The 67096-nt window shown below is 44.9% G+C and overlaps 9 protein-coding genes and 3 non-coding genes across 22 annotated transcripts; 5 read left to right on the top strand and 7 right to left on the bottom strand.

Moving 5' to 3' along the window:
• The first annotated feature begins 2399 nt into the window (after positions 1–2399).
• Mccd1 (mitochondrial coiled-coil domain 1) lies at positions 2400–3661 on the top strand. The gene is given in 3 exon segments (XM_015487416.2): positions 2400–2460; positions 2463–2554; positions 3205–3661. Coding segments are annotated over 3 exon segments (474 nt in total). The 3' UTR covers positions 3526–3661.
• A 2-nt stretch (positions 3662–3663) lies between these two features.
• Positions 3664–15606, bottom strand: Ddx39b (DExD-box helicase 39B). 5 transcript variants are annotated; one of them, XR_001503712.2, is made up of 11 exons: positions 15450–15606; positions 13860–14197; positions 12760–12887; positions 12383–12475; positions 9420–9603; positions 8190–8308; positions 6003–6134; positions 4943–5052; positions 4699–4824; positions 4235–4382; positions 3664–3895 (listed from the first exon to the last, which is right to left on the bottom strand). XR_001503712.2 is itself a non-coding variant. In XM_015487409.2 (11 exons), the coding sequence occupies exons 2-11, from the start codon at positions 14068–14070 to the stop codon at positions 3879–3881; spliced, it is 1287 nt and encodes a 428-aa protein (XP_015342895.1). In that variant the 5' UTR covers positions 14071–14197; positions 15450–15605; the 3' UTR covers positions 3664–3878. The 5 variants fall into 5 exon arrangements, 3 of the variants coding, with proteins under 3 accessions (XP_015342895.1, XP_015342896.1, XP_048660952.1); XR_007348374.1 differs by having other exon boundaries at positions 4699–4827; XM_015487409.2 differs by having other exon boundaries at positions 4699–4843; positions 15450–15605.
• Positions 9290–9366, bottom strand: LOC125617556. Its single transcript, XR_007348594.1, has one exon. It is a non-coding gene; the product is annotated as a small nucleolar RNA SNORD83 (small nucleolar RNA).
• On the bottom strand, positions 14551–14628 carry LOC125617554. The gene has a single exon (XR_007348592.1). It is a non-coding gene; the product is annotated as a small nucleolar RNA SNORD83 (small nucleolar RNA).
• Positions 15607–17982: 2376 nt separating the features above from the next.
• On the bottom strand, positions 17983–20372 carry Atp6v1g2 (ATPase H+ transporting V1 subunit G2). 2 transcript variants are annotated; one of them, XM_015487415.2, is made up of 3 exons: positions 20230–20372; positions 19886–19986; positions 17983–19373 (listed from the first exon to the last, which is right to left on the bottom strand). In XM_015487415.2, the coding sequence occupies exons 1-3, from the start codon at positions 20309–20311 to the stop codon at positions 19200–19202; spliced, it is 357 nt and encodes a 118-aa protein (XP_015342901.1). In that variant the 5' UTR covers positions 20312–20372; the 3' UTR covers positions 17983–19199. The 2 variants fall into 2 exon arrangements, with proteins under 2 accessions (XP_015342901.1, XP_048660960.1); XM_048805003.1 differs by lacking the exon at positions 20230–20372 and adding an exon at positions 20115–20160.
• Nfkbil1 (NFKB inhibitor like 1) lies at positions 20213–34170 on the top strand. 4 transcript variants are annotated; one of them, XM_015487411.2, is made up of 5 exons: positions 20225–20351; positions 20533–20602; positions 21870–22146; positions 29848–30069; positions 30272–34170. In XM_015487411.2, the coding sequence occupies exons 1-5, from the start codon at positions 20329–20331 to the stop codon at positions 30859–30861; spliced, it is 1182 nt and encodes a 393-aa protein (XP_015342897.1). In that variant the 5' UTR covers positions 20225–20328; the 3' UTR covers positions 30862–34170. The 4 variants fall into 4 exon arrangements, with proteins under 4 accessions (XP_015342899.1, XP_015342897.1, XP_015342900.1 ...); XM_015487413.2 differs by lacking the exon at positions 20533–20602 and having other exon boundaries at positions 20213–20351; XM_015487414.2 differs by lacking the exons at positions 20225–20351; positions 20533–20602 and adding an exon at positions 20617–20748.
• Positions 34171–42696: 8526 nt separating this feature from the next.
• On the top strand, positions 42697–44834 carry Lta (lymphotoxin alpha). Of its 2 annotated transcripts, none has more exons than XM_015487911.2 (4): positions 42697–42835; positions 43243–43350; positions 43436–43541; positions 43785–44834. In XM_015487911.2, exons 2-4 carry the CDS (start codon positions 43252–43254, stop codon positions 44195–44197), a joined length of 618 nt encoding a protein of 205 aa, XP_015343397.1. In that variant the 5' UTR covers positions 42697–42835; positions 43243–43251; the 3' UTR covers positions 44198–44834. The 2 variants fall into 2 exon arrangements, with proteins under 2 accessions (XP_015343397.1, XP_048660962.1); XM_048805005.1 differs by lacking the exon at positions 42697–42835 and adding an exon at positions 42844–42952.
• A 1480-nt stretch (positions 44835–46314) lies between these two features.
• Tnf (tumor necrosis factor) lies at positions 46315–48964 on the top strand. The gene is made up of 4 exons (XM_015487417.2): positions 46315–46682; positions 47227–47275; positions 47458–47505; positions 47779–48964. Exons 1-4 carry the CDS (start codon positions 46497–46499, stop codon positions 48195–48197), a joined length of 702 nt encoding a protein of 233 aa, XP_015342903.1. The 5' UTR covers positions 46315–46496; the 3' UTR covers positions 48198–48964.
• Positions 48965–52008: 3044 nt separating this feature from the next.
• On the bottom strand, positions 52009–53876 carry Ltb (lymphotoxin beta). Of its 2 annotated transcripts, none has more exons than XM_015487913.2 (3): positions 53715–53876; positions 53044–53227; positions 52009–52639 (listed from the first exon to the last, which is right to left on the bottom strand). In XM_015487913.2, exons 1-3 carry the CDS (start codon positions 53874–53876, stop codon positions 52137–52139), a joined length of 849 nt encoding a protein of 282 aa, XP_015343399.1. In that variant the 3' UTR covers positions 52009–52136. The 2 variants fall into 2 exon arrangements, with proteins under 2 accessions (XP_015343399.1, XP_015343398.1); XM_015487912.2 differs by having other exon boundaries at positions 53044–53311.
• A 4127-nt stretch (positions 53877–58003) lies between these two features.
• Positions 58004–59965, top strand: Lst1 (leukocyte specific transcript 1). The gene is made up of 4 exons (XM_015487914.2): positions 58004–58193; positions 58591–58689; positions 59049–59071; positions 59737–59965. Exons 1-4 carry the CDS (start codon positions 58178–58180, stop codon positions 59881–59883), a joined length of 285 nt encoding a protein of 94 aa, XP_015343400.1. The 5' UTR covers positions 58004–58177; the 3' UTR covers positions 59884–59965.
• A 328-nt stretch (positions 59966–60293) lies between these two features.
• On the bottom strand, positions 60294–63274 carry Ncr3 (natural cytotoxicity triggering receptor 3). The gene is given in 3 exon segments (XM_048805712.1): positions 60294–60970; positions 60973–61188; positions 63235–63274. Coding segments are annotated over 3 exon segments (381 nt in total). The 3' UTR covers positions 60294–60845.
• Positions 63275–65965: 2691 nt separating this feature from the next.
• Positions 65966–66069, bottom strand: LOC125617564. The gene has a single exon (XR_007348602.1). It is a non-coding gene; the product is annotated as a small nucleolar RNA U13 (small nucleolar RNA).
• Between the last annotated feature and the right edge of the window lie 1027 nt (positions 66070–67096).

Genomic DNA, 67096 nt, shown 5'->3' on the forward strand with positions numbered 1-67096 from the left:
TATTTACAATAGCCAACATATAGACTAAATCAACTTGTGTTTATCAGCAGATGAAGAAAGAAAATGGGGTTTATATACACAATGAAATACTATTAAGCCTTGGGAAAAAAAAAAAAGGAAATCCTATCGTTTGTGATAAGGATGAACCTGGAAGACATTAAGTGAAATAAGCTCAGCATAGATGATTTGACTTATAGAGAACTAAAAAAAAAAAAAAAAAAAAAAAAATCAAATTTATGTAGAGAGCAAACTGGTGGTTACTATAGGTTAAGCGGTGGGACAATTGTGGTGATGCTAGTCAAAGACCAAAATTACAGTTACATAGGAAGAAATGAGTTCAAGAGATATTTTTTATCTCATGGTGACTAAACAATATACTGATATAGTTGAAAACTGCTGACAGTGTTCTTGTTACAAAATAAAATGGTATATATGTGTGATATATGCTAAGTAACTTGAGTTAGCCATTTTCAATGGATACACTTACCAAAATATCATGTACATCATAAATACAAAACTTTTGCCAACTGAAACGATTTTTAAAATACACTGCGGTAACACCAAAAGAATAAATGAATGTGTGGAACAGAATGGAGAGACCATAAACAGACCCACCTAGATACAAAGGAGCAAAGACAGTTCAGTGGAGAAAACAGTCTTTTCAACAAAGGGTGCTGGACCGGACATCACATGCAAGAAAAGTGAAATGAGAAAGGCTCTCTTGAAAGGTTGCTATGAACATCAACTGTTGACAGGAATAAAAATGTGCCCAGCTAGTTGTTTGACACTTATTTTCACATAAATACAATGAGTGCACCTCTATATCTCTAAGTCCCCATCTGCATATGTTTCACAAGACATAAATTCATGTCAGTCACTCCATCACTCTGGTCCTGTCAATCCTCAGTAGGGTGCGATATTGAAGGGGTCTTCAGAGACCAGAATTTTCATGATTATGACTCCAAAACATTCAGGAATGACAAAAGGTAAATATATACACTAACATAAAAGTAGGCAATCTGGTTTATACATATTTATCTTCACTCCATTTCTATGATTCACAGTTCATTCAACAGATTTCAACCAACCCAAATCCCAGAACTTTCTTTAGTTCACATAGATGAACAAAGCCAAAATTCAGACTATTTTGTCCGTGGCTTAGGAATATCTACTATAAATTATTGTAGGTTAGTCCACTTTTGAGTGCATAACCTAAAGCAGATGGTTGAAATGTCTGCTTTTCAGGAAGGGTTATTTAATGTATCATTTAGATTACCCTGCAGAAATGTCATGGTTTGTTTTTTGTTTTCCTAAATAGCTGCTGAGCTTGCTTTTAACTGACAAACATGGTTAGGTTAACTTCAATGTTGGCGAGTTTCACATGTACTAGTTTCACATATCTGTAATGACAGTACTTTGAACCTATTTTCCAGTAATTAAGACTTTAAGCCATTGCGAATTCAAATATGAGAACCTTGTCACTAAGAAACAGAGAAAACCATTCTCCCTTTTACAGTTTTGCCTCTTTTTACACTAGGAAACAAGTCAGCTGACAAACTGAGGTGTTCCGCCTCATCTAAATGCATTTCAGCCCAAGCTTGAGCAGCAAGGACCTCCAGAAAACTCTCCCTGTCTGGCTTTTGGACCCCTCAGCCATCTTCCCTGTTTCCAAATAGTGAGTTGGTTAGCAACTGTCTACTCTCTAGCAATCCTGCCTTCTGAGGACCTTCCATTTCCCACATGATCAAAATATAGATCCCCCTGAGCCACCACTGCCCACAGGAATGTGTCTGGGGTCTCCAGCCACAAGAGACACTTTAGAACACACTGCAGGACACCTACCATCTGTACACAGGTTCACACTGTGTGGACAGGTTTATGTATAGGTGCCAAGGGAGACTTCACTAGCTCAACAAAGCTTGACACCTGTACTAGTGTCACACTGTCATAAGCAACAGGGGATACAAAGGAGCCTGATCTAACTAAAGGCAACCCCTACAACACATACTGCAAAACAGGACAGGAAAAAAGGTCATTCTGGGCCAACAAAATTAGAGAAAAGTAAACAATCCTGGTTAGTTTTCTCATCTAAAAACCAGTGATGTAATTCCTATTACAGCACTGAGGGAGAAATTAGAAGACAGTGCTAGCAGAAACAAACTCAAAACATCGTAGGCTAGGCATTCTAAACCAAATTCTGTCTAAACTGACAGGAACATGTTCATACCAGGACTCTTGTTCCTAGACTGTTCAGCCAGGATAGGAAGGTGGAGGCAAACGGGGTCAGGCAGGGGCGGGTCCCTGGGCAGGACAGGCACTCAAGTGAGGCCAAGGCCTGGAAGACAGCCAGTTCCTGGTGGCTGTTGGGCAGCTCAAGACAGCTCCCTGCCTCACTAGCCATGGTCCTCCCTCTGGCCTGGATCACTCAGTACTGTCGCCTTCGCCTCCTATTGCCCTCCTGGGCCCCCAAGGATGTTATTTCCAGAATCCCAAAAAAAGCATGGAAGAACAGACCAGCTCCTCAGGTGGTGGGAAGATGAGGTCACCTGCCAGGGTAAGTGGCAAAGGTGGGAGGAGTGTGTCAAGATTTGTATGGGGGGCTGGGGGTTGTGGCTAAGCGGTAGAGCACTTGCCTGGCATGTGCAAGGTGCTGGGCTCAATCCTTAGCACCACATAAAAATAAACAAAATGAAGGTCTTATGTCAAACTAAAAAAATAAAATGATTTGTATTAAAATAAAATGATTTGTATTGGGGTAAGGAATAGAAAAAAAAATGTCCAGTTTATGCTGTACCCATCAAACCCTGCAGCTCCTTGCCTAATTTTAACTCTCAACTCCTTCCCACCCCCACACTAACCTAGATCTCAGGGTTCCCTCTCTCCTTGAACAGGAATTTCCCCTTCATCTAACAGTTAATTATTTCCTAGGGAGGAGGGACAGTTAGTCCTCTGTCCATAAACCTTTTTAAGGCAGCCCCTGAGCCAGTGATATCTACCTAATCCCCTTACCCCCCAGCATGTCTTTGATAGAGGAAGCTACCTGAGCTTCAGAGATGACCTTAAACTAATAGGGTATTTAAAAAAAAAAAAAAAAAAAAGACAGAATTCTTGAATTCCAGCCACACTCTGCAACACAGCTTCCCAGTGCCTCAGCCCCCAATCCTGGCTGATGCTGCTACCTCCCCCAATTCCTGCTTCATCCAGGAACCTTGGCCCCACCACAAAGCTGAGCTGACTCAAGCTGAAGAGTTGCTGGAGCAGCAGCTGGAGCTGTACCAGGCCCTGCTGGAAGGGACGGGGGGAGCCTGGGAAGCCCAGGCCCTAGTGCTCAAGATCCAGAAGCTGAAAGAACAGATGAAGAGACAGACACCAAGAGAGGAAATGCCTAAGCTTCCCACAAGTGCCCGCATAACCCTCCAAAACCAGAAATACTGCCCAGCACCCTGCAATGGGCCCTTTCAGAAACATGCCAGCCCACCAAAAAATGAAGACAACTCTATAAGGGTCCAAAAAATTGGAAAGTAGTTGAGGAGCCATGGCCTATGCAGGCTTATTCTCACTTTGACCCCACTCTACAGCAGGGTACTCAGAACTGAGAAATTTACCCTGGATTAAGCCCTAAATAACTTTACCATAAGCAATAAAGGATGGAGCACTTACAGATACCACAGACACATTTGTGTTTCATTTTTAGTTTTGTTAAAAAAAATTCTGATAAATCAGGAATGGGGTTTAGGAGTGGTGGTGATGCAAAAGAAGGAAGCCTTGGGGAGGGGTGGGGGCTGTCGGGGCAGGTGGCAGTAGTGTCTCCTTCACCCCCACACCTGGTGTCCTCTCCTGAAGAGATAGACCGTCACATTCCAGAATGGGTGAATCCTCTACCGCGTCTGTTCAACTGAAGACAAAACAAGGCAGTTAAAATAAGGCACACAAAGGGGAAACCAACACAGAAACACACAGGTACATACATGAAGATGTTTGTGTACCATGTAGATTGAGAGGACAGACTCAGGAGTACGGAAAGAAATCCTTTGAAGAAAGAAAAAAAGACCCCACAAAAATAGTAAATAAAACACCCCAATCAGTATCAAAGATCAAGGGACAAGAGGTCATCAAAGGGCCACCAATAAGGCATCAGGTGACCACTACCTACATAAGGGATTCAAGACATACACAATAAGAACAAGGAAAATCTAAGAGCTGGGGGAGCCAGTTTCCTGAGCTCCATACTCACTGTAGGAGGAGATGTCTATCTCATCAGGCAGCTCACTGATGTTGACCTCAAAGCGGTCCTGCACATCATTAAGAATCTTGGCGTCATTCTCATCTGACACAAATGTGATAGCCAAGCCCTTGGTGCCAAAGCGACCTGCTCTGGCCACCTGGAAGAAGAAAAAAAGTAAAACTGGAAGACCCTAAAGATGGAAGATGTACAAAAAAGGCTGGGCACAGTTGTACACGCCTGTACAGGCCGAGGCAGAACGATAGCCAAGTTAGGGGCCAACCTCAGCAACTTAGTGAGACCCTGTCTCAAAGTGAAAAAAAGGGCTAGGATGTGGCTCAGTGGTTAAGTGCCCCTGTGGTCAATCCTTGGTACGGTTCCATCCCCTCAAAAAAAAAAAAAAAAAAAAATCTTAAAGAAAAAGATACATAAAATAAGCGTATGGAAGAGTGGGGTATCCTGGATGTGGTACTTACCCGATGTAGATAGGTGTCAGAATCCTCAGGCATGTCATAGTTAAAGGCAATGTTCACCCGCTCAATGTCCATGCCTCGGCCAAATAGGTTGGTGGCCACAAGAATCCGTCGTTGAAAATCTTTAAACTGCTGATACCGAGAAAGCCTTTGTGAGAAAGGAAATTAGGAAAATGTTGAGGTCCCCTTCTCTCAATGGTTCACTTTTCCCCCAAGGTCACAAAGTTGTTCTCCAGCTCCAACTCACCTCTCCTCCTGAGGCATCCCACGGTGGATGGCAATGGCTGGAAAGTTCTGCTCCACTAGGAGCTGGGCCAGGGCGATGCACCGCTGCACAGACTTCACAAAGATCACCACCTGTATGGGAGGGGTGGTGCATGAGAGTGAGGGGGTACATAGTATTTAAAAGAAATTACACATGTGGCAGAGTTTTTAATAATCTTACTCATCTAAAGGAATTCCTCTCAGTCCCTATTATACCCTATCACATATTTCCTTTTCTGTTCTAAATACAATTTAGCCTTTCTCTCCAAGTTCTGATGATTTCTAGGTAGGCTGACCTCTGAGGTGGTGTAGAGAATAATCATCCAAACTGGCAGACATGTTATGAGACAAAGATAAGGCCATCTCATAGATAAATGCTAAAAGTTACAACAAAGTTCTAGGAAGACCACAACTAATATTCCTACTTACCAAAAGACTAAGGGGCTTACCCTAATTCTAGCAGTCTCTAGAGCAAAGACATCACACACCAGGTAAACTGATGGGTTGCTTTTCCTCAACAAGGAGTACAAGAAATAAACCAACCCTAAATGCCTAGAATAGCTCAAGATTTTTACAAACTTCCTAAAACCCTTCAAAAATTTTACTTTGGGAGCTGAGCACGATGGTGCAGGCCTGTAATCCCAGCAGCTCATAGGCTAAGACAAGAGGATCATGAGTTCAAAGCCAGCCTCAGCAACAGCAAGGCGCTAAGCAACTCAGTGAGACCCTATTTCTAAAAAGAATACAAAAAAAATAGGGCTGGGCATTTGGCTCACTGGTGGATTGCCCAAGCTCAATCCCCGCTACCAAAAAAAAAAATCTACTTTTGGGGGTTTATTTTACTTGACATCTTCATTATCCCACAGTCACAGAACGCCTTGCTCATGCTCAGTCCCCAAAAAACATTTATATTCCCATTTATGAGAATGTCTCCACCATTCTCTCCTCATATGTGGCTCCCTCAACACACCTTGGTCACAAGTTTCTGCTATAACTTGTTATGTATCCAATGCTCATCACTCTACTGGACCTTGAACACTGACCTGGTTGAACTCAAGGACATCCAGAAGGTCAAAGAGTTTCCGGTTCTTCTCGTTGTCCTTCAGTTTCACGTAGTACTGCTGCAACCCGTGCAGCGTCAACTTCGTCTCATCATCCACGAAGATCTCCATTGGCTGAGGGGGAGGAAGGGGGTGGGGAACGGGAGGAGGGCAGAGTGGGGGGGTTAAACCTGGGGGGGTGGAGGAAGTTGATCTCCAAAACACCCCATGGGGGGATGGGGAGAAGAGAAAAGATTGAAAACCCCACCCCACCACTAAAAATACCCAATTTTACTGTGGTCTTTTTCACACTAGATCTAATTTCCTTCCTTCCTATCAGTTGATTTTTAAGATAGCCCAATTGAAAACTATCAGGGGAAAAAGGAACTTTGCAAAGTAATGGAGCAGTGAAACCATCCAATGGCAAGACACCATTACCTCAAATGGAGGTGGTGAAAGAAAGAAAATAGGTGACATTCAAAGAGATGATATGATTCAAATACCTTAGAAATGATGGGGAACAGTGACTCAAGGTCAGAGTAATTCCATCAGAGCTGGTTATTAAGAACATGGGGGAGATAACAAGGAATGCTCCATTTTCATTGTCTCTCAACTAAGAGAATCTTATACACATTAGAAAGTGGATGTCTTTAAGATCAGAATGGCTATAATGGATCTAGTCAAAAAGTCCATTTAAGAACCAAAAATTACTCAAGATGAGTATATTATATGGAATAGTTTTAGATGAGACTGGTCTCTAATAGTCAAACCATCTACAGTTTGGTTTACATGGACAGCACTAGTAAAGGGTGCTAAAAAATAAAAAACAGCAGCAGATAGCATTCATCTTTAAAATTGAAAAAAAAAAAATGTTTGTTTTTTTTTTTTTAACACACACACACACACAACCCTTGAAGGGGGGGAAAGCAGCATAAAAAAAGACATAAGAAGCTGACACAAGACAACTCTATAGCCAGACTTTCCTAACACTCTCCCTACCATCTTGGGGGACCTAATTAATGTATACATCCAGAGATCAAGATGGGCAAGGATGTGTGTGTGTTTGGGGGGAAAAAACTAATCCAGAAGCCGAATCCCAGAAGGCAGGCTAGCAAATCATGCTTTTCAAAGAGAAATTCCAAGGCCGCCTTCAAATCTAATTCTAACCCCAAGTGCAACTAAAGAGAAAGTTATTTCAAGGGAAGGAGCACTGCAGGGAGGAGAAGAACATACTCCACTGCTCAAACAATGGGCTCCCCCAAGCCCCAACCCTAACACCCATCTGATTACATCAAGTGGAAATCTCCACTTTACCTTTCCCATATCCCTCTCCTCTGAATATTGAAAAATAATTCTTTAAAGGAAAAAAAATCCACCACCCATTCAGGAGACCCCACCCCCAACACATATGGGGGAGAATGGGGCACAGCACGTGTTAGGTTCAGGAAAAAAACCGGGAACGGAAAAAGAGGCTGGTTTGGTCCTCAGCTTCCTGGTCAGGTTTCCCCGCGGCCTCCGCTGCCGCCATCCACAGCTCGGTGCCGTCCGCATTCCCTCGTCGTGCCATGGTGCTTCTCTGCTGCCGGCTCACATCGACCGAGGTTCCGATGGGTGCAAGGAGGTATGGGTGGGAAGGAGTAGGGGACTGGGGACTGAGGTGCCAGAGGCCCCCACCCCTGGAGGTGGGGAGGGGGCAGATTCATTTGTGTTGTTTGCTCTTCTTCTGGACATGCCCTACAATCTGTCTGTCCCTCTCTTACTCTCCTACCACCGGGAGTTATGAGTTTTGATGAGCACAGAAACTCCAGCTGTATGCTTGATGTCACCTTGGGGTGCGTGGCTGTAAGGGGTATGTAGGAGATGATGGATGAATGGGTGGTAGGGCAGAAAATCCTGCCCTCCCCCAAAAGGGAGAAGAGGTTCAAAAATGCTGGGATTAAAAAAAATGTCGAACTCTACCCGCTCTCACGTTAACCCGACCAAGTCTTCCGGAGTTTCCCTGGCACCCGCGCAGACCCTAACACTAGCTGTCTCTGCCTCTGTGTGTCTCTTCAAGGAGTTGTTGCTCCCAGACGGGCAAAAGCCCCCTTCTTGGCACTTGAAGGACAAGGGAGTCTGGAGGAAGAGGGCGAGGAAGGGGAGGAGGCAGTGGGCGGGGAGTGGAGGGAGAGAAGGTAGAAGGGTATTTACATCTTGCATGAACTTGCGGCAGACTGGACGGATCTCTTTGCCCAAGGTAGCACTGAACATCATGACCTGCTTCTCATGGGGGGTCATGCGAAAAATTTCCTGGACATCCCGACGCATGTCTACAAGAATGAGAGATTAAAGATAATAGACATCTGTGATAATGATCAGAAACAGACTTCCCAGTGAGGTGACTACTGGAAATGGATAAGGAATCATTTCAGGGAAAGATGACTTCAGGTCTCTCTACTTTCTCCAACAACTCTAAAATCAAATAGTAATAACAATGGAAAACACAATGACTACAGAATAAAGACTTGGGATCAGGTTCCAGCTGCTCTAACCAAGCAAGAAATATGATGAAGCCCTAAAGTTCAAGACAATACAACAGACACAAAGCCCGCTACAAAGGCTCACAAGGACATATAAATATGCTTTATAGGCCCTTGTCCCAATTCCTCTTTACCCAAGTTCCAAGTTCTAGCAGTCTACAAGTACTGAGCACTTATTACATTCTAAATGTCAGTCCATTCCATGCCTCCTCTGAATCACACTTTCCTACACTGTCAAGCAAATATAACATCTCTACATCTATCTTATAGCTCACCACCTTGAATAGTCAAAGATCATTTAGAATGACTTGTCTGGGTCTACATCCATTCCCATTCTCCCATTCTTCAAAATTTGGTCTTACAGAAATTTTTTCTTTTATTAACCCCACTTAGCACACTAGAATACCACACCACACAAACTCCCACAAACACTCACCACATTAATCCTAGAACTTAAGTCTAGAAACCTATTCAGCTATAAATTCTGATCACATATGCTGTGCTGGGGATGCCAGAGGGTGGACTGTCTCCTCCTTCAGTTTAACATCTCTCCCATGACACTCAGTATAGGAATCTATAAAGAAAAGGGTGGTGGTGGTGACTTTTATCTAAAATTATCATAGTCCCCTACTCTCAAAGAACATCTATTATAGAGAATACCAAAGGGCTAAGGCTATAGCTCAGAGGTACAGCATGTGCTTAGCATGCATGAGACCCTAGGTTTAATCCCAGCACAAAAAAATAAAATAACAAAAATAGTCCAGGGAACTCAGCCATCAGTCATGGGTGATAGATTAAGAGTCGTCCTTGCACCAAAGTGCTCCAGTATCAAATAAACATCATTTGGCTCCAAAGAGCAACTCCCCAGACCACGTGACCCCATCCCAGCACTACCACTCACCGAGCTGGTCAAGCATCTTATCACATTCATCCAAGATAAAGTGTTTAATATGTTTGAGGTTGAGGCTCTTATTTCGAGCCAGGGCTAGGATGCGGCCAGGAGTCCCCACGACGATATGCGGGCAGTTCTTCTTCAGCACCTCTTCATCCTTCTTGATAGACAGACCACCAAAAAAAACTGCAACCTGCAAGTCAGAATAAAATAGTCTCACAAAGAAGGAAAGAGTCCATCCTCCCCAGAGTTTCCATGCTTTCAGCTAAATCTAAACTGGCAGGACATTTCAGTACTAAAACCAACTTTAGTGATCAAACATTGAGGCTAAGAAACAAAAGTGACTTGCCCTAAGTTACATGGTTAATGGAGGCAGTCAGGGCTAGCAGTTTTTCTGCCTTAGCCCATTATGTCCCATCATCCTATACAAAGAGCATCAATAAAAACTTAAATTACGCATTTTTATAGGTGTCCTAAATATAGGAAAAACAGGGCATAAGGGCTTAACCATATACCCTCATATGACTCTAAGACCAGACTTCATGTTAAGAATAAGGACAGCAAGAAATCACCAGTATCAAGTTCCACAAAAAGCACATGGAACACCAAGCTTTCCCAACTGGACCAGCACACAAACCCTACACAATTACCAATTTGAGCTAAATCTATTACTCCATGTTTAAACTTTAAACCATCAGGCAAGTAACACAGAAACTGCTTTCTAGTTTCGAGGGGGAAAAGAACAAGAAATCAAAATGAAAAAGCCATGGACCAGGGATATAGCTGAGATAGTGTGCTTGCCTAGAATGTGAGAGGCCCTTAGTTCAATCCTCAGCACTGAAGGAGGGGAGGGGACTCAAATTGTCATAACCCTAACTCTATGATAAATCTGTTTCTTCCCTGGTGTAAATCTAAAATCACTAATGCAAGATCAACCAGGTTTGTGGAAAAATCAGAGGTACAGCATTGCCCATAAAGGACTCTTGCCAAAAATGTTTGGCAATGTTCTTGCTCAAATCAATCAGTTGAACTTTCAACTATAAATTTTTATTTTTATAAGAAATACTGGGAGGAGGGCTGGGGCTGTGGTTCAGTGGTAGTGCACTTGCCTGGCATGTATGAGGTACTGGGTTCAATTCTCAGCACTGCGTATAAATAAATGTCTATGAATAACTTAAAAAAAAAAAAAAAAGGAAATACTGGGAGCAAACAAATGGCTAAACATGATATGAGAGTAACCAGGCAAATCCAGAATGGGACATTCTGTAGAACTGTCCAAGCTTCTTCAACAAGTCATTTTAATCATCAGGAAAGGAGATATTGCTAAGGATCAAGCCCTCAAGCATGCTAGGCAAGCACTCTGCCACTGAGCTGTAACAATTTAACACTCTATCACTGAGCTATAAGACCTCAGCCCTCACTGTAACAATTCTGAACAGAAATAAGTAAAGTAAGAGTTAAATAATGACAATTCTTTTTTTTTTCACCCTTTTAACACAGGGTTGTGCCTAATTGTCCAAGCTGACCTCAAACTCTGAGGCTCATGTGATTTTTTCCTGTTTCACCCTCCAAGTAGCTGGGACTACAAGAATGCATCATATCTGATTCTGACACCAAGTGTTTTAAGGGTGACACCAAGTGTTTTAAGGGTGATGATGAGCTAGGCCTACAGAGGTGACTCTCACTCACTACGGAACTCAATAGTAAATAGTTCTATCAACCTAAACAGTTTTCTGGTGTGTAACTTTCAGACTCCACCTACAGATTAGACTGCTTAGTAAAAGGACAGAATATAAACCTATTCATTCTGGCAACATAATAGGAGAGATATTCCTAACATAAATATATACTATACTACATATACAGGGCCTTCAGACTGTATTTAAAGAATTAACATAGCTTTCAAAATACCCAGAGGAAAAGTAGTATAAACAAGACAAATAATGTTTCATGAAAAGAAGTCTGAAAGCCTAGAATTGACTAATTAATAGTGCCTAATACTTGATTACACAGAACCATGAGGATTTTTTTTTTTTAATGGTTGTGATTACCTTCCGTGAAACAGGATTACAGATGGGAGAGCACAAATTTTCTCATTATAAAACCTAAACTACTTAAACATTTTTATCATGCACTGGTGATACTATTTCAGTTTTTAAGAAATTATTTGCAGTTTTAGGCTATGATTCAACATTCCTAGTTTCTTTAAAATGTGAAATAATAAATGGGTAACGATTTGAACAAAAGTAGTTTTTCACTCTAACCTAGAAGAACAGTGTTATCTACATCAGTGTCTCTCAACCTCCCATCACATAAGGATCATGTTAGAACATTATTTCCATACACAGTAGGTCTGGCACAGAACCCATATACCCTGTATTTCCACCAAGTTCCCAAAGGATGCTGAAGCTATTGATATTGGAACCACAACATAAATATTAATGACATATAATGGAAAACAAATCAACTCTGTTGCAGCCCCCTCATCTTTCAATTTTCTGCCATTTTAAAGAATTCTCAAAATTCACACAATATATTGCAGCTTTCTTTTGCTTTTAGAGCTTCCTCTTGCCACACACCCCAAAATTCTCAAAACTTACCAAACACACTAAAATGATTCAAATTCAGTGTAAAGAAGTATGAAGTAGTCCATGGTAAGCATTATCCGTCAACCCAATCATGAGTTCTCATGCTACAGTGTATTTACCCTGTATTACACCAAAGCAAACTAAAGCCTCTTCAAAATTAATAACAAGCATCTCTGAAAATGTAATGTAAATCCAAGAGTTCCATATTTTAGTAATATATCTAATACACCCTAAGTCTGCAGAAATTTACTATCAGTTATGTGTTTGCTGAAGTTCTTGTATAGGTGTTTAACATCTGTGGAACAGAAACTGTTGATCTACAAGTTTCAGGTGCCTATAACTCCCCATACCCTCATTTTCTCATGTTTCTTTACTCTGGCTTACCTTGACATTGGGCATGTATTTAGAAAAGCGCTCATATTCCTTGCTGATCTGAAAAGCCAACTCCCTAGTGTGACACATCACCAGCACGGACACCTTGAGAGAGAAATAAATAGAGATAGATAAAATTAAGTACATACATACCTCTGTTATCCCCTCAGACAAAGAGATTGTCACAAAAGCACATGTGACATTTATAAATGACTTCAATTTCTAAGATTTAAATCGTTAAGCTCATGCTTACTGCAGAACACTCCACCTAGTTGTCAAGGATGATAAGAGGTCATCTAAACAAGAGATGTAAATCTGAAACTGGGCCAGAAACATTTCCCACATATCCCTAACCAAAATGCTTTCCCCAACACTCTCCCTAAGTATACCTGTCCAGTAACTGGCTCCAGCTGTTGCAGTGTGGCCAACACAAACACTGCTGTCTTTCCCATGCCTGATTTGGCCTGGCACAGGACATCCATTCCCAGAATGGCCTGAGGGATACATTCATGCTGGACTAGAAGAAAAAAAGAAAGAAAAATTTAGAATGCAATCCCAAGTAACTCCACAACCATTCCAAATTCATTTCTTCCCACTCAATTCCCAAAGTATTTACCTGATTCTTGCCAACTTTCAAACCCTTTCAACCTCTCTCTGCTCCCTCAATCACATTATATCCCAAAATGAAATCCTCCTAGTTCCTTCCAGATCTCACCTCCTCCAGGTTCAGGCCACCCCAGTGATGCTAACAACTCTCTTAAATCTACCAACAGCTCACCTTCAGTGTTTCTGGCTCTGTCTGTATTTTTCTTAAACTGTAACAATCCACGATATTTAAATACCTGCCACAGACCATTTCTCCTACTTAAGTTACCATACTTTGGGTCTCATAACCCTACAATCTTAAACAAAATGGACTTATTACCTGACCAATCATAAAATTTCTAAAGACCAGAGTTGGCCTGACCCAAAAGTGGAAGGTCTAAACAGACCCTTTCTGGAAGTCTAAAAAAAAAAACTTTTTTGAGAATTTTTTAAAAATATTTTTTAGTTGTTGATGGACCTTTATTTTATTTATTTGTATGTGGTGCTGAGAGTTGAACCCAGTGCCTCACGAATGCTAGGCGAGCAGGCTACTATTGAGTCACAACCCCAGCCCCTGGAAATTTAAAATTAATGGTCAAAATAACAAAGTTAAAAAACAAGCAAACAAGAAAAACCAGACACAAAAATAAAAAGTAAGCTTCTAAATTGTTTTTGGATCACTAACACTTTCATGCTATCATGAAAGAAAAGCCTACACAGCCTCTTCTAATGTTAAGATCTTTTTTGGTACTTATTTCCTGGTCTAGTCCAAACATAAATCATTACCACCTGAGGAATCATAAGCACATCCTTTCCTTGTATCCCCAAAAAGCCTAATGAATAATCCTTTTCTTTGTATCCCTAAAGAGCCTAATGTATACTCTATGACCAACAGAAAATTTACCTTCTGATGGATGCTCAAAGCCACAGTCAACAATAGCCCGGAGTAACTCTGGCTTGAGCAGGAAGTCCCGAAAGCCAGAGCTATGGATGGAGACATAGGAGCCCTTGACATCCTTCTTGGCAGGAGCCTCAGCTCCATCTCCCCCAGCTGCAGTTTCCACCTCATCATCTTCATAGTCCAAGAGCTCATTGTCCACATCATTCTCTGCCATAATTGAGCCGGCAGGGGGAGAAGGGGAGGGGTCTCTCGATGAGTTCTCCCAGAACAGGTGAAAACAAGGGGAAAGAGAGGGGCTTGATAAAGGGCAAAAGAAAAGGTACTAGTTTCTGATAGAAGAGCTGAGTGGGGAAAACAGACAGAAAACTTATCAGTCACTAGCAGACTTTCACCACCTCTTTCCCACTGCCACACTTTCTACTTTCCCTGAACTGTGAACCCTTTATCTGTTAAGGAACAAATATAAAACATAAAAATAAAAGACAAATATAATGAAAAAAGTGGTCTCAGGGAATATTGTTCCCAAAAAGATTGAGCTCACAGTAGCAGAACTAGTTAGTTTGACAGGGGAAGACCAATGCATACATTTGTAATTGTAAATAACAATGAAAAAAAAAAAAAAAAACAGATCATGAAAAGGTGACTATGACTAAATAAGTTTCCTTATAATCTCATGGTGTCCATTCCTAACAGCAGCCATCAGTCAAGGGTGATAGATTAAGGTCAGCACTGCGCAAAGCGCTCACTTCTCGAAATGAAAACATCATGTGGCTGCCAATCACCTCCTACACCTCTCCAGTATCTCGCGCCTAAGTACCCTCCTTCAGTTGCTTAACAAACCTATGTCATTAACACCGAGGAGCAGGCCTAAGTGAAACGGCTCAGAAACAAAAAATAAAAATGGGCTTGGGTGTAGCTCAAGGGTAGAGCAAGACCAGTACCGCAATATATATATATATATATATATATATATAATATATATACACACACACCAAAAGACATAACCAAAAATATATTAATGATAGAAATATAACAAGCTTTAACAGAATGTTCACCAAGTGGTCTCACATCACTCTTGAGATGCTACCTCCACAAGACACATTTCTAAGAAACACAATGACACTACCAATAAACATTTGGAAAGCCTCCAAATTAAAGTGGGTAAATCGAGGTGAGAAAAATCCAACTGGGTCCATAAACCTGCTCCTACTCCTCATCCCACAGGGGGCCCAAAGACCCAGAAGAGGGGTGAGAAGAGCCCCGCCCTCCGCCAATGCCCGGGACCAGAATAAGCCTAGCGCCGCCTCTCGACGTCGCTGGGGCCTCGGGAAGCGAGGGACCCACTGGAAGAGCTGGGAGCAAAAGGGGCACAATGGCGCCTGGGCCACCATCTTGGATTGTGCCCCCCTTGTTTCCCTGCCTCCCCCTAGGAGCTCGGCGCTCTCGAAAAGAATAGAAACAAAGAAAATAACTACCCAACCAGGCCCCAGTGACCAGATCATCGCTTGTGGAAGGGGTATCTGGAATCCATGTGATAGGATGACCAGGGAGAAGCGCAGATGGAGGCGGATGGTAGCAAAGGCCAAAGCTTACCAGAGCAGGGCGAGCGCGTATGGCGGCAGCAACAGCGACGAGGAAGGGAATCTCTCTTCACTTCCGGTTCCAGGCTTCCCTCAACCCTAGCCTCCCGCCGTCTCGGCTGCCAGAGCGCAGTCGCATGGTGCCGGAAGAAGGACCTTTCGCTGTTCTTTATCTCCGCGCGCTCTGGGGTTGCCTTTGGAAAATGCCTGTCAGAAAAAATGTTAAAGGCCTTTCTAACTCCTCCGTTATTGCCAAAATCAAGACGTAAGGAAACTAACTTCTCTTCCTGCTGTTATTTGTCCACTCCTATTCACGCCCCTCATCTCTTCGTTTACGTTTCTGCCAAGCAAGTCTTCTCTCTGGGCATACCTCCGTGGGCGCGAGAGGAACGAGGGCGGCAGGGGATGTGAGTTCCCACGGGGTCCTTGGCCTGGTAGTCAAGGTGACCTGGAGACGGTGGGTTTGCGCTAAGAAATGTCTGACTGCAGGTGAAGGGTGGGCAAGTGTCAGGAGACTGGAGTGAGCTGTGCTTGAGGGTTATACTCCGTGCCTTTCCCAGCTATGAGGACGTAAGATAGTATTTTCCCAAAATGATGTTTGATGAAGTAGGCTAGTACATAAGGAATGTGTCAGCCCAGTGGTACACAGCCTTAGGGGACAAACAAATGAGGATGGTGGGAACACGAGTTTAAGAGAGTACTATAAAATGAGCCCACTCTGCTGACCCCGACATGCTTTCTTTGCCAAAAAGCAATTTATCTGCAGCCGTGCCTGGCCTAAGTGACTGGCCTAAGTGAACTGGTTATGTCGCATTCCTCAGCAAACTACCTGTTATCTGTAAGGAAATGCATTTACAAGAGGAACCCAAGTTACTGTGAAGGGAGAGACATTTGTGACCCTTTTCACAGACCAGATTATAGAAGATAAGGATAATTCCTCCAAATTATGAAGAATCTAATTAGAACCAATTAGAATTGATGAAGAATCTAATTAGAACCAATTAGAATTCTGCCTGGGCCAAGGTGAGAATTGTTATGCAATGAAGATTTGAAAGTTTGATGTCACTCTGCTGTCAGTCAAAAGTCAAGACCTGGACAGAACTCTTAGGAAACTTCCCTGCCCACCCCAACCCCCAATAAATTGTAGTGCAGGAGGGGCATATTGTCTCTCTTCACTCTGAGAGGACCCACTCTCTCCCTTGAGAGTGTCCCCTTTCCCTTTTCCTGTCATTTCAATAAACTCATTCTTGTTACTCTGAGCTACATATCTGAAATCTTTCTGACTTGATCACAAGAATTGGGTTTGACAAGAGGGTCTTCATGCTGCCTCAGTTTCTCAGAAGGCCCCAGCTCTTTAACAATAGGACCTATGGTCTGGGGCTGTAGCTCAGTGGTTGAGTGCTTGCCTCACATGCGTGAGGCACTGGTTCAGTCCTCAGCACCACATAAGTAAAAATAAATAAAATACTGTATCCATCTACAACTAAAAAAAAAAAAATTCTTTAAAAAAAAAAAACAAGATCTAGATTCTGCCAGTTACAAAAAATAAATAGTAGGGCTTGAGGGTTGGTTGTAAAGCTTTCTAATATTGTTCATTAGAGCAGAATGCTTTTTAGCCCCACCCCAACAGACCTATTGTTCAGCCTGGATTTTTTTTCCTAAAACATTTGACATCCCCCTCTTTATTTAACCCTAAGAAGTAGCTACTATTATCCCCATTTTATAGCTAAGCAAATAGAGAAGTAAATCAAATATTCAAAGCAAACCATCTAGTAGGGGCTTAGGTTGTGGCTCAGCGATGGAGTGCTCGCCTCACGCATGTGAGACCCTGGGTTCAATATTCAGCACCACATAAAAACAAATAAGTGAAATAAAGATATTGTGTCCAACTACAACTAAAAAATGATAAAAAAAAAATACATCTATTAAGGTAACAGCCAAAATGTAAACATCTCTAATTCTCTATCATATCCTGCCTCTCTGCTTAAAGAATCTTGTTAATAAACACAGTATAGATTATTACCTCATTAGTTCAAGGCCTTGACAAGCAAGCTTATCCTCTGTGGTGAAGAGAAATAATCATAGGATGGTATCACAGAAGAGCAGTTTTCTGAGTCCTAAGTATTATTTAATTTATTTCACAGTATTTATCAACTGCCTGCCCTGTGCCAACTACTATCCTAGGACTTGGGGACACAGCAGTGAACAGCCCTGTGCTCAGAGTTTACATAACAGAGGAAACAACACATAAACATATAATGTCAACTCTTGAGTGCAAAACAAGGTAAAAGGGGAAAGAGTGCTTGTTCCTACACTCCAGTTTTTCTCTTCCAGTTGTTGTCTCTAATCCTCAGACTCCAAAGCAAAGAAACACATGTGTTTCTCTGCACTTTAGAGAAATAATGAAGTGCCATTTGCTTTTTTTTCTCCAGAAAGTTTCGAAGGACAGCTCTTTTGGTGTTTCGAGAATATGTGCACATGGAATAAGAGAGTGACTGAAAAGGAACAAGAGAGTGAGGCAAAAGGAGGCTGCTCAACTCACCAACTGATTTGCTCTTAGTTATTTTATTGACCCTTTCTTATTGTTACAAAGGGAGAGCAAGGTGTTAAGGATACACAAAGGAAAGTCATGCATATGGGGGATACATATCACTTTAGATCTCAGGAAGCAGTGAGCATCTGGTAGTCTTTGGGGAAACAGAAAGAGAGGGGAATCCAATAAAGAGAAAGGCCATCTTAAGTGATACAAAAAGAGAAGCTGAGAGATGCCATAGCTACCTGGAACATAATAGAGGGGCTAAATTAAGTATTTTTTTCGGGGGGGAAGGGCCATACTGGGGATTGAACTTAGTGTCTCTATGTTGCCAGGCTACATCCCCAGCCTTTTATTTTTTTATTTTATTTTATTTTTTTTTTGAGACAGGTCTCACTAAGTTGCCAAGGTTGGCCCAGAACTCACAATCCTTTTGCTTCAACTTCCCAAGTAGCTAGGATTACAAGCATATGCCGCTGGGCCCAGTTCATTTACTCTTTTCAGAGACCATAAGGTCTCTGGGGAAAGCAAGGTAAGAAGAACAATTCTTCAGAGAATTATTAGGGATACAGAATGAAATGAGTAAAATTAAAGAGTCACTGGCAGAAGTCAGGAAACAGCAGTATTTAGGTTTTGGTAGGTGAACAGAGGTGGGAATAATGTCACAGGAGTGCCATTTATTGAATAATAACTACTACCTGTCAGGAACTATGTTAAGCTCTTTACAGAATGATTCCTAATTGTTGAAGCAATCTCACAAGGTAGGCATTATTATTTCAGTTTTTACAGAGGAGAACATTGAGGATTCCAGATTAAGTAGCCTGTCCCAATTGCATGGTCAACAAGTGGCAGGGTTGAGAAAGGAACTCAAATCTGCCATTTTCTGAAGTCACGGGGCTTTCCATGTCCCTACTTGTCCATGTTCCACCCTTCACATGAAGGAAGGGAATGACTTCGGTACTTACAAGGATCCAGTGAGGATTAAAAAACATAAATTGAAAAAAATAAATAAATTCAGGTTTGAGCAGAATATTTACAAGTTTCACAGGAGAATATTGGATTCTGGTTCCCAGATTTTCCAAAGAATGGAGAGTTGATTTTTTTTTTCTTTTGGTGGCACTAGGAATTGAACCCAAGGCTTATGCATGCTAGGCAAGGGAAGGTGATTTGACTTGGGAGATTTCTTTGAGGAGGAGAACTGGCTGGAGGAGTCAGACCCCATGGTCGATCCTAGGCAGTGATCCGGTAGTTGGGGTGGACCTGGGGCCTGACATCGCAGACCATGCCAAGAAGCTGGGCCAGGACACGCTCCCGGTTTCTCTGCTGGGAACTCTGCATGCCCTGTACCTGGCGCCTTGTGGCCTGCTCCACTTCAGCTGACAGGTTCCCCTGGGAGCCCATGGCCTGGGGGATGGGAAAAGGGGTGGAGGAGAGAAAGACAAAAGCAGAACAGAGAAAGGTCCAGGCATGTGGAGAGGAAGATCCTGAGCAAGCCAAAAAGAAAGGCTTTTTCAGAAACTGTCCCCATCCCACAGAAATAACCAGATATCAAAGAGATCAACACAATCCCCTGTTCTCTAAGAACAGACATGCAACCTCATCCTAAAACAGGGATTGTAAAGTCTCCACCACCTCACCACCCCTGACCATAAAACTCTGCCCTCACCCTAAATGTTATCATACCCCACACAGATTGTGGAGATTCCCCTGGCCCCCAAGCTGTTCATGTCCTTCAAACTGCCACTCTCTTACATATCATCTCAAAGCTTTACCAACACTATGAGCCTTGCCAGAGTCCCCTAAGCCCTCTACCATAGTATTTTCTTGCCTAGTCACTTGTACACACCTCACAACATGCTCCTACCAACTTGCAACTGGGTGGGTGCTGTCCAAACTCCCCCCACCCCACAACTCACCGCCTGCTGCTTGCTCTGGAATTCCTGCTCTCGCTCTCTGCGGTACTGCTCCACTTCCACCTGTGCCTCTTCCTTTGCCTGCTTCAGCCTCCGAGCCTTTCCTGGAGGTAGAAGAAAAGACAGTGGATAGGATGGATCCCCCACCAACTGTGATATTAGGGGTCAATCCCTTCCAGAAAGTTGTTTGGCCTTCTCTCAGCCAAACCAAGTGTTAGATTCTAATACCCACCGATTTCTTCCCTCCTAACCAACATTCAGCACCCAGCTCTCGACCTGAAAGCCTTGAGTTTGCTAATCTCCATCCCTTATTTTCCTTCCAGATTTCTAAGGGAGAGGCGACTCACTCTTTCTGGCATCTGCTACCTTCTCAGCAGCCCGCTTCTCAGCTTGCAGGAGCTGCTGGATACCCTGGGACTGACTGGCCATTTCCGTCCTTAGAGCTGATGCTGTTTCGTAGGGGACCAAGGTATCAGATGGCTTCCCCCACCCCCAATGCCTACTGCTACTCCTCCTCCAGCTCGTTGCTGCAGTCCTCCACTACCCCTGGGTCTTAGTGCTCCCCTTTTCACTCAGTCTCCTGCATTGGTTGTCTCCCCCAATCTGATCCTCCCACTGATGATGGTCCTCCTCTCCTACCTCTCTCTCAGGCAGTACCCAAAAGGACCGCCTGGGAGCAGCAGAGACCAGGTCCAAACCTGCCGGTTAACTTCTCTACAGGTGTAGGATCTTTCCAGTCACCAAAGTCTAGGGATGGGAATAGAGACTGAGAAGGGAGGAATATTTGGGAGTATTTGGGTGGGAGGAGGAGAACTTGATCAGTGGTCTCAGAGGAGGCTCAGAGGGAATGAAAATGGGGTGAGAAGGTAAGGATGTTATCATGCGACGCGTGCTGGAAAAGAGATGTACTGGACTTCTCTTTTCTCTCCCCTCTATCTCCATCTTTTCCTACATGTTTCCAAAGTCCAAATTTCTGTAATGATCTCTCTTATCTCATTTGCCCTGTGCTACAGTTACAGTTGTCTTTTTATGTCTTATCGTGTCCGTTTTTCTCTACTGATCTATCCCTGTTCTCGGTTTAATTGTGGTTTTGGTTTTGCATTTTCACTATGATTTTTATCTTATCTTTACCTCCCCTCTTTTCTTTATCTTTTTATCTTTCCATCCATCACCTAACCATGCCCTTTCTCCTCCCAGTTGAGTGAGGACAGGGGTAAACCTCCAAATAGCCCTCCTTTTTTACCCCGCCTTCGGCTTCTCATCCTGTCTTCCGGTTTATGGAGGAACCTTTGTCTTAAGTTCCCAGTTCCCTCCGGAGGCATAACCGAGTAACTACCGGTTCGGGGCAGAACGACTTCCGACAATGCGCCTTACAGTTCATTTCCGCCCTAAACCTTCGTCTGTGCTTGCGCCATTTCCGCCAGCCTGGAGTGTCTCCGCCCTTCCCGCCTCCCTTCTCGGAGCGTCTTAAACACAGGCCTTGGGCCTACAGCTCTGGGGGTACTTGGGGGGCGGGGGGGGGCTGGTCTGATGAATAACCCCTCCCCCCAGGTCCCAGAGGAAGAAGCCTCTACATCTGTCTGCCGGGTACATTATATTCAATTTCTAGATCATTATTGGAAATTGTGACTTTTAAATTCAAGTTTCTCCTGATAAAATTTCCACCATCAGGCCCTATTCGTTTTTTTCAAAATCAATTATAAACAAATTTTAAATTTACCTGGGCTTTTGAACCTTAAAGCAATTATGCATCTTTTTCTCAAATTTTACGTTAAAAAATTAAATCTGTGACCCTAACCCCACTCAAAAATTTTTTTCGAACCTATAATCTGGTAAAGGATAAGAGTACAATAGGCCTCATTTTTTACTGGAGTTGTGAAAAGAAACAGGGAACTAAAAGGAGAAACGAGGGAATGTCTGAGATGGAGGGGGAGGGACCAGCCAAGGCTGGAGTCCTGACTGCTGCCTTTCTTCCCTTCTTTCTCAGCCCAAGAGTTCCATGGCCTCCACTTCCCGCCGTCAACGCAGAGAGCGTCGCTTCCGTCGTTACTTGTCTGCAGGACGGCTGGTCCGGGCCCAGGCCCTTCTCCAGCGACACCCAGGCCTTGATGTGGATGCTGGGCAGCCCCCACCACTGCATCGGGCCTGTGCCCGCCATGATGCTCCTGCCTTGTGCCTGCTGCTTCGCCTTGGGGCTGACCCTGCCCACCAGGACCGCCATGGGGACACAGCGCTGCACGCTGCTGCCCGCCAGGGCCCCGATGGTGAGTCAGCCTCGTGGGGAACAAGGTCATGAGTGATGGTCATCAGAAGTGAAGGCCAACTAGTAGCTGGGAAACAAGCTAGTTATTTGGTCAGTTGAACCTAGGGAGGCAACTGACAAGGTTGGCGTGTGGCGATGGTTTGTGCCTTTACATTACTGAAATACCATTGTCTAAAGAGCCTGGCATTCCCAAAACAGGAACTACTCTTCCAATTTCACATCTTTGCCGTTTAGTAGCTACTTTGTTTCTTGACTGGTTGTGTTTAGCACAAAAATAGAATAGAAGGTAGGCTTTGAAGTTGGATTGCCTGAGTTCAAATCCCCAGCTGCACACTTAATAGCTGTGTATTCAGTTATTAAATTGTCCTGAGGCTTAGTTTGCCAATGAGCAGTATTAAAATAACAACCTTTACTGTGTACCCTATATTTCTCATAAAGTAACTGATTTAATCCTCACAATAACTCTACAAGGTAATAAGTATGGATATTTTACCCCACTTTCCTGATGAAGAAACTAGGCACAGAGAAGTTAAATCATTTTCCAGACTTATACAGCTATTCACTTGTAGAACAGGGATTGTAATCCAAGCAGCCTAATTATGTAGTGTCTTGTGTTGTACATTATGGAATTATATAGTGATTGCGCCCACATTCATATTCAGGCTGTGACGTATATTTTGAGAATCAATCAACATAATGCATAATTAGAATGCCTGGTACATGATAAGCACTTGATAGATCCTGGTAGTGGTTGTTCCTATTGTTATCAACAAGTACGTACTCCCTTACACACAATTCTGAACCTCAGAAACACTCTGGGAACAAGTTTTTATCAGTTTGCCACCAAAACTCATTTGGTGACAAAAACCTAATCCGAACTAAAGTGAGGCTATCTCTGATTTTTTTTATCCCACTGATGTCAATATTCAGAGATTTCATACCAGAAACATTGATGTGTTTGGTTACTAGGGCTGCCCAGACTCCCCTGGGATACCTAATCTACAGTATATGTATTTTGAGATCAGTTCTATCAAATCTCAAAACATCTGAGTTTTGAAAAACCTTTGATCCTGAGATACAGACGTGGAACCTGTTTATATTGCAGTTGCAGTGGTAACAGCTCTGTAGCAATATAGCTTACCAAAATCAAAGGTGAAACCCCTTTCTACATCTAGAGATTTCCTTCTAGAGTAAGAGGAAAGCCTCTATGTTCAGATGAACAATGCTAATTTAATTTGATTTGCTATTTTTCCATCCTCGGGTTTCCAGGTATATACAGGAACCCCTTCTTCTCCCATACGGTCTTAAATCCCCTTTAATTCTGCTTAACATAAGTTGCTTTCACTCCCATAACTTGGTATCCTCTCAGTATATCAAGTGAGATAGCTGGTATATTTTAATTTTTTATTTTATTTTATTTTTGGTACTGGGGATTGAACAGGGGCACTTTGCCACTGATCTATATCCCCAGCTTTTATTTTGAAACAATCTTACTGTAATTGTCCAGGCTGGCCTTGAACTCATGATCCTCCTGCCTCAGCCTCCCAAGTAGCTAGGATTATAGGCATGTGCTTCCGAACCGACTTGGTTGTTATGTTTTGTTTTGTTTTTGTTTTGTTTGTTTGTTTTTAACTTAAAAACAAAGAGGGGAGGCTTACCAAGTACAGGTATCTAACTGGCTGGCTGATATTGTAACAGGCAGGGCTTTGGAAGGCAACAAAGCAGACTACCACAAGGCAGAGCTGCTTCCAGATAGATCTCAGCTCTACGGAGGACAGAGACGTGCAACATAACCTCTGAGCCTAATTTGCCTCTCTAAAATGGGAATTGTGATGAGTAAGTGAGCCAAACATTTGGTGCAGTTTTGACACCCCCTAAATGATATGTATGTTGTTTTTATATAATTCATTAAGGCTTTTTGAGTAATAAAAATGTCCGTAATGGTGTGGTAGACATTTCCTTCATTATACTGAATTCTAAGAAGCATGTAAGATTGATATTATACAATTTACAGATGAGGAAAGGGGGGCCCAGAGGTTAGGAACTAGCCTGAAATCTCATAGCTGTGAGGTGATTGGATTCACTCCCGTAACTTGGTATCCTCTCAGGATTTATTTCCCCCAGTCCCTTGCCAGCTCTGCCACGAGGTGGCCTTCTAATACCTGTGTTAGAAGGCCCTTCTCATTCAGCCAACTACTTTAGAAACCACCTGCCTTAGTAAAATGAAAGGATCTTCTTTGAACAGATTAAATGGCCCATAATCCCCTGCCAGGATTTTTTTTCCCTAATTCCCATGTTAAGTCTGAGGGATGCTCCAGTTCATGCTGGAACAGCTGGCTGAGTTATACCCAGTAAGATGCAAGTGAAGGGCTCCTACCTTTTAGGCTTTGGATGACTTCTTTTAGAACCCGTCACTTAATGGGAAAGTGGTCTTAGCTGCCAGATTACCCCCTAAGTAAACACACCTTAATGAAACAATAACCATCCTTTACATAGAACAAGAATTAGTGAACACTGAGAAGCAGGGGGTCATTTTCTCAGTCTTTTACAAAATGAATAAAACTCAAAGCCAGTCTGTTTCTTCTTTTTTAAATATAACATTCACTGCACTTCTGCTCTGTACTAACATAGTACCAGACATTCAACATCAATTACTCACTTTGATCTGTGCAGTAGAAACAAGCTTTGACCCCATTTTACAATGACTGAGCATCCGGTTTATGTTCCACTTGCCTTTCCAGCCTTACCTCTTGCTGCCTAGCCACAGACCCATGACTCCAGCTATGTGGCTCTGTGTTCAATGACCCTAAACACATCTTTCACAAATCTGTTTGTCTCTTAAATGTTGCTTTCCTAATTTCCACTTTGCTAAGCGTTATCCTCCCTTACCAGCTCAAGCCCCACCTCCTTCTTGAAGCCCTCTCTGACTACCTCACCGACTTTTACCTTTTCCTCCTCTGGGCCTCAGTTAATCTTCACTCAGTATAAAATTTTGATACTGCTTTTTTGTCTTTTTAAATAGGCTGGTCTTGAGCTTCTGGGCTTAAATGATCCTCCCACCTTCGTCTCCCAAAAAGTTGGGATAATAAGCATACACTACTCTGCCCATCTGTGATACTTGCATTTTTAGAAATTGTGTTCAGGGCTGGGGTGTGGCTCATTGATAGTATGTGCAAGAACCTTGGTTTGATCCCCAGCACCACAAAAAAGAAAAACATTGCATTCTTTTTACCATTTAGTATGTCTGTACCTGTAAGGTAGAAATCATGCCTTTTTATGGATAAGGAAGGAGCAAGTGCCTCCATCACTAAGACAAAGTAAATTTTTTATTCCACAAAAGTTTTTCATGTTTATTTTTCCTAGTATGGATGTACAACATATTAATTAATGAACACTGGGAAACATTGATCTATACTGATAAATTGATGATAAAGGTGGCATTTCAAATGCTAGAAGAATATAAAATGTTTAATAAATGATGTTGAAACATTTGGCTTATCTAGAGAAAAAAAGAGTCCTACCTCACACCTAACTTGAAATTCCAGAGCTAAGTATGTGGTGATCCTCTACAGTACTAGCTACTTGGAGGATCATTTGAGCCCAAGAATTTGGGGCCAGCCTAGACAGTATAGTGAGACTTTGTTTTTTATAAAAGTAAATTCTAGGGCTGCAGTTGTAGCTCAGTGGTAGAGTGCTTGCCTAGCATGTGTGAGGCACTTGGTTCAATTCTCAGCACTACATATAAATAAATAAAATAAAGGTCTATCGGGCTGGGGCTATAGCTCAGAGGCAGAGTGCTTGCCTAGCATGCGTGAGACACTAGGTTCGATCCTCAGCACCACATAAAAATAAATAAGTGAAATAAAGGTATTGTGTCCAACTACAACTAAAAAATAAATATAAAAATATAAATAAAGAAAGGCATTCTGCCCATCTACAACTACAAAAAAAATTTTTTTAAAAACTTGGGGTTGGGTCTGGGGTTGTGGCTCAGTGGCAAAGCTCTTGCCTAGCACATGTGAGGCCCTGGGTTCGATCCTCAGCACCACACAAATAAATAAAATAAAGGTATTGTGTCCAACTACAACTAAAAGATAAAAATATTTAAAAAAAAAAAAAAAAACTTGAGGCTGGGGTTGTGGCTCAGCAGTAGAGCACTCTCCTCGCATTTGCAAAACCCTGGGTTCTATCCTCAGCACCACATATAAATAAATAAGTGAAATAAAGCTATCGTGTCCAACTACTACTAAAAAATAATAAATAAAAATTTTAAAAACTTTTAAAAAACTTAAAAACTGTCAACAACTAAAGTGTGTGTGTGTGTGTGTGTGTGTAAATTTAAAAATAAATAATTAAATAGATTCTGTAACCCCTTCCCATAAATAAAACTTAGAAGGCAGTATCAAAGAAAGTCAGCTTTATCTGTGATAGTTTTATTTCTTTAAAAATAAAATGATGATGTAGCAGGCATAGTAGTGCAGGCCTGTAATCCCAGTGACTTGGGAGGCTAAGGCAGGAGGATTGCAAGTTTGAGGCCAGCCTCAGCAATAAGGCAAGACCCTGTCTGAAAATAAAAAATTAAAATTGGGGGGCTGGGATTGTGGCTCAGTGGTAGAGTACTTGCCTACCTAGCATGTGTGAGGCAATGAATTCCACTTTTATGTATAACTGTAATGCACCAATTAAAAATAAATTTTAAGGAAAGATGATAACATTTTTGGCAAAGGAAAACAGGCTTATTTATGTATTCTTGGCACAAACAAATATTGAAAACAATTTAGCAGAATTGCATATATGCTTTTTTTCCTTTTCTTTTTTGTTTTGCACATTTTTTTTTTGACTGACTCAGAAATTCCACTTCTGAAAATCTATCCCACGCAAATATTGTAACAAGTCCCCAGAGATATATGTATAAAAACAATAGTTTTGAAAACAAAGTCTGTCAGGGGTGAGGAGATTTGTTTGTTTTATACACACAGTGGAACACTAACTACACAGTCATCAAAAAGAATGAAGTGGATTTTGTATTTCTGTGGAAAAATATGAATGAGATGTTAAATAAAAAAAAAGTTGTCAAATAATATGTATAGTGTGGCTCACATATCTTTGAGTAAATTTATCATATGTATGCATTAATGTACACCAAGACAGGACTGGAAACTGTTAATAGCTATAATTTAGCAATAAACTTGTTAGTAGCTCTTATTTATTCCTTCTTTAAAAAGTAAAGAAATTTTCTATTTAGTCTTAGCCCTTTCACATTAAAATATCAATTAAATAAAATTGGAAGGAAACCCAGTAGTCTTACTATCCAGAGATGAGAATTTTTACTTATTTTTTCCAGTCTGTTTTCTTCAATTATATGATTTTTGTCTCTCTTTTTTTTTCCTTTCTTTTTTTAAATTGTTTGTTTAGAGATGGGTTCTCACTATGTCACCCAAGCTGGTCTTTCTGGGCTTAAATGATCCTTCTTAGTTCCAGCCTCCTGAGTAGCTGGGACTATAGGCATACACCCAACTTGATGGGTCTCCCCCCCCTCTTTCTCTCTTTCTCTCGTGTGTGTGTGTGTGTGTGTGTGTGTGTGTGTCTTTCTCTCTATTTTTAACAGTTATCAGATCCCATAAGCAGTTTTGTAGCCAGCTCTTTTCACAAACAAACATCATTTATAGTGATTGTAGGATATTCTGTAGCATATTTTACTGATCATGTTTCTCTAATTGGAAGCCTTACTCCTTAAAAATCTATGAATTAGCCAGGTATAGTGGCACATTCCTGTAATTCCAGCTGCTAAAGAGGCTGAGGCAGGAGGATTGTGAGTTCAAAGCCAGCCTCAGCAACAGCATGGCACTAAGCAACTCAGTAGACCCTGTTTCTAAATAAAATACAAAATAGGGCCAGGGATGTGTCTCAGTGGTTGAATGCCCCTGAGTTCAATCCCTGGTACCATTAAAAAAAAAGAAGAAGAAGAAAAAAGAAAAATCTATGAATTAAAAAAAAAAAAAAGTGCAAGTCTAAGGAACACACACACACATCCCTGCAGTGAGCCCTGGTGGGAATAAGCAGTTGAGAGACAGGACCAAGTACTTGCTGGGTGGGAAGTCAAGAGGGCTTGTGACAGGTCACAGCAGCAATACTAAGGAGAAGTGCCCATTCCCCTCGCCCTGATATAGTTTGAGTAGTTTGGGGGCCTTAGCTAACCAAAGATGGACCCATTTGTTTCCTTGCCTTTCTGGTAGTGACAGGTCAGTCCTTTCCCTGTGCCATCCTTCTGCCAGGAAAGCAGTGCTTTCTAGCACCACCAAATAAAGATGTAAGGCCTGCCGACCCATTTCTCCTACCCTAGGAAAAAGTAGGTTCACAGGAAGGGAGGCTGCCTCACTTACCTCCCTTTGTCCTCTGAGCGAAAGAGGTGGTTGGTGGCCACAGAAGGTGAGCTTGTCCCAGAATAGGGTGCCTGGGTTGGAGTGAAACAAGCAGCACTGCACTCTACTTGCCCTGGAACTTAGGTAGTGAGGTCAAGGTTCAGGGAAAGGGTTGCTTGGGAATGTCAGTCCCTGTTCTACTTCCTACCAGCTCCTGAGAGAGGCTCTGTGTCTTAGGCCCCTTACACTGCCTTAGGTGAGTAGTCATTTGGAAAGAGCTTGTTTTTTCCAGTTGAACCCAGGGCTTTACACATGTTAGGCAAGCACTCTACTACCACTGAGTTACATCTCCAGCTTTTTTATTTTTATTTTGAGATAAGATCTTGCTAAGTTGCCCAGACTGGCCTCAAACTTGTGCTTCTCCTACCTTAGCCTCTTGAGTGGCTAGGATTACAGGTATGTGCCATCTGCCTGGCTCCTGAACATATTTATGTGGATCAGCTCATTGCTGGCCTTTGCTTCATTTCTGTTGTCTCTTGGGGAAGGCTAGCTGAGAGAAATTACCCTGAAAACATGTATTTTATTCAATATATTAAAAAGTGATATGAGGGACTGGGGATGTAGCTCAGTAGTAGGGTGCTTACCTAGCATGTGAGAGGCCCTGGGTTCAATCCCCACAACTGCAAAATAAATAAATAAATAAACTTGCTTTAATAACAAAAAAGTGATGTGAAATATAGTTGTGTATTTATAGTGGTACAGAATAGGGCTTTCAGATATTTTGCCAGTCTGATCTATAATTTGGGGTGAGAAACACAACAGGGGATATGTAGTGACAGCATTTTCAAGCCAAAAGTAAAAGTACAGTGAAAGGACTTTGATGTAACCCTAGCTAGAGACAGATCCCAAAAATGTCATTTGATGGGCTAGGGCTGTAGCTCAGTGTAGAGCACTTGCCTAGCATGCCTGAGGCACTGGGTTCGATCCTCAGTACCACATAAAAATAAACAAAATAAAGGCATTCTGTCCATCTACAACTACAAAAAAAAAATTTTTTTTTTAAATGTCATTTGACACAGTAGAACTCTGAGCCCACCAAAATAGTTTGTGGGAACCCAGGTCAGAGCATTTTAAACTATCAGTCTTATAGTGCATGTACACTAACAGTGAATATTTGTCAGGGATGTTTTCTTCCTAATACTCAAGAGGCATCCAGATGGACCATCCTTTCTGTTGTGCTAAACCAAGGGAGTATGAGTGACTAGCATAATTCCAAGATGGAGGTCCTGCTGAGGTTTGGAGTCCCTGCTAATTTCTGCTGTTTTTTCCCCCACCCATAGCTTACACAGATTTCTTCCTACCACTGCTGAGTCGCTGTCCCTCTGCCATGGGAATAAAGAATAAGGATGGGGAGACTCCTGGGCAAATTCTGGGTTGGGGCCCCCCATGGGATTCTGCTGAAGAGGAGGAAGAAGATGAGGCTTCCAAAGAGCGGGAATGGAGGCAGAAGCTGCAAGGCGAGCTGGAGGATGAGTGGCAGGAGGTCATTGGGAGGTTTGAAGGTGAGGAATTTATCGCCTTCCACAGTTACTCTTCCCCCATCGGTCATTTTTCCAGTCCCCCTGCATGAACGCTTCACCCTGGTTTCCTCTGCCTGCCCCCCGCCCCCCCCCGCCCCCCGTCCCCACCATACTTCCTTGCCTCTCCTGCCCCATCATCTTCTCACAGCCTTTCTTCAACTATCCCATCTCCCTTCCCAACCAGATGATGCTTCCCGTGAGACCCAGGAACCCGAGTCCTTCTCAGCCTGGTCAGATCGCCTGGCCCGGGAACATGCCCAGAAGCGCCAACAGCAGCATCGGGAAGCAGAGGGATCCTGCCGACCCCCAAGAGCTGAGACTTCCAGTCACAGCTGGCGACAACAGGAGGAAGAACAGCGTCTCTTCAGAGAGCGAGCCCGAGCCAAGGAAGAAGAACTGCGTGAGAGCCGAGCCAGGAGGGCCCAGGAGGCTCAAGGGGACCAAGGGCCTGAGCCAGCCAGGGCTGGGCCCAGGGCAGAGCAGCCCAGAGGGGTGGGAAGGGGCAGCCTCTGGCGCTTTGGCGATGTGCCCTGGCCCTGCCCTGGGGGAGGGGACCCGGAGGCCATGGCTGCAGCCCTGGTGGCCAGGGGCCCCCCATTGGAGGAACAGGGAGCTCTAAGAAGGTACTTGAGGGTTCAGCAGGTTCGCTGGCACCCTGACCGATTCCTGCAGCGATTCCGGAGCCAGATTGAGACCTGGGAGCTGGGTCGTGTAATGGGAGCTGTGACAGCCCTTTCTCAGGCCCTCAATCGCCATGCAGAAGCCCTCAAGTAACTCTAGTGAAAGAACAAGAAACTGTGGGGATGCAGGCTCAGGGGTGGGCAGGAGGAAGGGTAAGGTCAGGAATGGGGACGCAAAAGGAAGAGGCACATGCCACGTGGAGAGGATATGGGTGGGAGTGAAACTTGTAACTAGCGGGGGTGGTGGCAAATGGGCCTCTACCGCTGCTCTTGACTCTGCCATTTCCTAATAAGACCTGGTTCCACGTCTCACTCCCAGAGTCTCCTCTGCCTTTTTCCATCAGTATGGTTTTCATCACCCATGACATCTCCTTTCCCACCCGCCAGCCGAAACCCACAGCTCCTACACAACTGCAACAAGCACGCACGCACTGATATGTGCCATCAGCTGGAGACCAGAAGCCCTCTGCTTGCCTACTCTCGAGGTCAGCCCTCAGAAAGCCTAGTTTACCCCAGCCTCATCACTCTGCTCCCTACACTGGGGTTCTGTCCACTCTGCATTCTGTGGCTGGAGAAACAGATGTGAACATAGGCCAAAAAAGGGAACAAAACCAGTTTCCCTCCACCACCACCACCCCCAGCTAACCAAGCAGAACCACATCCTTCTCCCCACTTGACACCCCCTCCCCCTAACACAGGGCTTTCCCTTTGCTGAGTCACTGAAAGAGCGAGTAGGGGGCAGCTAGGGCTGGGGACCATGAGGAGACCGAAGGTGGAAGAGAGAAGCAGGATGGATGGAGGAAAAGCCCTGTGGGGGAGGGAATTTCGGTTGCTAAAATTAGATGCGGCCGAAGGAGACGGAAAGAGCCAAATTATGTAACCTGGGTTGTCTGTTCTTGGGCAACCAGAGATCCACCCCTATGGCTGGATGGGCTATTGAGCTCCCAGCTAACTTTGCCCTCAAGCCTCTTAGTCCCGTCCCTCCTGTGGAGCCCTCTTCCATCCAACTTCTGCCCCATCCCAAACCCAGTCTTATCTCTGGGCAACCCAGGCTTGGTCTGTCACATAAGCATCTCTTTTTGCAAAAATTCATAGTTGAGGTTCTGAGGAATGGAGGAAGAGAACTCAGGATTCCCACAAAGAGAGGGGGCTCCATCTCTCCCACTGTTCGAACTTGGCTCCTACTCCAACTTCCTGGAAATAAGGAAGTGTAGGCCTAACCCAACTGCCGTCGCCCAGAACACAACTGGGAACTTGAAGAAAGAAAGGGCAGGACTGAAAGGAAAAAGTACAGATGTGCACTGGTATGTGCATGTCCACATGAAAATCTTTCCAGTCAAAAACTTAATCATCAGGACTCAAGCCCAAGCCCAGGTCTACACAAGAGATCCTAGGAATGCAAGTGGAGAGTGGTAAAGGATAGGGAGAGGAAGACACTGGGGACATGGGATGGGCCTGAGACCCTGGAGAAGATAGAAAACCTGAAGTTAGGAAGAGGCCCAAGGCTTTAGAGAACCAGGCCAGTGTCCTGGGACAGGAGGGGAAGAGGCTGGTGAGAAAGATCCTGTGAGAGGAAGCTGCTGTGATTCAGAGAAGAGACTTCGAACTGTGAGCAACCCAGGCGTCCGGTTCCTCTCACAGACCGGAGATTTCGGAAGTGGCATGCAAAGAGCCCAGGTTTGTAGTTGGGGGGAGTTGAGGTTAGGGTCCCTGAGCTGGCAATTGAGAGAGAACTTTGGTGTCCACATTTGTTTTTCTATTCAGATATCTCTAATTTTTAAGAACATCATCATCTTCTCTGAAAGAGTTATATAAAACCAAAGCAAGATAACCCCTGACACATGGATCCCCAGACCTCCCTCTTTTCAGCATCCCTCCCTGGTGTCTGGCCCCCAGCCCTGATGGGGGTTCCCCTGAGATGAGGGCTGTTCACTTTCTCTGACCACATGATTTCCGTTTCTATGTCTCTTGTTTCCTAGGCTGATAAAAATACTGAGCCCTAGAGGCCCTGGCTTCCTCTGACCCCCTGGTGCCAGGTAGCAGGCATCCTGTCCACCGCTGGGAGGGGCCACAGGGATTCCCCCAGGGGTGACTCAGTGCCTACTGAGAAACACTGGGGAGATGCAAGATTGTGTATCCCTGCTCTCAAGCTGGAACTAGGAGTTGGTATCAGTGGAAGATGCATTAGGTTTCAGTTTGAGAAATGGGGTTGAGAATGAGGCTAGTGAGATTCAAGAGGGTCGGTCTGTGGATTGGGGTGAGGATATGTTTGGGTTATGTTAGGAAAAGGATATGGAAAGTATTCTGTTCAGTGCAGATCAGCTGAGCATGATGTATCCCAAAGAAATACAAACTCTACTTCAAGTTTGAAGTCCCATAGGGGGAAAGACCCATATTAATTGACTGGTTGAAGGCAGGCCAAGTAAACTTTACAATAGGGCACATTGGATATAGAAAAGGGAAACACAAGATGGAGAGCACATCTGAGTAGGCCCCAGAGAATAGATGGGGTTTCAGTGGGTGAAGAGCTATGGAAAGGCTTCAGAGGCAAACAAAGTAGCTTGACCAGAGACTGGGAAGTCAGAAAGCCTGGTATGTGCAGGACAAGATGAGTGTCCTGAGGTAGAAGCAGCATATGAGGAAGCACGTGGTAAAGAAAGGGCCACAGAAGGCCAAGGTTAGGAATTTGGGCTTTATGAGAACTGCTGTGAAGAGGGGGATCAGGACAGCGCTGTGGAAGTGCACACAGTAGTAAAAAGGAAATCACTGTCTTTTTGAATACTGGCAAGGTGTTAACCAGCCCTTTTCCTACCATCAGTAATCTTGTTGGGGGCTCGGATCACAATACTCCAAAGAATGATGCTTTGGCATGCTGAATAAGTGCTTTGAACTGAAGGAAACAGGCTTCAGAAGCCAGGCTCTCTGCCTTTCTCTTGTCCTGTCGTACTGCTAAAGTGAGTCATAAAAACCAGACTCCTCTCCTTTAAGATGGGTCATAGAAACTAGAATCCTTCCACAAAGCCAGCTGTAAAAACTTAGAAATATTATTCAAGCCTACACACACACACACACCCTTTCTGTGTAAGAGCCGGCCATAAAGAAATCCTGTGGCAGTGAATCATGAGACCCTCATTCCAGAGGGCTCCTGCCCCAAACCCAAGAACAGGAATACCACACGGGCCAACAAGAACCTGAACAGGCCTGCTGAGTTTTCCTGCTCTGTGTCCATCAGGTCATACCCTTTTTTACCCAGTCACATTTCTACATCGCTCTTCATTTTTCTTCATCAACTCCAAGCATAAAAATGGACAGTTTTTCCTGATATTTACATCTTCATTTCTGAAGTCACTGGTGTCATGTAAAATTTTGATTAAATAAATTTGTTATGCTTTTCCCTTGTTAACCTGTCCTTTTTTTTTTTTTCCTGTCTTATATAAGAGTGTGGGTGATGCCCCTTAAGAAGGGTAAGAAAAGGGATCAAACATACCTTCCTGCCCCTGCACCACCACCATCTGTCCAAAGGCAGATGATGGAATCCATTATGCAGATGAAAAAAACTAAGGCCAATAAGTAATTTCGAAACCTGTCCAAAGCTACACAACTAAAAAGTGGTGGAATTAGCATTAAGCTCATCTGATTCCAAAACTTGTGTTCTTTCTCTTTTAAGTCCAAATGACATTAAAAGATGGAACAGGTTTTATAAATGTTGAGGGGATATTAAGACATGACAACTGGCTAGGCACATAGTAGCACATGCATATGATCCCAGCAACTCTGGAGGCTGAGGCAGGAAGTTCACAAGTTCCAGTCCAGCCTGAACAACTTAGTGATACCCAGTCTCAAAAAATAGAAAGGACTTGGAATGTAGCTCAATGGTAGAATGCTCCTGGGTTTTAGAATAAATAAATAAATAAATAAATAAATAAATAAAGGACATGAAAGCTGATTGGTGGTGAGAATGGGGAAAGAAGTCCTAGATATCTTACTCTAAATTTTTGAGCCAGAGGGATTGAAAAGATAATGATGGCCTAAACCAAAAAGCAAGAGCATGGCTGAGTGTAATTTCAGACAATCAATACATTTTTATTAAGCACCTATTAGGAGTAAACTGCTAGACAATGTGTATAAATGAAAAAATCACTGTCAAAGAACTTGCAGTCTAGCCAGGCCCAATGGTACACTACTGTAATACCAGCTATTTGAGAGGCTGAGGGAGGAGGATGGTAAATTCAAGGCCAGCCTGGGCAACTTGGCAAGACCCTGTCCAAACAAAAAAGAAAGAAAAGAAAAGAACTTGTGCTCAAGGGAGACAAACAATACACAAGTAACAACTTGGAGTGCCAGCTGGGCATAGTGGCACATGCCTGTAACCCAGCAACTCAAGGCTGAGGGAGGAGGATCAAAAGTTCAAGGCCAGCCTTTGCAACTTCTTTACCCCATCTAAAGATTTAAGAAAGGAAGGATGGGGGGTGTTTGCTGGGGATATGGCTCCATGGTTAAGCGCCCTGGTTTCAATTTCTCATTACCAAAAATAATAATAATAATAATAATAAAATAATGGAGATGCATCTGCTTAGAGTAGTAAAGTAAGTGCCCAAAGAAATCCTACTGAGTTTGAGATGGTCAGCATGACACTCAGGTGGAAGTTTCCAGCAAGCAGGTCTAGCGCTCAAAAGTTTGGGCTAGAGGGATAGGTTTGGGCATCATTCTCTTCCAGTAGAGGTTGAACCTTTAAGGACGGGATCCTCAGGAGAGAGGGTGCAGTGGCCAAAGAGCCAAGAGGGTGATCAAAGAAGAGGAACCAAAAGAGGAGAGGAGTAGGAGAGCAACCCCAAAAGTAGGGCAAGGGAGATGCACAAGCAGAGACTGGGCAGCTATATCTGGGGCCTCAAGGTCTGGTAGGTAAGAGTTGAAAAGGTCTTTTGAGTTCAGGAACTAGATGATTACCAATTTTGAGAAAACAATTTCCATTTAGTAGAGTGGCAGAAATCATTATACGGTAAGGAATGAGTGGGAGGCGAGACCAAGGAGGCAGGGGGCACAAGGAGCAGATACAGAAGACAGCTAAGAATCATCTCTTAGTTTTACCCACAAATTTAACAGATGAGGAAAATTTTACCAGTTCCTGAAAAAAGCAGTTAGTCAAGGGGTCTTGAGACATCATACAGAAAGGGAAGGTGAGAGATGGAGTGGACATTTGAAGGAAAAAGAGTCCAGGGAGGGGTTTTTATGTCTGTTTTCAAGAAATAAAATTGAATATGTTTATAAAAGAAAAAGAAAGCACATGAAGAGAGAAAGGTACAGAAAATATAAGAAATGTGAGAAGAGGAAGTAGGATAAGGAGTATAGATAAACTGGGTGCAGTGGCACACTCCTGTAATCCCAGAGATTTTGGGGGTTGAGGCAGGAGGATCCAAAGTTCAAGACCAGCTTCATCAATTTAGCAAGGCCCTAGGCAACCTAGCAAGATCCTGTCTCAAAATGAAAAATAAAAAGCATTGGGAATGCAGCCCCTTATGGTAACACAATTCTCCTGGAATTCTTGGCAGCCAAGAAGAAAGACCCATAAATGAGAACTTTGGGTTTTCTCAAGTTTTTCAAGGCCTTTTTGGTAGAATAGCAGGTAGGTAAGAAATTCTAAACCACCAATGAGAGTGCAGTTAGAACTACTGACCCTGAAATATGTGTTGAACAAAATCAACAAGGAAGAAGAGAAGCTGGAGGTCTGGATGAGAATGAAGAATGAATTTAATGGAGTGGGTGGAGGGATGGGAAAAGTGAGCAGTTGTGATGAGAAGAATTTGGAGTTCAAGGTTCTGAAAGGTAGATCATCTGAGTGATGATGAGGTTGGAAGTGCAACCCTTTTCAGGGATGGTTAAAGTGAAGCAGAAAAACAAATGGTAAAGCTGTCATAGTTGAGGAAGTTGAACAACTGGGTGGCTAGAGCATACAATTCACTGGATTTGTGTGTTGGGAAGGTTGTTTGGTTTTATATTATTTTTTGATTTGTGTGTGGTTTCACATATTTTTAGTTGTAGATGGACACAATTTTTTTTAATATTTATTTTTTAGTTGGACACAATACTTTATTTTATTTACTTTTATGTGGTATTGAGGATAGAACCCAGGGCCTCGCACATGCTAGGCAAGCGCTCTACCACTGAGCCACAACCCCAGCCCCAATATTTTTATTTATTTTTATGTGGTACTGAGGATGAAACCTAGGGCCTCATGTGTGCAAGGCAAGTGCTCTACCACTGAGCTACAACCTCAGCCTGATTTGTGTGGTTTTGAAGTCACTGAAGACTGTGGTAGAAGATGAGAGAAAAACTGAGCTAGATGGACAAGTTAAGAGAACAGTAAAGATGTTGATGGAGAAGATGGTACTGTGACAACAGGAAGAACGTGGCAAATGTAAAGGCATGGGCTTCAAGAGGAGAACAAGGTAGCAAAAGCATAAGCAGAGGAGAGATCAGAGGACACAGACCTGTCTCCTCTGCCCCACTTCTCCTAGTTCTGGGGTCAGAGAAAGAGCAGTTTTTGCCAAAGAGCAGTCACATCATTAGGGGAAAACCAGGTTTCACAGCGCTCAAAGGGAGATACTTTCAAAATTGCAATAAAGGAGTTAGGGTTATGTAGCTCAGTAGTAGAAAGCTTGCTAGTATGGGCAAAGTCCTGGGTTCAAGCCTCAGTAGCACACATACACACAACAAGAAAGAAAGAAAGGGCTGGGATTGTGGCTCAGTGGTAGAGCGCTCCCCCAGCATGGGCGGGACCCGAGTTCGATCCTCAGCACCATATAAAAAATAAAGGCATTGTGTTGTGTCCATCTATACAAAAAAAAAAAAAGAAAGAGGATTTGAATCGGAATAATGGTACATACCTATAATCCCAGCAATTTGGGAGGCTGAGGCAGGAGGATTACAAATTTGAGGCCAGCCTGGACAACATAATAATGAGACTCTCAGTAATTTAGTGAGACCTGTATAAAAATGAGGGAAAAAGACTGGGGATGTAGCTCAATGGAAGAGTGCCAACCAACTCAGTGGTAGTTCAATCCCCAGTTGAAAAAAAAAGAGTATTTTAATAAATAAGGTATTCCATAGAATATTGTGAAATAGATCAGTAGGGAACTGAATCCACAGAGGTTCAGAAGATAATCTGGAGGTTTTGCACATGGAAGCAGGAGATTGCTTCTTCTGGAATTCATTATGGAAGATACATTGCATTTATTGAATAGGACATGTATATCTTAACAGGGTCTTAGGGAGACGCATAATATGGTATCTCTTCCGGTTGCCCACATATTCTGATCTATGTGACAACATTCTATGAAATCTATTCAAATATGTAAGTTAAGGTTTCTCTTCCAGTTTTGTGGCTTTAAATGTTGTCTTCATGCATTTAAAAACTCCCAGTTTTCTCTCTCTAGTTCTGACCTTGCCTCTGAAATCTGGACTCATGTATCCAGCTGCCACTTACAATTCTAAAAGGCTTTCACTTAGTAGATTCAAAATAGAGCTTTTGGTTCTCCCACCCCCTTAGAATTCTGCTGCCACCATCTTTTCTTCAACATGGCTGAAACTGCCTCCTAACTGGTATCCTCATTTTTTGCTCTCTGGCCTAAACACAGGAGCCACAATGAACTTTTAAAACATAAACCCAATCCCCTCCCTGCCTGTTCTCTGTTGCAGCCTCACTGTTCTTCAATACCTCCAGCTTGATCCTTCTTCCCCACCTTTGCCTCAGCTGTTTGCTTCATGTGGAATGCTTTGCTTTCTAACTTTCATTTAGGACTAGGGATGTATGTGGCTCAATGGTAGAGCACTTGCCTAGCATGTACGAAGCTGTAGATTCCATCCCCAGCCCCAAAAACAAATAAATAAAAATAAAGTAAGAAGAAGCCTTGAGCTCTTGGTGGTTTTTTGGTTTTGTTTTGTTTTGTTTGTTGTTTTTGTTGTTGTTGTTGTTGTTGTTATTTATTTTGGGGTGTTTGGGTTTTTTTTGTTGGTACTGGGGATTGAACCCAGGGGCATTGAGCTACATCACCAACTTTTTTTTTTACTATTTATTTTGAGACAGGGTCTTACTGAGATGTCTAGGCTGGCCTCGTCAAACTTGTGATTCTCCTGCCTCAGCCTCCTGAGTTACTGAGATTACAGTTGTGTGCCCCATGCCCAGAGCTGACTACTGTATCTAAAGGTAGTTCCCTGCTACTTTCCACATTATCCTGTCTTATAATCTTATAGCACTACTTACTGATTTCTTCTTCCTTATTTGTTTTTGTTTTGTGTTTGTGCAGTGCTAGGAATGAAACCCAGGACCTCATGCATGACAGTCAAGCATTGTTATTTCTGAGCCACAAGGCCAGCCCTCTAATGCAGTCTTCTATTGATGGGTTTTTGGTTTGTTTCTAGTTTTAGCTGATGTGAAAAACATTGATATGAACATTTTGTACATGAGCCAGTTTTCACGGAGCTTGTTAAGTAACAGATTTTTTAGAAAACCCAAGTTTCAGAAGAGGATTTATTCATTTTTTGTAAGATCAAGATAATACCAGCTGGCCACCTCAGATATTATCATTACTGTCATTGCTGGTATGATTCATCTGGAGGGTTGTAGCAAGGCTGGGGCTAGTGGGGATGAAAGCTAAAAATTCTCCTGCTCTTCACTGGGCACATTGTTGTTCTCAGGCACAACATTCAGGAGTTGTTTTGGGGTTTTGTTGTGGTGGTGTTCTATTTTGAGGGGGAGTTGGTATGGGGAATGGAACCCAGGGGTACTTAACCACTGAGCCACATCCACAGCCCCTTTAATTTTTTATTTTGAAACAGAGTCTCACTAAGTCTTTTGGGGCCTCACTGAAGTACGGAAGCTGGCCTCGAACTTGCAATCCTCTTGCCTCAGCTTCCCCAGTAGCTGGGATGACAGGCATGCACCACCATGCCTCACTTGTTCCTTTAATATTAAAATCCCTTGTGTCACTGTTGGTTTCCCTCTTAGCCCGTATTCCTTTCCTTTTCTCTTGTTCCTCTTTCCCTGGAGGTCTTTTTTTTCCCTTCCTGTTATTTCCCTCTCTAATAGCATGAGCTAATGGGCCCACAGACTCCAGCCAAAAAAAACATATTGAAGTACAAAACAGTATTGCAATTAACACTAAGAAAGATAGAAATTTAGACCAGAGAGGAAGACTGGGACATCCAGAGACAGCAAGAAGAAGACAAGGAGAATGAAAAGACATGAGACAGAGAGGAAGGAAGGGCAAGAACTAGGCTGAGGCTCAGTGTCACGGGAGTTTGCAATGTGCTGAAGGATGCTCCTTGAGACATGCCAATCTTAGTTTCAATCTCAGTTTCAGAGGTTGTATGAAATTCAGTTTCTTTCTTGGGGAAGCCAACAGTTGGTTTGGGGCTTTCCCTGGGTGGGAGGCTGATGACTGGAGTCTTGTGCCCAAACTCAAGGAAATACAGCCTTTATAGTGGTCTCTGTGGAGTACCAGTGAAATCACTGGGCCTCCAAATGAGGCTGAAATGACATTAACCTTCCACTTAAACTTAGCCTCAAAATCTAGTTTGGGTTTAATTCCAATTTCAACCTCAACCCAAATCACAACTCAAACTTAACCCCAAAGATAACCTTAACCTCAAATCCAAACACATCCCAATCAATAAAACTCCAAATAAAATTTGTCTTCTAAAGCAACCTAACCTTGTTTCTAGGGTTACTCTTGAAACTTACTTATCCCCATTCCTAACCTCAAACTTAAATCTGACTCTAAATATAAGTTCCATCTGAGCCACAAACCTAAAGTTGAACTTTGTCCAATTTACTTTATTATTTATCCTTCTTCACTTAATAGGTATTTATTGAGTGCCTACTATGTGCTGGTCCTTGATCTAGGCAAATAGTGGCAAAAAGTGAGACAAGGTACTGACACTCCTGGAGCTTATGTTCCAGTGAGGCAAAGAAGAAAAAAAAGAAACTGACCAAGGTGTGGTGGCGCATGCCTTTAATCCAGGCCACTTGGAAGACTGAGGCAGAAGGATCACAAGTTCAAAGCCAGTCTTAGCAATTTAGTGAGGCCCTGAGCAAATTAGGGAGACCCTGTTTCAAAATAAAAAATGAAAAACGGGCTGGGGATGTGGCTTACTGGTTGAGCGCTCCTGGGTTCAATCCCCCGTACCAAAAAAAAAAAAAAAGAAGAAGAAAAAAAGAAACTGAAAGGCTGGGCTATGGCTCAGTGGTAGAGACTTGCCTAACATGTGTGAGACCCTGGGTTCTATCCCCAGCACCGCATACAAACACACACACACACTCACACACACACGATGTATTAGAGTATATTTATATATTAGAATATTGTATCACAACAACAACAACAAAAAAAAAACCTCTGATATATGCTACCACATGAATGAATCTCACAAATAAAATGTGGAGTGGAAGAAGCCAAACACAAATGAATAAGTTCTGTATGATTTCATTTATATGCAACTGAAAGCAGAAAGAACTAGTCTATGGTGTTAGAGGTCAGAGGGTGATTGTCTTTAGAGAATATGCACTGGGAAAAGCCATAAGGGAACCTCTTGGGGAAATGGAACTGGGTAGTGACTACATGGTCATATACTGATGGAAACATTCATTAGCTGCACACTTCAGAGGGGAGCACCTCATTGTACACTGTTATACATTAAGAAAAGAAAAACAGCTGGTGGTATGACTCAATTGTAGAGCATGGTACTTAGTATGATTGGGCTCAATCCTTAGTACTAAAAAATAAATTAATAAATGGAAAACAATCCTGGATGATTTTAATTTTTTTATTTAATTTTAATTTTTTGTAGTGCTTGGGAATCAAACCTAGGGCCTCACACTTGCTAGGCAAGCATAATACCACTGAGCTACACCGTCAGCTCCTTAAAACAGTGTATTGATACCACAAATGTAAGTTCCAGACAAATCCCTTAGCCATTCCCACCTGACCCTAGGTTGTTACCATAAGTCTAGCCAATGTGGAATTCTGAAGCTCCCCCTATAGAGAACTTTGGAAGTTGTTGGCCAAATTGAGTCGAATGTGTGTGTTTATTTGGAGTTATATAAATCTAATCTGTGTGGCCACAAGATGGATGGCATCTTTCAAGAATGGGTAGAGACTTCATTATATATGAGTGCCTAGCATCATCTCTGGGTAAGGGGACAAAAAATTAAAATTAAATTAAAAACCTCATCTTGGGCTGGGGATGTGGCTCAAGTGGTAAACGTGCTCGCCTGGAATGAGCAGGGCGCTGGGTTCGATCCTCAATACCACATAAAAATAAATAAAGATGTTATGTCCACTGAAAAAAATAAATATTAAAAAAGAATACCCTCTCTCTCTCTCTCTCTCTCTTAAAAAAAAAAAACAAACAAAAAAAAAAAACAAAAAAAAAAAACACCTCATCTTCCAAACCAGGACAGTTTGGAGTGTGTAAGGGGGCTCCACTAATATTTTCACTAGGACAAGAGCACACATGAGGATGTTCCAGGCAAGGGGTTATATAATAGAACTTCTTGATATGACACCTGCCAGAAGACTGGAAAGTATACATCCTGGGACATGTGTGACTTGAGTCATTTGGGACAAGGACAGCTGGGGGCACTGGGGATAAGAGGAGGAAATGGGCAGAAAGAAGCCTGTAATTTGCGGAGGGTGCAGAGGTGTCATAAATGATAGCTCTTCAGGGAACCAGGCCCCCAGCATACACCCCAGTGGCTCCCCCTTCTTCTCCCCGAATTGCCTTTCTCTGGAACTCCTAGGTCTGACCTTGCTCCTGGGCAGTCCTGGCCCCCAGTTCCCCTGACCTCACTCCCTTTCCCAGAACTCAGTTGCCTGAGCCCCCAGCCTGCGGTTCTCTTATAGGCCTCAGCCTTTCCTGCCTTCGACTGAAACAGCAGCATCTTCTAAGCCCTGGGGGCTTCCCCAGGCCCCAGCCCCGGCCTAGAACCCGCCCGCTGGCTGCCACGCTGCCACTGCCGCTTCCTCTATAAAGGGACCCAAGCGTCCTGGCCCAGGGGCCCTGCACACCAGGTAGGACTCTCCTGCCCCATCTCCTTGGGCTGCCCCTCTGCCTGGGTCCTGAGCCCTGGCTCCTCCTGCACCTCCTACCTGGATCTCCAGCCTGTCTGGGCCTGGGCCTTGGTTGGGGTGGGTTTTGTTTTGGTTTGTTCCGGGTTTCTATCTCTCCATCTGTCATTCTCTTTCTCTCTGACCTGTCACTCATTCTGTTTCTGCAGCAATCTCCTTTTGTTCCTTTCCTGTCTCTCTTTGTTTTTATGTCTCCCTCTGCTCACCTTGGGATTTCCCTGCCTGTGTCTTGTCCCCTTCTCTGTCTGTCATCCTCTCTCAGGGTGGTTGTCTTTGCAGGGCAGGCAGGCAGGAGGTCTGTCTTCCTCTGTGTGCCCCGCCCCATTCACTCTCTCTCTCTCTCCCTGCAGATTCTCCCCATGACACCACCTGGACTTCTATACCTCCCAAGGGTGCGTGGCACCCGCCTCCTCTTCCTGCTTCTGGGGCTGCTACTTGCGCTGCCACCTAGGGCCAAGGTGAGGCAGTAGGAAAATTGGGGCTGCAGGGGTGGCTCAGCCCAGCTTGGATCCCTAGAGCCCTCTCAACTCTGTTCTCCCCTAGGGACTCCCTGGTGTTGGCCTCCTGCCCTCAGCTGCCCGGGCTGCTCAGCAGCACCCCCAGAAGCATTTTGCTCATGGCACCCTCAAACCTGCGGCTCACCTTGTTGGTAAAGTTCCACCCAACCTCCCAGACATGCAGCCCCCCGCTCCCCTCCTACCCGCATCTAGGGACCCAAGTAGCCACCCCATCTTTCCCTGCAGCTTCCCCTACAACTAAAGACAGAGCCTACTCCTCCTTCTCCCCAGTCATCCCCTATAAACTCAATTGTTTAGTACTTGCTTCCTCAGGGAGGAGACCTCTAATGTAGATCCTTGACCCTTCCTCCCCCACCTCCTGTGGCTCTTCCTAGGAGACCCTAGCATGCAGAACTCTCTACGCTGGAGAGCCAACACGGACCGTGCCTTCCTCCGCCATGGCTTCTCTTTGAGCAACAATTCCCTCCTGGTCCCCACCAGTGGCCTCTACTTCGTCTACTCCCAGGTGGTTTTCTCTGGGGAAGGCTGCTCCTCCAAGGCCGTCTCCACCCCTCTCTACCTCGCCCATGAGGTTCAGCTCTTCTCCTCCCAGTACCCCTTCCATGTGCCTCTCCTCAGCGCCCAGAAGTCTGTGTGCCCAGGGCCACAAGGACCTTGGGTGCGCTCAGTATACCAGGGGGCTGTGTTCCTGCTCACCCGAGGAGACCAGTTGTCCACCCACACAGATGGTATCTCCCACCTGCTCTTCAGTCCCAGCAGCGTCTTCTTTGGGGCTTTTGCTCTGTAGGACTTGGAAAGATCCAGAGAGAAAAAGAAATTGGTTTCAAGTCCTTCTCTCCATTTTGCCTTCGTTCTGACCATTTCAAGGGTCACCACCACCTCTCCTGTGCCCGTTCCAACCATCGCCTCATGTCTTCCCCACTCAAGTCACTTGAAGCTTTCAAAGAAGAAATTCCAGGCACTCCAGGGACCACAGCTCCCTGAAGCACCCTGGGTATTCTACTGAAGATTTCAAGCCTGCCTAGAAATTCCCAACACAGAGCTCTTCTTCTGTCCCAGTGGTCTAGGTGGGGCCTTGACCTGGACATGGAAGAGGAGTAGACACATGGGGCAGCCTGGGTGGATGACTAGAGGCAGGGAAGGGGGACTATTTATGAAGGGGAAAATTAAGTTATTTATTTATGGAGGATAGAGATAGGGGAACAATAGGAAGGCATTAGAAGAGAGAGTTGAACAAGCCCCAGAGATGGAAAGTGAGAAGGTATCGGCTCAGAGCTCACCTAGAGAGAAAAGTAGGACTAAGGGACCGAGGGGCTCTAGAAGGAAGCGAAAGGCTCTAAAAGCCAGCCACTGCCTGACTAGACACCCACAAGGAGCCATCTGCTCCCTCGATAAAGCCAAATAAACCTCTTTTTTCTCTGAAATGCTGTCTGCTTATGTCTGTCTGTCTGAAGTGGGGACAATTTCTTAGATCTCTCTAGGGAATGAAGGGAGAGACAGAGGTCTCAGAGGGGTCAAGGGCTATGGGCAGGACAAGGAGATAAGGGGGCCCAGGAGCTCCAGGGATTTGTAGCCTGTTCACAGGGGCCAGGCAGTCTAATTGCTGCAGGGGAATTGAGGGAGAAACTGGAAAGAAAAATGGTGGTGATGCGGGGAGGACAAGGTCCTTAGGGGTGGTATTCAGAGGGTTTCTGGGAGCTATGGCCACATGTAGGGCTTCTTAGGAACAGGGGTCACTGGTGACCTCTGGGGAGAAGTTACAATACCAAAGGGTGAGAGAATGTCCAGATCTAGGGAGGTGGAATAAGGGGATTCTCTGGAAGACATGGCCATGTGTGGGCCCTAAAGAGTGGGAGAGCCTCCAGAACTAAGAGGTATGAAATATAGTGGACATCTGAAGAGACATGGCCAACATCAGAGGTCTGAAGTCTTCAATAAAAAAAAAAAAAATTCAGGGGTTTCAAAGTCCTTTGGAAGCAAGACTGAAACCAGTAGTTTGAATTCCAGATAAGAATGAAAGAAGAAGGCCTGGGGTTTGTGAATGAAAGGAGAAGGCCCTCGTGGGTTTTGGAATTCCCAAGTCAGAGTTCACTCCCTCTGGGGCTGTCCCAGGCTTGTCCCTGCTACCCCTCCCAACCCCTTCCAGAAGCCAATGTGTGCCCCCAATCTCAAACTGTTCTGGCCTCTCCCCCCACCCCAGTTCCTTCCCACTCTGAAGCTCCAGTTCATGTCTTCCTTCTCAGGAGTCCTGTCTAGAAATCAGAGGGGAGCCTGGTGCAGTGGTGCATGCCTATAATCCCAGCGACTCAGGAAACTCAGGCAGGAGGATCATGAGTTCAAAGCCAGCCTCAGCAACTTAGGGAGGCACTAAGCAACTCAGCAAGACCTTGTCTCTAAATAAAATATAAAAAGGGCTGGGGACGTGGTTCAGTGGTTAAGCACTGAGTACCAAAAAGAAAAAAAAAAGAAAAAGAAATCAGAGGGGAAAGACCACAGCAGACCTGGCCCTCCAAAAAATAGAGACAACAGACATTAAGGGTCAGGAGGAACTGGGTCCAGCTTCCAGGGGGTCTGTTTCTCTCTCTCTCTCTCTCTCTCTCTCTCTCTCTCACACACACACACACACACACACACACACACACTTTGTTAACTGGCCTAAGAAGCTTGCCACAGTATCTGGGTGGGGAGGATGAGGAGTATCCTTGATGCCTGGGTATCCCCAACTTTCCAAACCCCCACCCCCATGATGGAGAAGAAACCGAGACAGAATGTATAGGGCCCACTACCGCTTCCTCTAGATGAGCTCATGGGTTTCTCCACCAAGGAAGTTTTCCGCTGGTTGAACGAGAGTCTTTCCCCGCCCTCCTCTTGCCCCAAGGGCTATAAAGGCAGCTGTTTGCACACCCAGCCAGCAAAAGCTCCCTGAGCGAGGACACCAGGGGACCAGCCAGGAGGGAGAGAAGCAACTCCAAACTCCCCTGAAAATAATCCCAGAAAGGCAACCAGACAAGCAGGTTCTCTCCCTCTCACACACACACTGCTTGCTCCACATCCAGGGCTCCACATTTTCCTCTGGAAAGGACACGATGAGCACTGAAAGCATGATCCGGGACGTGGAGCTGGCCGAGGAGGCACTCCCCAAGAAGGCATGGGGGCCCCAGGGCTCCAGCCGGTGCCTGTGCCTCAGCCTCTTCTCCTTCCTGCTTGTGGCAGGAGCCACTACGCTCTTCTGCCTGCTGCACTTTGGAGTGATCGGCCCCCAGAGGGAAGAGGTGAGTGCCTCCCCAAACTTCACTTCCATCCAGACAGAAAAAGGGGAGAAAGAGAACAAGAGAGAGGTGGGGAGAAAGGAGTGCTGATAGGGAGGCCTAGAGAAGATAGGGGAGCAGAAAGAGATGTGGAAAGACACAAGAAACATGCTAATCAAATACTTGTTCAATGAATGAATGAATGAAGGAGCAGGCAGATATACATATATAAAGAGTTCCAGAGAAAGATGTAGAGCATGAGCAGAGAGATGGGAGAAAAGAAAGTTATATGATTAAAGGTGATGAGACAGAATGAGATGTGGATGATATGAAAGATAAGGAGAGAACTGAGGGAAAGAGATATAAGGAGAGAGTTGAAGGAAAGTGAGATAAGGAGAGGCAAAAATTTGGCCCACAGAAGGCACTTGTTGGATGTATGTAAGGATAAATGAATGAATGGAGAGACGAAACCAGATGTTTGGTGCAGAGAGCTCAAGCTGAATAAGCAGCCAGCTGATTCTCCTCTGGGGTGATTCCTTGAGTACTAAATCTTTTCCTTCTCCCACAGTTCCTGAATAACCTCCCTCTCAGCCCCCAGGCCCAGATGCTCACACTCAGTAAGTATCTCCCAAGCTTCTTTCCTAACTCTGGTGAAGGGAGGAGTGTTAGTCCTGGGATGGAAACAGTGGGGGAAATTTAGAGTTTTGGGTTTTGGGGAGAAGGAATGGAGGTCAAAGTAGGCAGGGATTTTCAAAGAAGTTTGGGGGGGGCTCAACTTTTTCTTTTCTTTCTTTTTCAGGATCATCTTCTCAAAACATGAATGACAAGCCTGTAGCCCATGTTGTAGGTAAGAACTCTGAGCATGTGTCTTGGGGATGAAGGAGCACATAAGACATGGAGGCATAGGACTGGTGGGTTGAAAGTAGAAGACCCTGGAGACAGTGTGTGAAGGAGGGTGGAGGAACAGAAAGGCCTTGTGATGGATACTCAGAAACTCAGGGCCAGAAGAGATGTGAAAAGAGAGGGGACAGTAACCGGAAGTTGGGGTGAGCAGAACTTGAGGGCCAGGATGTGAAGTAAACTCACAGGGTCATACTGACTCACCTCTCCCTCCCTCTAGCAAAAAATGAAGACAAGGAGCAGCTGGTGTGGCTAAGTCGTCGTGCCAATGCCCTCCTGGCCAATGGCATGGAGCTGATAGACAACCAGCTGGTGGTGCCTGCAAACGGGCTATACCTTGTCTACTCCCAGGTCCTCTTCAAGGGCCAAGGCTGCCCCTCCTACGTGCTCCTCACCCACACTGTCAGCCGCTTTGCTGTCTCTTATCAGGACAAGGTCAACCTCCTCTCTGCCATCAAGAGCCCTTGCCCAAAGGAGAGCCTGGAGGGGGCTGAGTTCAAGCCCTGGTATGAACCCATCTATCTAGGAGGGGTCTTCGAGCTGCAGAAGGGTGATCGACTCAGTGCTGAGGTCAACCTGCCCAGCTATCTCGACTTTGCTGAGTCCGGGCAGGTCTACTTTGGGGTCATTGCTCTGTGAGGGAGATGGATGTCCATCCACCTCCTCTCCTTCACCTACCACAATCCCTCGGCCCCTGCCTCCTTGTCCTTTTTTGGCTGAGAAAGGGAATTAGGGTCAGACCCCAATCTTAGAACTTTCAACACCACTCAGAAAACTTGGATGAAGGGATGTGTGACCTGGATGATGGGGCACTCTAGCAAGAATTCAAACCAAGACTACCAGAAACCACTGGGGCCCTCAGGTTTTGATCCCTGAATTCAACCTGGGACATCTGAAATGTGGGGATCAGGAAGCCTTTGGTTCAGCACACTCTTTAAGAAGACTTCACCACGAACACTTACAAGAGTGGACCTCAGGCCTTCCTCTCTTCAGATGTTTCCAGACTCCTAAGATATGGAGCCCATCCCTTCCCACAGGGCCAGCCCCCTCTATTTATGGTTGCACTTATAATTATTTATTACTTATTTATTATTTATTTATTTACTGATGAATGTATTTATTTAGAAGGTCAGGGTGTCCTGGGGGCCCAACGTCGGAGCTGCCTTGGGCCAGACATGTTTTCTGTGAAAACGGAACTGAACTATAGGCTGTTCCCACCTGGCCTCCTGGCCTCTTTGCCTCCTTTTGCTTATGTTTTAAACAAAATATTTATCTAATCCAGATGTTTTAATAATACTGATTTGGTGACCTACTGTTGCTACATCGCTGAACCTCTGCTCCCTAGGGGAGCTGTGTCTGTAATCGCAGTGGCGAGAAATAGAAATAAAGATTGCTTAGAAAAGAAACATGATCTGTCTCTTGGAGTCAATTCTGCATCTGTCTCTCCCTGGGGGTAGGAGCCCACTCTCTGAAGTCTTCTCTCTGCAGAGCTTAAGATGCCTGGACGCGGGCTGGGGATGTGGCTCAAGCGTAGCGCACTCCCCTGGCATGCGTGCGGCCTGGGTTCGATCCTCAGCAGCACATACAAACAAAGATGTTGTGTCCGCCGAAAACTAAAAAATAAATATTTAAAAAAGATTCCCTCTCTCTCTCTTAAAAAAATAAAAATTAAAATTAAAAAAAAAGATGCCTGGACACAGACAGACCCCAGTACTTAGATTCTTGGGGTCCAGGAGATACTATGTAACAAAGCCCAGCTGAATAGCCTCCCTTCTCCAGGAAACTGGAGCTTGAACCTAATTACCTGTCCCTCAGGGCATGGGAATTTCCCACTCTGGGAATTCCAAGTACTTGCTGGGAAAATCCTGCTACTCTTTCCGGCTGTTGTGGCCTGAGAGAGCTGGGGAGGAGCCACATTCTCAGGTACCTGAATCACAGCCAAGGGACTTCCAAAGATTCAGGTGTCTGGGCTCCAAATCACTCCATCCCAACCACCTTCCCCCCAACCCTGTGCTAACTGTGCAACCTAAACCAGTCAACCTCACCTGCCACTGCCTGAAGGGCACATGAAAAAAAAAGGCCCAACTTCCATCAGACCCAGCTCAGTACTTGGCATGATAGCCACTCAATAAATGCTGCCTTACTTCCTTTATCCATTCATTCTTCAGTGGGTAAAATCGGAAAAACCAACTAAAATTAAAAATCAAAGACTAGAAGCAAAGGATATAGCTCAGTGATAGAGTGCATGCTTAGCAGGTGCAAAGCCCTGAATTAAACCCCCAGCACCAAGCAACAACAACAAGAAGGCTGGAGCAATGCCCATGCCTCTAATCCCAGCGACTCAGGAGGCTGAGACAAGAGGATTTCGAGTTCAAAGCCAGCCTCAGCAACAAAGAGTCACTAAGCAGCTCAGTGAGACCCTGTATCTAAATAAAATACAACATAGGGATGAGGATGTGACTCAGTGGTAGAGTGCCCCTGAGTTCAATCCCCAGTATACCCCCACACCACCACCAAAAGGTATAAGATGTTGGTGAAGGACCCACTTGCCAGCTTTGGTCTCATTGATCTTTTTAGTGAATGATGAGGGGTCTGGCATGAAGGGAGTGAATTGGAAAGAGAAAAGAACCTCTGTTAAAGAAAAAAAAATTACTCAATGGAATATGCAAGTCCTGGGTTCCATCCTCAACACAACACACACTCCATACAAACACACACATTCACATTACTCAATGGTACTTGGTAAAGCATGGTAGGAAAGACTATTCAGAGCTGGGTGTGGTGGGGCATACCTGTAATCCTGATTTAGGAGGATGAGGCAGGAGAATTGCAAGTTCAAGACCAGCCTCAGCAACTTATCAAGGCCCTGAGCTACTTAGTAAGGCCCTAAGCTACTTAGTGATACCATGTCTCAAAAATAAATAAGTAAATAAATAAATAAATTGTGAAGAGGATGTAGCTCAATGGTAAAGCACCCCTGGGTTCAATTCCCAGTACCAGGCTCCAAAAGGAGGAGGAGAAGGAGGAGGCGGCGGCAACTATTCAGGACCATGGTGATACCCTGCAATGAAATCTTGCAGTGAGGAAGAGAGACTGGGCTAAACTCCAAATACAGCATGGGCAAGAGGGAATTGATAACCAAGGAGCAGGGTGAGGGTCAGTGGATGGAAAATAACTAAAAGGAAATATAAAATCAGGGATGGGGGATTCTGGTTAAGCAGATCTGACAGGATATTTGCTGAGACAGGCCAGGGTAATTAGACATCACTTGGGAATATAGAAGATAAGGAACTTGACCAGATATTGAGAGTGATCAGACATGGAGAAGGTGGTAGGTTCGTGCTAAACCAACTTAGCAGCGTTTGTGGCTAAAACTGGATTTTATGAGGAAGTATACAAATAGGCAAAGTAGAAGATTCAGAAACCTGACTAAAGTTTGGCCAAGCAAAATATACTTATCACCCTCAAACCCTACAGAAAGGCTCTTCTGAACATGGAGTTACAGTAGAGGTAATAGAGGCCGAATAGAGGCGGAATAGGAAACAGAGCCTCATAGAGTGGCCTCCACTAGGCTCAGAAGTTGGGTTTTCCTTCAGTCCAGATGCGTAGCCAGGCAGTGGAAAACCAATAAGTGATGTTCTGCGGGGGTGGGGTGACCCACTGGGGTGACCTAGATAGGGCTTTGAGTCCCCCTCTGCCTCCTCCAGGCTGCGGCTGAAAGTCGGTCATGGTGTGGGGAGACTGCTGTTACTCACCCCAAAGGTACCCATCTTGTCCATTTGGGGGAAGGAGGACCCGAAGTGTGAACAAAGGATGAATACTTTCCATCCCACCCAACACAGGATCTTCATCAGTTTCCTCCTCCACCCCTCCTCCCTAGGCTCTCCCTGTTGGGGTGGGGCACCACAGGCTCCTCTCCTCCCAAACAACCTCCATTCCTTCCTGTAGCCTCCTGCATTCACACCCAGGAGCCTGATTACTGCTCCATGTAGAAGAGTAGGTTGGGGACTAAAGGGACCTTTAGTCAGCCAGAAGGGGAGAGCTGCTGGAGCCCTCGATGCTTCCCCCCTCAGCCATCCTAGGGGTTCCCTCTTGCCGCTGGGTCGTTCTGAGTGGTGCTTGCTTTCCCCTGTAATGACTACTCTCAGAGTGGGAAGGGACCCAAGGGAAAAGAGAATAGTGAGAGTCTGGTGGGGATTACCATGCCCTGAGAACCAGGATGCTTGGCGACGCTTCAGGGTTTAAAGAGGCCCTTCCTTATACCCTCCAACTGGACTCGTGCTGGGGTCTGGCCTTCAGAGGTAGGGTGAGTGGGAAGGGCAGTCCCCACAGAGTGGGAGCAAAGGCCACACACAGTGTTATGAATGGTTTTGAGCAACGAGAAAGACACAAAAACAATTAACCAACACATTGCACCACTATGAATTAAGACGCGTTAGCATCTCTTCCGTACTGACGGCACTAAAGCTTTACATTCTTTATTTTCATCGGGTTCAAAATCAGTTTCTAAACAGTTTCCTATATTTTTCTTACTGCCCTGGGATCCCGGGCGTCTGGGTCCCCAATCCATGGGTCGATTCATACATTCGCACTATGCAGACATTTTCCTAGGGACGCAGAGGGCACTAACCCTACCATCACAGCCCCAAAGAAGGTCTTCCCTCTCCTATAGTCCACCATATCGGGGTGACTGATGTTGACGTACACCCTCTCGCCCCTCCGGAGCTGCACCAGGCCGCCGAACCCCACGCTCGTGTACCAGAGGGGTCTGTACTGTGGCCTCCCGGCACGGTCCAATACTGGAGTCACGGTTTCGGCGCCCTCCAGCAGCAGCTCGGGAGCGCCCCGACCGTAGGCGCCACCAGCTCGATACAACGAGCTGCGCAGCGTGACGGAGCGATCCTGAGGGCCCGCGCCGGAAGGTGGCGCCCGACCCCGGTAGCCGACGTTACAGTAGAGGTAATAGAGGCCGTCCTGCGGGAGGGCCAGCCCCTCGGCGCCAGAGAACTGCGTCCCGCTCCTTAGAAACGCTTCTTCTTTCTTCGCCTCCCAGCTTAGCCCCTGTCCCTTCATCCACGCGCCTGCAGAAAGACGGGTGGATGGATTCTCGGGTGGGTGGATTCTCGGGGAACTGGTGCTGAGAGCACCGCTTGAGGACCGGACTTCAGGGAGGGTAGGCAGGAGGGGGCGGGGCGCGACGCCTGGAGGGGCGGGGGCGGCGAGGCTACGTTTGGAATGAATCCAAGCTGGGGGCTGAGGGCACCGGGTTGTGGGGTGCGGAGGGCTGTGGTAAGATCTAGGCTGAGTTTTGTCTGCTCCGGGAAGCAGCAAGAATGGGGAATTAGTGGAAGGATGGGCACTTTAGGGGCAAGAGGTGGTGGAAGGGGTGGGAAATCCAGCATTGGAATCGCAGAATGGAGGGACTCCACAAAAATTGGCACTCTTGGACTATTTGAATGCATATTCAGGTCGACCACAGCCTTACCAATAAGGTGGGCAGCCGGGAGCCTGGAACTGAGATCTGTTTCTGGCTTCTCTTCCTGCAGTTGCTGAAACCCTGGAACTGGTGTAGAGGCCACAATTGGGGGCAGGGTGGCCACCCATGGATGCTTCCCATGAGAGGACAGGGCGCCAGGGCGCAGGAATGGATTCTTGGAGGAAGAGGGTATCTGGGAATGCAGACGGGAAGGGAGTCCATTGCTCTTACTCAGTCCTTGCTGGGCTTGTGCTCCCAGGCCTGCGGACTCCATTACCTGGTTGGGTAAGGTAACCGTGTCCAGAGTTCAGATTCATCTGATGCCAACTGCACCCCTCCAACTATGGACCCAAACCCCAGGCTGGGTTTCCAGCACCATCCCCAATACACATCTCCCTGGAAGGGAGAGCAAGCAAGACATATGTATTTGGGCAGAGAGACGAGTCTGTGTGTGTCTTGGGAAGAGGAGAGGAGAGAAATAGACAACCAGGAAGGGACTTGGAGACATCAAGACAGTAGCGGTACAGGAACATGGAAACATTCAGCAAAAAGACAGACATAACATTTCCACCAGAGACAGCCAGTCAGTTGTGCCAGGTATGCAAAAGACCCCAGTAATAGCCAGAGGTCAATGAGCATCAGCAAGATGCAGCCCTTTAAGGTCTGTTGCAGCCACTCACCAGTCCTCCCTGCTCCTGGGGCACCAAGGCCAGCACAGCCAGGACAGTGATAGGCACTGCCAGCAGCAGGGTCACCAGCGAAGTGGCTCCTGCCACAGCCAGCAGGAGGCAGCCCGTCCCCTGGGGCCTCCCACCCCGGCCCTGCAGCCCCAGTGCTCCCATCCAGACTCTGAACCAGGACCAGAACAGGGGGGCTTTCATACCTCAGGGGTGGGGCCACCCCCTCCCTATAGACCCACACACCTGGCTGGGACTTTCCGCACACCCCTGCTCCCCTCACCCAGCTTCCTGTTTACCCAGAGCTGGGGTGGGGCAGCTGGATGCCTGGGTTCTCTGAACTGGGGAAGGAGTTGGGGTAGAGAGACAGTCTCAAAGTAGAGATGGAGGGGCTTTTCGCTCTGGCTCACAGGGAGGGAAATTGAGACCCAGAGAGAAAAGGAAGCTTGCAGAAAATCAGACAGCAAAACTGTAATGACAATACAGAACTCCAGCTCTCCAATGTCTTTTGCATTCTCCTATACCTCAGAGATGGGTGCTAGAAGGAGGGCTGCAAACCCTTTCCTGAAGTAAAGGGCTGGAGTAGGAGGACAAGAACTGGGGTCTTGAGGGATGCATGTCTGATTTCCTGAAATAAACCTATACACACACTGGGCTGACCTCTTCCGTTCCCTTGCTCACTCCTATCCTCCTAGCAGTAGGTGGGAAAGGCAGAGTTAAGCCAGTTCACAGCAATGGCAATTGAAGCAGGCCTCAGCCTCACCAATGACTGCTGACTTGCTGAAGAGAGATAGGAATACAGTATTACCTCCCTTGCTATAAAGATCAAGGACCAGAGAATGATGAGGCACATTCCCACCTTAGAGAGCTTTAGTCTAGAATGAGCTCCATCCATTAGTACATGCTTACTAAATATTCATGAATAGATGCATGAAAGGAAAAATGAATGAATAAGCAAAACAAAATAGGAAGGACCAGATGAATGGAAGAAGCAGGCAGTGGGAAAGAGTTGAGGGAAAAAAGATCAGGTCCGAGGAAGTTTCAGATGGCCCCAGATCATCTCTACTTCTTGATGACATCTCTCTGTGTTAGGATAATAACAATAATAATAGTAGTAGTAGGAGTGGGGATATAGCTCAGTTAATAGAGTCCTTGCTTCCCATGCACAAGGCCCTGGGTTTGATTCCCCAGCACCACACACAAAAAAAATAATAGTAGTAGTAACACTAATAATAATAATAATAATATAGCTAATACACAAATAACATTGAGCACGTGTGAGACACCAATCTACACACTTTATTTATAATAATTATTTCAATCTTGATAAAAACCTAAGTAGAAACTGAGGCACAGAGAGGCTAGCTAAGAAACTTATGGACAGTCTGGGCTTGTAGATCATTGGGAGAATGCTTGCCCAGCATGTGTGAGGCCCTAAGTTAGATTCTCCCCCCAAAAAAATTTGTGCATTTCAAATTTGTGCATTTTACTATATGTAAATTTTGTCTTCCTCAGGCAAAAAAAAAAAAAAGAAATGGAGAAATATACTCAACTTGAGTCAGTGATCAGCACACTCTGGGGTTTAGAGGTGACATGTTCTAACATTTGCAACTTCAAAAGATACAAGACACAAGATAAATGTGTGATAAAGAAAATACAGGCCAGGGTTGGGATTGTGGCTCAGCGGTAGAGCGCTCCCCTAGCACGGGTGGGACCCAGGTTCGATCCTCAGCACCATATAAAAATAAAGGCATTGTGTTGTGTCCCTCTACACCTAAAAAATAAGTATTTTAAAAAAAATACAGGCCAGATGCAATGGCACACATCGGTAATCCCAGTGATTCAGGAGGCTGAGGCAGGAGGATCCCAAGTTCAAAGCCAACTTCAGCAATTTGGCAAGACACTGTCTCAAAATAAAAAAATAAGGGCTGGGGATGTGGCTCAAGCGGTAGCACGCTCGTCTGGCATGCGTGCACCCAGGTTCGATCCTCAGCACCACATACAAACAAAGATGTTGTGTCTGCCGAGAACTAAAAAATAAATATTAAAAAAAAATTCTCTCTCTCTGTTTAAAAAAAAAAAAAGAAAACCAAGTTTTAAAAATAAATAAATAAATAAATAAATAAAGATGGCTAGGGATGTGACTCTGTTTTTAAGTGCCCCTGGTTTTAATCCCTATTACCAAAAATAAAGAATGAAAGAAAATATAGAAAACTCTTAATTGTAGAATCTGGGTGGTAAGGATATATTTGCTGTATAATTCTTTCAAATTTTCTCTTCATTTGAACTTTAAAAAAATATATAAAATAAACAAACATACCTGAATATTGTCCTATTGTTCTGCAGGGGGAACATTAAGGATGGTGTGGTGGTAAGAAGTAACAGAAAGTTCCTGAATTTTTATTTTATTTTTTTTGTGGTACTGGAGATTGAACCTAAGGTCTTATACATGCTTACATCCCAGCCCTTTTTACTTCATTTTGAGACAGTCTTTTTTTTTTTTTTTTTTTCTAGCAGTACTGGGGATTTAACCCAGGGGTGCTTTACCACTGAGCTACACACCTAGTTGTTTGTTTGTTTTTGAGATAAGATCTTGCTAAGTTACTGGGGCTGACCTTAAACTTGTGATCCTGCTGCCTTAGCCTCCTGAGTGGCAGGGGTTTCAGGCATGCACCATGTCCAATTACAAAGTTCCTGAATTTGAAAAACAAAATGCAAATACATATAAACCCAAGCACCAGATCTCTTCCTCACCTCTTGCCTTCACTTAAGCTTCATAGTCTTTACCTTTCCCAAAGGCCAGGAGTACAATCCTCCATCATCCTTCACCCTCTCCATCACAGTATCATGAAGGGGCCTTTGCCCCGGTCTCTATCCAGAGGGTTTTGGATCACTGCCCTTAGTTCTGTGCTCAGCACCAGAATGTTGCCTCCTGCAGGAAGTCTTCCTGGATTACCCCCACCTCCTATGACAACAACTTGTCAACTTTTTGTCCTTCATCTATTAGCAGTATGGCTACCTCTGATTGTCCTGCTTATTAATCAACCAGCCAAGCACCCTGCTGGATTCTTGGCTGTAGATATAGAAGACCAGGAGTCACCCTAAAGTCATCAGAGTTCTGTCCAATGTAGAAGCCAGGCTGTGTGTGTTCTCATGCATAAACCGAGATCATGAGCTCTCAGCAGATGCAGAGTGAAAGGTAACTGGGAACAAGTTAATCAGGTAAGGCCTCTAGAGAAGGGGGACATTCACTGACTACTAGCATAATCAATAGTATGACTGGAGTTGAGAGGGACCTATTCACTGCCCGCAGCCTGGGAACCTTGAAGGAAAGATGTTGTAATCCTAGACCTCAGAGATGTACTTCCTCTCCTAATAATGCTGGGAAAGTTGTGTTGGGGTGGTTAAGACCAGAGAAGGGGCAGGAATGTCTGAGATGGCCACTCTCCTTTCTACCTAGGGGTCTCTAGCCAATGTATCCACCCTTCAGGGTAAGCTGGAAATAGGTAGAGACCCTCATCCGGGAAATTGTGGGGTTAGGGTAAGGATGGCCACACCCCAGAGTGAGGTAAGGTTAAGAAGAAGGGAGTCAGAAGCCATGTATTTGATATTCCCTAGGCCCTAAAGAAATCCTCTGTCCAGCCTGAGTCTCTGATGACCAAGGAAATGAAAAACAATCCATTTCTGTTCCCACCATCCTCATGGCCATCTCAGGCTTCTGTTTCCCACACGCACCCTAACTAATTCCTCTTAAACCCAGGAGAGTCTTGGTTTTAGACCATAGTCAGTACATCTGGCTTTGGTGTGAAGTCAGTAGTCCCCTCTTTGCCCTCAAACAGGAACCAGTGGTTGGAGTGCAGGAAGTGCCTGAGGGGAAGTTGTGGGCCCCAGAAATTCTTCCACGCCCTAGTTCACCGTATCAGCCAAGTAGAGACCTGTTCTACTGGGCCACAGTAGCTGAGAGGCTCTGGACACTTTTCTCTCTACTTTTCTACAGCCCCCACACCCACTCTAGTTCCAGGCTCCTCTCCCTCCATCATCCCTTTCACCAGTTCCTAGAACTACCCAGTGCTGGAGAGGCCCCTCTAAACCACCTGGCTAGCCTTGGTCAGAGGGAAGGGAGGTGGGGGGCTCTGGAGTTGGCTAGAACTCAAACCCCAGCTCTACCCACTTCTGACTAGATATCTCTGTAAAAGTCCATGCTTGAGACTCAGACTCCTTAGACCTGGGAAATAAATGGATACTATATTACCCTCTACTCTCAGAATCTGTGGGAACAAGTGGAAAATGCCCATCTCAGGGTTAGGACATAGGTGAGGCTCCTCAGCTAGGGAAAAGATTGTAACACAGGGCCCCTTGTTTCATAGATAAGGAACTTGAGACACGTGACTAGCCCAGGTCATTAAGACTGTCAGAACACTGGCTAGGCTTCTTGATCTCCAGGCCAGTTCTCAGTCCTCAACCTAATGTGTTCATTCAGCTGTGAGTAATGGGCCCTTCTCTTCTATACAGGGAGGGTTGTGGGTGTGCAGGGAGTAATGGGTGAAAAGAGATATGGATGGTTTATGGTAGGTGATCAAGGCTTCCAAGGACCACAGGTGTGGGTGGGAAAGAGACCCTACAGAGGTCCTGGATTAGCAGGGACTGTGGTGGGAAGCCACAGGGGTGAGCGGTCCCAGATATGAGGCAAGGTAACTGATAAGGGATGCATAACTCTGGTAGGAAGTGAGATAATGAGGTCTAGGGTGAAAAATCTTTAAGAGTATATTTTTCCGCCTCTAAAACTGATAGGGAAATTGAGATGCCCACAACCAACCAGGAGGATGTGAAAGCTGAAAAGAGAAATAGACCCTCTAATACTTACCCCTCTTCCCTACAGGGTGCCCTTTCTTCCACTATGGGGTGTTGGGCCTGGGAGGGCTCCTGCTCTTGCTTGTGGTCACTCTGTTCACCTGCCTCTGTCTGCTCCGTCGGAGAGGTGAGCCCTAGCTTCATTTCCTCAGCCACCTATAGAAAAGTGCCCACCCACATCCTTCCTACTGCTGAGGCCAAAGTCTCCATCAATCCTGACAGGTCCTGACTGGTGGGAGTTGGGTGGGAAAGGTGAGAGAAGAATATGCAAAGGGCCAGCGCTGAGCTGGGGATGTAGCTTAGTGATAAAGCATTTGTTTCCTATGTACAAGACCCTGGGTTCTATCCCCAGCAATGCAGAAAAGAAAAAGTGGGGGGCAGGGCTTTGTCCCTGGAAACCACCAGAATCAATAAGTGAGGAAACTACTGCTGGGATGGTGCAGAGCTAGTGAGGAAGGCTTTGCTGAGTTGCTTCTTTTCTTCCAGTGAAAAGATTGGAGAGAAGATGGGTGAGTCTGGGGCAGGGAGGGGAGGGTCAGAGAGAGCCCAAGCAGGGTTGGGGGATAAGGGGGTGCAGGGGGCTGATGTGAGGGGTGGGGGCCAAGAGTAAAGAGGGGAGACAGTGGAAACATGAGAAAGTCAGAGAAAGGCAAAAAGAGAGAAGAAATTGAGAAGAAGAGAGAAAAAGATATGGTATGAAGATCAGAGAAAATAAGATTGAAAGAGAATGGAATGAGAGAGACAAAGAGATGAAAAATGAGAGAAATTAAGAGAGAGACAGAAAATGAGAGAAAAGGAAAAAGTAAGAGAGTAGGAATAAAAGTGTGCATGGGTGGAGGGGGGGTGGCAGGGGGGAGCAAGAGATGGAGAGACACAAAGAGAAACAGCAATAATAGAAAAGAACAGCAGGGCCGGGGATATAGCTCAGTGCTCGCCTTGCACGTACGAGGCCCTGGGTTTGATCCCCAGCACCAAAAAAAGAATAGGAGTGTAGGTCAGCAGAGAGAGAAAGATGGAGACAGGGAGAATGAGAGGAAGAGGGAAGCTTCAGAGAAAAAAAGGAAAACTGAGGCATCAGTGAGGTAAGAAAGATGGGAGCTGAGGGCAGTACTCAGGGAAGGATCTGAGGGTGCTGCTCCCAGCACCCTTCCATCAGCATCTCCTACCTGGCCAGGACCACCTTCCAGACCAAGAGCTCCACTATGCCTCTCTGCAAAGGTTACCCATATTGGGCAGTGATCAGGTCGAAGGAGAAGCAGAAGGCATGAAGGAGGACCACAGCACTGACTACGCCTGCATTGCCAAGAACAAACCCACCTGAGTACCCCTAGACACCTCCCTCACCCCAGGCGGGTGGTCAGGATCATCCTATGGTTCACTCAGTAAAGACCATGATCTTGCCACTTCTGTGTCTCAGGCCTCTCAATCCATCTTGAACCACTATTCCAAATGAGAACAATCCAGATTTAAGTAGCTCGCTCCCACTCTTTTTGGGGTCAAGTCATAAATATTGGGTAAAAAAAAGGTATTAAGGAACTGAACTTCCCTGGGAGCAGAAAATTGTCTGTGGGTCTGGCTGAAATCAGCAATTGACAAGTAGGAATAATTAATTTGATAATCTCCATTTCTCAGGAGCCACAGTCTCAGCCTCCCTGGCTGAGACTCCAGATAATGCTGGGACAAGCTCCAGATAATGCTGGGAGGGACCTCTAGGCCCTATTGCAGGGAGATCTCTCCTTGGACCTGTCCAGGTCAGACCTAAGGGGAAGAGAGTTAAGAACCAGGGGGACCAGATTTGGGCATCTGGAAAATTAAGAAGAAAATATACAAGACTCTAAAGGAGGAGGTAGTTATGGGGCAGAGAAGGATATATTGGGGTCTCTTGAAAAGGGTCAGAGATCACTAGGATCTGGAATCATTCCTCAGAGGCCACCCAAGGAATGGCAGCATGTCCCCATGTGATAGTGGCCTGGTGGGAGAGATGAAAGGAGCCATTCAGTGCCCCAACACTGAAGCTCTCCTCTTCATAACATATGTCCTTTCCTCCTCCAGTTCTTACTGCCCCTCCTATCCCTCCATAATTGCTCCAGGCTCCATACTCACATTTGCTCTGGTAAGAGAGGGTGCTGCCATGGAGAGAAAACCAAAGGCATAGAATCCAGCCTGAAGGAGGAACACTGTGCTTATCTTTAGCCCATGAGGTCCTGCATGAGGGCAGTGGAGAGGAAGGGGCTTAGTTAACAAGGGCAGGGGTAGGATTCCTGATTTCCAGGGACATTCCAGTCAAGGAGGTCCTGCCTCCCCATGCCGTATTGTCTCTGCCAGCAGCTGAGTCCTATTGCCTGTGCCAACATCCAGGCCCAGCACCTCCACCCTGCACACATAGACGCCAGCATCTTGGCCTTGGTGTCCTAGATGTGCAGCTCAGCCTGGTGGTCACAGAGGAATTGGGAAAAAGAAAGGGGAACCAGGCGGTCCCTGAACTGTGGGGTTCTGTTCTTCACTTCCTTTGCAGGGGCCACCTTGTCTTGGTACCATGTGACAGAGCCAATGGCTGGTCTCCCTCTGCTGGCATTGAAGGAGCAGGGCAGGAGGGCTGCAGAGAACACCCAGAGAATACAGGATCCTGGGGACAGAGAGAAAATCCAGAGATGCCTCTCTAGTTTCTCCAAGAGAAAAGAGCTTGGAGTGAATATCCCAACTGTCCCTCTTTGTAAGGCACACAGACACATGCTTTGGGTGTCTCATGAAATCTTTCCCTCTTTACTAGTTTACTAATTCCTTTTTTAGGGGGCAGGGGTACCAGGGATTGAACTCAGGGGCACTCGTCCACTGAACCACACCCCCAGACCTATTTTGTATTTTATTTAGAGACAGGGTCTCACTGAGTTGCTTAGCACCTTGCTAAATTGCTGAGGCTGGCTTTGAACTTGTGATCCTCCTGCCTTCACCTCCGGAGCTGCTGGGATTACAGGTGTGCACCACCGCACCCCGCTAATTTAATTTCTTAACATTGTTCATTAAATCATTTTTCAAAGTCTTTCCCATTCCAATTCTCACCCTCACCCTCTCCAACTGCCTTCACAAAGGACTTGTCTTGCTGAATTTATGCTACCATGGTGCAATTGCAACTCAGTATTGAATGTGGCTGCCTAGCTAACTAATATCATCATGATATTATTTCAGGAATTACTTTAGTACTAATAACATTCCATAATAGTAAACCATCTTTGCTATGTTTTTTGTTAGAGCATTAACTAATTAAATTTCCAGGTGAAGACATAGCTGAGATTGGTTGAAATCCTCATTGAACTTGTCCATATTGATTAATTAAATCAATTATTAAAATCTCCAGTTAAATTATCTAATTAGGGAAAAATTCCCCCCATCATTCTATTTCAGTGATTCTCAAACCTGACTGTGTATGGGAATTCCCCTAAATTACCTGTTTGTACCTTTTTTTTTTCCCCCTTGAGCTGAATTTCACTTTATTGCCTAGGCTGGCCTCAAATCCCTGGGCTCAAGGGATCCTCCCCATTCAGCCTCCTGAGTAATTGGGACTACAACGCACACACACACACACACACACACACACACACGCCAAAGTCTTTGTTGAAACAGATTCCTTGGTTGGCCCCTAGAGTCTGGACAGAGGCCTAAGAATTTGCCTTAGGTTCCCAGGTGGCTGAAGCTGAGAATGGAATCTACACCTAAGAAGCCCTGTATTTAGTTAACTAATATGCCTGATAGTTAAGCAATCTCTGTTAATTAAAATAGGTTTCACTAAAAAAAGTATGTTAGACTTAATTAGGACTCCTGAACTCCTAATTATATATCCAGATCCTAGCTAATAAGCCTAGATTAATACACTTCTTAAACATCAAATGAAAATCCTACAAAAAAGATAAACCAAAATTCTGGTCCTTTTCTTCCTTCTTTCCTTGCAGCCGTTTTTACTGGTTCTTTCAACTTTATCTTACTAGGAAGGTAACTGAGAAGAAAAGGTCTCTGGCATGGAAATTTAGAATAACACTTGCAGTAAGCCAGAGACCTAGAGGGGCTGTGAACCTACTGTCTACTGGCATCAACTAACAGAGGTGAGGGGAAGTGCCCACAGCTCCCCTCAGGGCACAAGGTTCAGCCCTACCAAGCTCGCTCCCCTAGGGCATCTAAGTCCACCCTCCCCCTAGCCTCCTCCTCCCAGCCCCACACCCCTAAGGGTCCTGAGCAAATACCCTGTCATTTGGATAGACCATAATAAAGATGAGCAATAGCGTCCAGGCCATGTTGAAGGATGCTCCAGTTGTTGAGGAGAACCTGGGTGGAGGTCCTCAATCACTTGTGGTCAGATCTTTGGTCACCAGATGGGGGGTAGAAAGCTTTTTAGGACAAACAGAACTCACGCATCACTTGTTAAGGACCTGACTGCCTGGGACCTTGGGTACCAAATGCATGCCTCCCTGAGGAAAGAAGATGCTGCTGCTGAAGATGTCTGGAACTCTGGGAGGTGGGGCACATGGCCCACATGCAAGGAGCAGGGTGGAGCTTAGATGGCTGGTAGCCCAAGGGTGGGTGAGACCAGGATGTGGTTCCCTCTGCTTCTGAGGTTCAAGAAGACCAACCCTTTACTCAGAATAAGCCTCCAGCAGCCCTACTGGGCCCCAAAGCTAACCTCCTTCCCCTCCCCCTTGCTCAAGTTTGCCCAAGCCCATCGTTGCCCCCAATTCCTTCCCTGAACTCTGGCCCTCCCCCTTCCCCCCAGGACTGCCCTGGGATTTCTATAAATGAGAGGATTAGAGAAGCAAGCTGATTGATGATAGGAGGCGGGCACCAGGGACTTTGTGGAGAAGCTACATTTACATAGCCTGTTTTACTCTGATAGTGTTGATTGGGTGGTTTGGCAGAGGAGTGAGTGCTGCTGATGGAGTTTGGACTCATTCATATTCAGATCTCCATTACAGGAATCCACTCCTACTGGAGGTCTGTTTATCTGCCTTCTATACAGGCTTACCCACTGGGAAATCCACTCTGTATTTTACAGACACAAATGAAAGACACATCACATTACACATAACTTTGAGTTTATATAGGGATTAGTACAAGAGTATGCCACACACCTGGTTATGTATACTGCACATAACACAGCATACAGAAAACAAGCATTACATGTAATATACCAGGTGGAACCTTTTTAAACTGTAAGCATGTATTGATTGATTGATTGATTGGTGCTGGGGATTGAACCCAGGGCCTCGTACATGTGAGTCAAGCACTCTTACCAACTGAGCTATACCCACAGCCCCTATTTATAGTTCTATTTTGAAATAAGTTCTTAGATATGTTGCCACCTATCACTGCAACTCAGAGCTTTCTTTTAGAGAAGCAGTAACCTCAGGGGTAAAAATGCTGGCTTGGAACAGGCTGGGTTCAAATGCCAGCTCCCTCACAAACTAGTAACATAATCTTGAACACATAGTTTAACCTCCCTGAGCCACCTGGACAACCACACATGCCACAAAGTCTGAGAAGTATTGAGTCAGTCATTGTTCAGCAATGGAAAAGCTACCTCCCAGGGCATCTAACTGGACCATGTGGGACTGAGATGCCTTAGCAAGGCAAGAGCTGCCCCCTGCTGGTCACAGGGCATGAAAGACGTGAGACTTCATGGTGGTTTTTACTCCTCTGGGCCTCATTTCCAGTTTCTTCCCTGTCCCTTACTTTGTCTCCTTCTATCAACCCCAAAACCCACCCCAAAAAGTCAATGTGGAGAAAATTATCTCTTCTACTTCAACTGTGAGAAAGCCACAGTTTGGGGAGCAAGGCAAGGTCAACACTAGTGGGGACATGGAATGGGCCACCAGATACTCACATGTGGAAGTATTCCATGTCCCAGGTCCATGTGGCTTAGAAGCCGAGTCAGGCTAAGTTGGAGTCCCAGTTCCACTACTTACATATCTGTAAAATGGGAATCTCTCCTGTAAACTCCCAGATCCCTCTGCATCAGATGTTCAGTGTACAGTGATTCAGATTTCCCCAGTCCTGGGATAAGGTGAACAGAGTTATTGCTGAGACTGAACTCAAGGATGTCCTTCTCTCTACCCAAGACCTCCAAACCATTCATCATAGCTTGGAATGCTGTGGATTCTAAATACAGTACTTAGGGGTTTTTTTCTTTATTTCATTTAGAATAAATCCCGTTATGTGTAAGGATTTGAGGACCCCTTCAAATAACTCTGAGAACTTGTAGGGAAGTGTAACCTGCAGGATGGGAACTACTAGGTTAATCCGCTTGGTGGACACAAGGATGGAATTTTTCAAAAGAAAACTCTTGCTGAGATCTGACTTAGTGGTAGAGTACTTTCCGGGCAAAAAAGAAAGAAAGAAAAAACAGCTGTGGCCTGGTTGGAGGATGGGCAGGGGTGAATTTCCTCTGGCTAAGTTCCTGTCAATGATTGTCAGCTAATGAATGGCTCTCAGATTGTCACACTTTCTACGCCTGAAAACAGCTTCTCTTCAAGGTTCACAGCATCTGATTCTACCACTTTCGGTCTTGCCTTTTGGCTGTCAGCATCCCTCAGGCCTGAGTCCCCCCATATTCCTGTACTTTACACACACTCCTGTATCTTCACACCATCCTCCTATTGCAGAACTCCCTCACATTCATAAAGAGTTGCACTTGAGCCTTGTGAGGTGGTGCACACCTGTAATCCCAGCAGCTCTGGAGGCTGAGGCTGGAGGATCGAGAATTCAAAGCTCACCTTAGCAACCTCAGAGCGCTGAGCAACTTAGTGAGACTGTGTCTCTAAATAAAATACAAACTAGGGCTGGGAATGTGTCTCAGTGAGCCTCTGAGTTCAATCCCCAGTATAAAAAATGTGGGGAGGGCCTGGGGATGTGATTCAGTGGTAAAGCACCCCTGGGTTCAATTCCCAGTATCAAAAAAAATTTTTTAAAGAGCTTCACCTGACTTTTCATCTTCCTATTAGTGGACTTAATGCCCACAAAAATGACATTTTTAACATTGATATAGCATAGATTTAAGTGAAGAGTTTGATGACCCTTGACAAATATATATGCCCATGTAAACCGCGCTGCAGTTCCCAAAAGCCCAGCAAATCCCCCATTCCCCTTTCTGGTCAATCCATATCCCCTCCCAGAAGCAACCATTGATTTATCCTTAACTTCACAGTTGCTTCACTTCCTCTACTCCAACCATCAGCTTGACTCTATATGACTTATATCTTAGAGCTTGTCACCAGGGAAGCCCCCAAATTCCTGTACCTTACACACACTCCTGTACCTTCACACCATCCTCCTGTTGCAGAACTTTTGTATTGTTTCTCCCATTTTCATTCAACAAATTTGGAGCAAATGCAATGGGTTCACAGAAAGTTTCTCTTTTACATCAGGTGGTTCATGTGCCAATATCATAATAGGATTTCAGAATAGCACATCTCACACAATAGTGTGAAAACCCAACCATCATATTTATGAATCATAAAAGGATCCATAGCCACAGTTTTAATTGCTGCTTATTCTCTGATGAGTCCCCAATCTATATTTCTACCTTCAGCGTCTTTCTTGAGACTAAGCCCAGAATATTTATCTGTCCTCCTAAATGTTCGATAGGCATTTCAAAATCATCAGTGTCTACCCAAATCATGTCAGCCTCCTAAAATTCCTGTCTCAATGAGTGGAAGCTATCCACCCAGGCATTTAAGGTCCCAAACCTGGAATTGATCCTACTATGCCTTCTCCCTCAGTTCCTCCATCCAAACAATCTTCAAGTCCTGTCCATGCTGCCTCTGAAATATATCAGGTGTCTTTCCCCACCTCTTCATTCCCACTGCTGGTTAAGGCCTTTGTCATCTTGGATGAAACCAGTACAATTTTTTTTTTCTGATAAATAATGTGCATTCTGCTCGGTAGTCTTTCCACTCCTTCTTTGCTGAGCAACAAAGTCCATTCATTTATTCAGCAACACTTTTATTGATATGTTCATTTATATTTACTTCTATTTTTTTTTTGAGAGATAGCCTTGCTCTGTGATATAGACTGACCTTAAACTCCTTTCAAATAGCTAAAACAATAGGTGTGTGCCATTGCATATGGCTTAGTGATGCTTTCAATAAGTGACTTCTGTGGGCCAAACACCCTATTCTTATCTCTCCCTCATTTCTCATGTCTCTTTCTGTCTCACCACCTTTATTCATATCACTTGTTTCTTCTCCATCTTTCTGTCCACACCCCGCATCTGCCTCCATCTCTCTCCCTCTCTCTCTCTCTCTCTCTCACACACACACACACACACACAGTCCCCATCTCTCTCCACACCTCTTTTTGCTTCCCCATCTTTCTCCATGTTTTTCCTTCCATCGCTCCTCATTAGCACACTTTCTCTGACCCTATCTTCCTTGCTCTCCTTCTCCCCCATTTCTCCTTGTTAAGAGAGTGAACAAGGCCAGCAGTGAGACACTCATCTCTTCCATCTGGGGCCCTTTGCCCCTCCACTTAGAAGGCATCCTTGACTCTAC

Source organism: Marmota marmota, unplaced genomic scaffold (assembly GCF_001458135.2).
Source record: "Marmota marmota marmota unplaced genomic scaffold, marMar, whole genome shotgun sequence".
Taxonomy (NCBI): Eukaryota; Metazoa; Chordata; class Mammalia; order Rodentia; family Sciuridae; genus Marmota; species Marmota marmota.

Excerpts from the sequence above, each read along its gene's own strand:
- Ddx39b (XM_015487409.2), bottom strand. The coding sequence starts at position 14,070 with ATGGCAGAGAATGATGTGGACAATGAGCTCTTGGACTATGAAGATGAT. Across the intron at positions 9,604-12,382 it reads AATACATGCCCAATGTCAAG|GTTGCAGTTTTTTTTGGTGG; the intron begins GTAAGCCAGAGT and ends TCTGACTTGCAG. Across the intron at positions 6,135-8,189 it reads GCCGCAAGTTCATGCAAGAT|CCAATGGAGATCTTCGTGGA; the intron begins GTAAATACCCTT and ends CCTCCCCCTCAG.
- Atp6v1g2 (XM_015487415.2), bottom strand. The coding sequence starts at position 20,311 with ATGGCCAGTCAGTCCCAGGGTATCCAGCAGCTCCTGCAAGCTGAGAAG. Across the intron at positions 19,987-20,229 it reads GGTAGCAGATGCCAGAAAGA|GAAAGGCTCGGAGGCTGAAG; the intron begins GTGAGTCGCCTC and ends TTCTACCTCCAG. Across the intron at positions 19,374-19,885 it reads TCCAGAGCAAGCAGCAGGCG|GCCATGGGCTCCCAGGGGAA; the intron begins GTGAGTTGTGGG and ends CCCATCCCCCAG.
- Nfkbil1 (XM_015487411.2), top strand. The coding sequence starts at position 20,329 with ATGCTGTTTCGTAGGGGACCAAG. Across the intron at positions 20,603-21,869 it reads GCCGGTTAACTTCTCTACAG|CCCAAGAGTTCCATGGCCTC; the intron begins GTGTAGGATCTT and ends CTTCTTTCTCAG. Across the intron at positions 22,147-29,847 it reads TGCCCGCCAGGGCCCCGATG|CTTACACAGATTTCTTCCTA; the intron begins GTGAGTCAGCCT and ends CCCCACCCATAG.
- Lta (XM_015487911.2), top strand. The coding sequence starts at position 43,252 with ATGACACCACCTGGACTTCTATACCTCCCAAGGGTGCGTGGCACCCGC. Across the intron at positions 43,351-43,435 it reads CGCTGCCACCTAGGGCCAAG|GGACTCCCTGGTGTTGGCCT; the intron begins GTGAGGCAGTAG and ends GTTCTCCCCTAG. Across the intron at positions 43,542-43,784 it reads ACCTGCGGCTCACCTTGTTG|GAGACCCTAGCATGCAGAAC; the intron begins GTAAAGTTCCAC and ends GGCTCTTCCTAG.
- Tnf (XM_015487417.2), top strand. The coding sequence starts at position 46,497 with ATGAGCACTGAAAGCATGATCCGGGACGTGGAGCTGGCCGAGGAGGCA. Across the intron at positions 47,276-47,457 it reads GGCCCAGATGCTCACACTCA|GATCATCTTCTCAAAACATG; the intron begins GTAAGTATCTCC and ends TTTCTTTTTCAG. Across the intron at positions 47,506-47,778 it reads GCCTGTAGCCCATGTTGTAG|CAAAAAATGAAGACAAGGAG; the intron begins GTAAGAACTCTG and ends CCCTCCCTCTAG.
- Ltb (XM_015487912.2), bottom strand. The coding sequence starts at position 53,876 with ATGGGAGCACTGGGGCTGCAGGGCCGGGGTGGGAGGCCCCAGGGGACG. Across the intron at positions 53,312-53,714 it reads CCCAGGAGCAGGGAGGACTG|GTAATGGAGTCCGCAGGCCT; the intron begins GTGAGTGGCTGC and ends TTACCCAACCAG. Across the intron at positions 52,640-53,043 it reads CCCGGCTGCCCACCTTATTG|GCGCGTGGATGAAGGGACAG; the intron begins GTAAGGCTGTGG and ends GTCTTTCTGCAG.
- Lst1 (XM_015487914.2), top strand. Across the intron at positions 58,690-59,048 it reads CTGTCTGCTCCGTCGGAGAG|TGAAAAGATTGGAGAGAAGA; the intron begins GTGAGCCCTAGC and ends CTTTTCTTCCAG. Across the intron at positions 59,072-59,736 it reads AAAGATTGGAGAGAAGATGG|GACCACCTTCCAGACCAAGA; the intron begins GTGAGTCTGGGG and ends CTACCTGGCCAG.